This window comes from Gossypium arboreum, chromosome 7 (genome assembly GCF_025698485.1).
Source record: "Gossypium arboreum isolate Shixiya-1 chromosome 7, ASM2569848v2, whole genome shotgun sequence".
Classification (NCBI taxonomy): Eukaryota; Viridiplantae; Streptophyta; class Magnoliopsida; order Malvales; family Malvaceae; genus Gossypium; species Gossypium arboreum.
Window position 1 is genome coordinate 100,025,988 of NC_069076.1, and position 72,089 is coordinate 100,098,076.

At 29.5% G+C, this 72,089-nt stretch overlaps 3 protein-coding genes across 4 annotated transcripts; all 3 read right to left on the minus strand.

The window, feature by feature from the left end:
* Positions 1-5,475: 5,475 nt before the first annotated feature.
* On the minus strand, positions 5,476-10,916 carry LOC108484622 (mitochondrial phosphate carrier protein 3, mitochondrial-like). Its single transcript, XM_017788480.2, has 6 exons — positions 10,456-10,916; positions 8,723-9,084; positions 7,963-8,006; positions 7,663-7,877; positions 6,684-6,808; positions 5,476-5,780 (listed from the first exon to the last, which is right to left on the minus strand). The coding sequence occupies exons 1-6, from the start codon at positions 10,759-10,761 to the stop codon at positions 5,732-5,734; spliced, it is 1,101 nt and encodes a 366-aa protein (XP_017643969.1). The 5' UTR covers positions 10,762-10,916; the 3' UTR covers positions 5,476-5,731.
* A 2,884-nt stretch (positions 10,917-13,800) lies between these two features.
* Positions 13,801-18,648, minus strand: LOC108450453 (chaperone protein ClpC1, chloroplastic). The gene is made up of 10 exons (XM_017748089.2): positions 18,381-18,648; positions 17,247-17,819; positions 17,038-17,153; positions 16,822-16,941; positions 16,552-16,737; positions 16,180-16,395; positions 15,738-15,955; positions 15,570-15,645; positions 15,395-15,484; positions 13,801-15,274 (listed from the first exon to the last, which is right to left on the minus strand). Exons 2-10 carry the CDS (start codon positions 17,803-17,805, stop codon positions 14,093-14,095), a joined length of 2,763 nt encoding a protein of 920 aa, XP_017603578.1. The 5' UTR covers positions 17,806-17,819; positions 18,381-18,648; the 3' UTR covers positions 13,801-14,092.
* A 17,749-nt stretch (positions 18,649-36,397) lies between these two features.
* Positions 36,398-41,298, minus strand: LOC108452351 (auxin response factor 2B). 2 transcript variants are annotated; one of them, XM_017750132.2, is made up of 14 exons: positions 40,712-41,298; positions 40,520-40,632; positions 40,266-40,361; positions 40,114-40,170; positions 39,866-40,021; positions 39,706-39,790; positions 39,501-39,591; positions 39,234-39,398; positions 38,993-39,112; positions 38,781-38,856; positions 38,499-38,670; positions 37,480-38,420; positions 37,200-37,390; positions 36,398-37,110 (listed from the first exon to the last, which is right to left on the minus strand). In XM_017750132.2, the coding sequence occupies exons 1-14, from the start codon at positions 40,857-40,859 to the stop codon at positions 36,942-36,944; spliced, it is 2,580 nt and encodes an 859-aa protein (XP_017605621.1). In that variant the 5' UTR covers positions 40,860-41,298; the 3' UTR covers positions 36,398-36,941. The 2 variants fall into 2 exon arrangements, with proteins under 2 accessions (XP_017605621.1, XP_052886863.1); XM_053030903.1 differs by lacking the exon at positions 40,520-40,632 and having other exon boundaries at positions 40,712-41,198.
* Positions 41,299-72,089: the final 30,791 nt, after the last annotated feature.

Genomic DNA, 72,089 nt, shown 5'->3' on the forward strand with positions numbered 1-72,089 from the left:
AGGTGCTCTAGCTTCTGATCTCGCCGCTGAATCTTTCATCGCAGTTTTACTGCTAGTCCCACCTCCAATATTTCTCAGTGGTCTACCTCTACTAGCGGTGGTATTCTGTCTAGCACTCTGAAATCTTTCTTCTTTAACTTTCTCCGGACAGTCTCTAATAAAATGCTCATGAGAACCGCTTTTGAAGCAAGCTCGCTTCGGTTCCCAACACTCACCATAATGTTGCTCGCCACATTCGACACTCGGCTTTCTAGGTCCCACATTACCCACACTTGCCACCAAGTAGCTTGAGCTTGGACCACAATATGCTCTACCACGATCTCTGTGTGAATCCCCCTTTGAAACTGTCATTCAAGGGTTTGTCTCTTTGGACCTCTTTGATTGAGATTCAAATGGCTTGCTTATCGGCCTTTTTCTGGCATCTCGAGCCTCAATAGCAGCTTTTCTTCTTTCTTTGTTCAATTCTTCGACTTTAAGAGCTCGATCAACCAATACTACAAATTCTTTCAGCTCCAAAATTCCCACAAGCACTTTAATGTTCTCATTTAGCCCGTCCTCAAATCTCTTACACATAATAGCTTCAGTGACACACATTCCTGGACATACTTACTGAGTCTTACAAATTCTCGTTCATACTCTGTCACAGACATCTTGCCCCGCTTTAGTTCATGGAACTTCTTCCGTTTCTGATCAATAAATCGTTCACTTATGTATTTCTTTCTGAATTCTTCCTGGAAGAAATCCCAAGTAACCCTTTCTTTTGGCACCACTGCTACCAAAGTCTTCCACCGTGGTAGGTCAATCTCTCAAAAGTGATACAACACACTTTAAGCACTCATCGGTGTACATGAGAGCTCATCAAATACACGGTAGAATTTTCAAGCCGAATTCCGCTTTCTCGGGATCATCATCGATCTTTGCTCTAAACTCTTCGGCCTCTTATTTTGAATCTTGTCAACTGGAGGCTTGTTCATTCTTACCAAATCTATGCCTTGAGCAGCTACAGAATCGTCCCGAGGTATAGGAGGGGTGGAGGAGGTTGAGCATTTGGATTTGCTCGAATAAATTCAGTATACCAATTGTTAATCATTTGGAGAAAGGCATCCCGAGCCTCATCTCCCTGTCTTAATGTCTCAGGTCTACCTTCCACAGGCGCGGTCCCTTGTGCGGGAGCCGACGCATTACTAGCAGCATCATCAGCCGCAATTCCGTGAGGATCCATTACTATATTAAAACAAAACACAGTTTAGAATAATCAGGAGTCACCACACTATCACAATATATTTATGGCATGTATAGCTAGACTTTTACACACACTTTATTAGTCCGAGAACCGACTAAATCATAGCTCTGATACCACTAAATGTAACACCCCTTACCCGTGTCCGTCGCCGGAATAGGGTACGAGGTATTAACAAATTATAGTATATACTATTAAATAAAACCCAACAAAAATATGGCATGCAATTTGATCATGAATCATTATAACATATGCCATTAACAATACAAACCAATTTCAAAGGCTTCGTCCAAAATGATTAGTTTTATACTATAAGTAGTAATTTAAACCTAGACAATTATGACACGTAACAAAATAACTAAGTCTGCCATACATGCCATATTTCAAAATGTTGAGTTCAGATACCCAGAGTATTGATAGTGCGGGCGGATCTTCTACGATCTCTAACTCCTGTGCTAGTTGGATGACACTATAAGACAAATGAGAGAAAAGAAAGTAAGCTTATAGCTTAGTAAGTAAGTATATAAATAACAAATAAGGAATCTAATATGTTTACAACATAACTCAATTATATCATATTTTTAAATTTTACTATTTACTCCAATTTGATCAAGCTGTCCCTCCTGCGTCATGATCACTAAATAAATCATAACTCGAGTTAAAAAACTCGAAATTCAAATCCGTAAAATTTCCCTGAATTTAGACTCATAAAAATTTTTACTAATTTTTTTCTAGAATTTTTCGTTCAGCCAATTAGTACAGTTTATTAGTTAAAGTTTCCCTTGTTACACAGCTCAACTAATCTGACCTCTGTTCACTACGAATTGAATTTCTCTCATTACACAATTCAAATAACCATGAAACCTGTTTCATTTAAAACTAGACTTAATAAGGAAATTATGAATATAAACTATATTTCTTAATTTGTTTTGTACAATTTTTAATGATTTTTCAAAGTTGGAACAGGGGACCACATAGTTATCCTGAGCAAGTCACACACAATTGTAAATATCTCAAAATATAGAATTCATTTGCTTTCTCTGTTTCTTTTATATAAAAATAGACTCATTAAGATTTAATTCCACATCTCATTAAACCTCTAATTAAATTCCTTCTATTTTTGGTGATTTTTCAAAGTCACATCACTGCTATTGTCTAAAACAGTTTTAATGCTAATTTCACTCTTTCACCCATTCTTTGCACTAACCTCATTTTAACTTACATATATATATACCACAAATTATTTTCACCACATTTCATACATCACAAGTGTAGGTCCATGACTACAATGTCACCACAAAGCCATCCCGTTGAACAATTCGGATTAATCCTCGATACTTGATGGTTTCAGCACACAGCCCCACAATCATATTTCATTTAATTCGGCTCTCTTGTACACATGGTGAACACTTAGTACCACTCATGCGACCTAGCCGATGTGTCTCGTAGCTCTCTTGTCTACATGGTGTCCTTCACTTGGAATCACGCATGCGACCTAGCTATATTTATCTCTCACATAGCTCTCTTGTCTACATGGGATACGTCCCGTATCACACATGTGACCTAGCTACCACATAGTATCTCGTAGCTCTCTTGTACACATGATGGGCACTCAACACCATACATGTGACCTAGCTACGCTCCATCAATTTTATTCAATCTTTCCGAATGTTCAACCGGGATTCCTCTCTTTATTATTTATTTCTATTCTTCCAATAGTCTATTTATGCTACAATATTAGCTAGAATATATATATAATAGGCTGAAATATAAAAATGTAAATGAAGTTAATGTTTATTTACATACAAACTTACCTCGGTGCAAAATAGGGCAATTTTGCAATTTAGTCCAAAACTTTTTTCTTCCCTCGTTTGAGGTCGATTCCACGCCTTTCTTGATCTATAACAACACATTTAGCCCATTTAACATTCAAACTATTTATTTCAATCCAAAAGTCACATTATGGAAAAATTACATTTTTGCCCCTAACTTTTACAAAATTACAATTTTGCCCGTAGGCTTGGAAATTTAATTTCAGCCCTTATTCTTATGTTCTATGACATGATGGTCAATTTTCCCTTCTATGGCAACATCAAATTTTCACTCTAACACATAGTTATGAACAATAGGTATTTTTACCGATTATGCCTTTTTACTCGTTTTTGCTAAAAATCGCTTAGAAAATATCGTTCTCCTAACTTCAAACATTCATATTCTACCATAAAACACTAAAATACATACATATCATTCATGGGTAAATTTTTAAACATAAATTCTAACTCGAAATAATGGTAGAAATAGGTAGACCGAGCTACGAGGATTTCAAAAATGTAAAGAACATTAAAAACGGGGCTTGAAATCACTTACTATGAAGCTTGAAAGTTGAAGAAACCCTAGCTATGGAGGAGAGCAATTTTCGTCAGCAACTTAACCAATTTTGTGTTATTTTTCCCATTTTATTTCATTTAATATACAAATGACCAAAATGCCCTTACTACTAAACTTTCAAAAAAATTCCCTCCATGTCCAACTTTTGTCCATAACTTAGGAATGGGTCAAATTGCTATTTAAGACCTCCTAGTTAATATCCCAAAGCAATTTCATACTAAAAACTTCTAAAACACGAGTTTTACAATTTATTCGATTTAGTCCCTAATCTCAACTTAAGCGCAATGCATGCATAAATTTCATCACGAAATTTTCAGGAAATCATGAAATCATATCATAAACCCCAAAATAATTATAAAACAATTATTTCTATCTCGAATTTGTGGTCACGAAACCACTATTCCGATTAGGCTCTAATTCGGGTTGTCACACCTTACATCTTTTGTCCTAATCAACTTAGCTTGTTCAAACACCAAAGCCTCTTTTGCCCTAGAATTTAAGCATTACAATCATTTATCAGTTAAATCGAAGATATTCAAACCTTAAAACCCAAAACCTAGTTTACAAAAACTTATTAGGAGCCCCTACCCTCCTTCTTTCTCTAATTCATGAGCCTAGAAAGATAAGAAAGCTTACCAGTTTCTCAATTTCTCTACTTCCAGACTTCAATTATCACAACTTCTGCTCTATACAGAACTCTTCTAAATTCTCTTCTTCTTCAGAACAACCAAAGAAGACGATGCAGATGAGAGGAAATTGTAAATAGAATTGAGAAAAATTCCTTTTGTAGGAACGTCCTTTATCTCCCAAATATATAACTCCCCTACACAGTCACTAATCCTCTATTAGCCTATCGCCAGTAATCATTGTGTCTCCCACTTATGAAACCAGTCGATTCCATCTTAACCAAACCAGAATTCAAATCCAACTAATTGCTCATCAACCTCTAAAATATCTAAATTTCTTAGTAAGGTCTACCAATTCATTATTTAATTCAATTCACTCCCAATTCTTTTATCTTTGGGTCCTTAATGAGAACCGAGTGTAACATATAATATGTGATCTTGTGAACATTTGAAGTTAGAGTTGGTATCTTAGAAATGGTCATTTGGTTAGATTATGTATTTGAATATGTCACAAGGTTTGAAATGCATAAAATATTGTTATGTTATAGTCTATTTGTGTATTTACATATGATAAATGTTTTGAATGGTTTGTTCCATGAAACTAACTTATATGTTGAATGGTAATGATAGAAATGGACTTGTATCTTAAGGTTAGTTATTGAATTGAATGAGAATTTTGATGAATTGATTGGGCTGAAACATTTAAGGTGGTTTATGAAGCATTGAAAATGTGTTTTTTTTTTATAAAGCAGGTTGAAAGTGAATTTGGCCAATTGGTTAGGCCATTTTGAATAGGTACCAATTTAGACCATTTAGAAATAAATGGTCACATCATGACGTCAAACCCTTGTCGCCACGACGAGCTTAGTTAATATGTTGCATCACGACAAGGAACCCCCGAAATCGCAACATCAATCCCAAATTTTGAAAATATTATAATTTGGTCCTAATTTGACATTGGGTTGCCAATAGAGCTTTCATAAGCTCGTGTAAGACTCAAGAATGATTGTATATCATATTATATGCATGTATTACTCATAATTAAATGTATAATGGTAGAAATTGAATATATTCAATCCTAATTGCTTTGGCAACGAATATAACATGTTGTAGCTCAAACTCGGTGATCGAATCAGGTATGGGGTGTTACATTTCTCTATCCCACTCCATTGTCATCCCTACCTTCGTGGATTCAATCAAATATAATCTTTAACAAGAGTATTTAAAAACAAAGTTCCAATCATCATTAATCATTTTCAAATTTTGGTTACAATCTTCAAAAGATTGACAAATAAATCATGTCTACAAAAGAATAGAATTTAGACGAAAGTGGCAACTAATACTAATTTTGTGGGCATTGATCAACCCCTATTATTTTTTGAATTTATTGATCAATCCTATTATTGCTCTATCAATAAAGGCAAAATTTCTAAACTGAAAAAAAGTAGGCATCTTGTTTGAAAAGAACAATACTTTTTCATGCCTTTGAAGTGGCAGGAGTAGGAGTAGCACCACCCGTGGTTGGCCTGCAAAATGTAAACCAAATTGAAGGTCATTTGATTTATTCAACATATAAATGAATTTCTTGGAGATAAAAAAGAGTTCAATTTATTTAAGCAAACTTAGAAAATAATTTCATTACTTTTTAAATAGACTTTTTTTTTATGTATACCCAGCAGTTAGGAAGAATATTTGGTTTTTTCAATCGATTCGATTGACTTTTTATTAAACTAACAACTTATCATAATCTCAAAAATCAACTCAATTGAACTAAAATTCAAGAACCGACGTAACTGAATCAACTTTAGGTTGATTTATTCGATCAATTAGCCAACTTTAATTACTCGACTTAATTATTGGGATTGAATATTATTTATTTATTTTATATATTATAAATTATAAATATATTATAAATAATTAAAATATATATTAAATTAAGTCTGTTTTTTTCATTTAGGTCAATTTGAAATTTAAAAAACCAATAACCAACCAAAACAATTAACAAAACCGAACCTTTATCTGAACAAACCTCCCAAACCGACTAAAACGATTGAATCAATTTTCTTAGTTTTAATCAGAAGTTGCTCTCTGCTACCAACAGTGGCGGAACTACGTTGGAGCCAGAGGGGGTTTGGTCCACAAAAGTTTTGAAAAATTTTGATTATGCTCCTTAAAATTTTTAAAGGTTTTAATTAGACCCCCAAAATTTTTAGAAATTTTAGTTTAGATTTCCAAAAGTTCTGGTTTTCTTTAATTCTTATGAAGCTCCTAAATTTTAAAGAAAATTTAATTAGATACCTAAAAATTTTTAAAAGTTTTAAATAGGTCCCTAAAATTCAATGACACTCGATTTGAACCATACTTTCAATTCTAAAACAAAATTTTGAGTTTGAAAGAATTGTAAAAAATTTGCAAGCAGAAGAACTTACAGGCCAACAAAAACTTTGAATGAATCATAGATTCCCCATTGCGTTCCAGTAAGGGTTCCAATCATGAAAATACGAAGAGGAAGGCCACGAGTTAAAAGACCCATTACTCCTAGCTTCTTCACCGCCTGCAATTAAAGTGAATATATATATGAAAACTAAAACAAAATCTGTATATACAATTTCAGACGTTCCTGTAGTAGGAGTAAGATTATATTTTTATCTTCTTTTATTTAAAAAATGAATAAATTAGTCCATGCATATTAGATCAAATAGCAAATTGGCTCAATCTATTAAAAATTTCATCCATTTCCACCTTTAAAAACTGATGTGGTTGACAGAGTAACTACCTCGTTACACGTAGCATGCCATGTTTACACCATGCTGACGTACAATAACAAATTTTTAATAGTAAAAATAGATGAAATTTTTAATAAAAAAAACCAGTTTGCTCCTTGATGTATCGCACAATGACTAATTTGAGTAAAAGTACCATAGAAGCCCTTGTACTAGGAGTTAGATTGCATTTTACCTCCTTTACTCAAAAAAATGAGCGAATTAGTCCTTATTTATTAGATTAAAGAGCAAACCAATCCTTTCGATTAAAATTTTTATCCAATTCTAGTGTTAAAAACTAGCGTGGCTGACAGAATAACTAAATAGTTACACATGGCATGACATGTGTACTTCCTTCTGAGATATAGGGACCAGTTTTTAATAGTAGAAATGAATGTAACTTTTAACAGAATGACCAAACTACTCTTTGATCTAATGTACAATGATTAATTTATTCATTTTTTTAGTAAATGAGGCAAAATGCAATCAAACTCTTAAGACAAGGGTCTCCATGGTATTTTTATTAATTAATTCGCCCATAACTTTTAGTAGAGAGCAAAATGCAATCCGACTCTTATCGCCATGATACTTTTACCAATTTCAAGAAAAAAAAAAAGGATGAAGGATATTTTTTTATTACACTTACATCGCCAACAGTTGCCCCTTTAGCATTATTGAGAAAAGAAACAAGGTTGTCTGCAGGATGTGATACAACAGCACATAAAACACCAGCAATGTAACCACCACCAAAGCTCACCCCTAGTTGTAATGCTGTGCTGCACTCTTGTTTGGGTGTTGGGATAGAATACTTGTAGATTAGCTCAACAATTGTTTCAAATGATGCAAATTTCATCATTGTATCTGCAAAATTTTATATATACATATATATTAAATACTAACACCAGAGTTTCGAAAAACATGAAAGGGATGATAATATATGACTTACATGGAATTTGTCGTCCCCAAAGAGGAACAAGGCCTTTGTATAACCTATACAAACAAGAAGAGAGATTATATATAGTGTGACATTTTCATGCAATAAAATAAAAACAAAATCTATTATATAAATTAGATTTGTGCAATAATAGGATTATCCATCTAAACTATAAAAAGTGGATCTATTTTCCCATTTTATAAATTTATATCATTATGTATAATACTAATATAAATCATTGGATGAGATTGAATCAAATTTGAGGTTGGAGAGAAATGTTATTTAAATTGGATTTGACTGAAAATTGGTTGGTATATTAATTTGAACAAAGAGATTAGATCAGTTTTAGAACCAACCACTCATAATCGGGGTTGAAGTGCGAACTACTAACTGACAAAAAAAAAGTAGTTAAACCAATTTTTTTATGTTTTTAGCTCAAATTAATGGGTCAAAACAGGGAAAAAAAGCCCAATTGACCCAATCCATCCAAATACTTATTAAATGATTTAAAATGAAGGAAAAATGAAAATGAAAAACCAACCCTAAATCGGAGTGGATAATTGTTGTTTATTTCATTATTATTTATTTGCCTTTTTTATAATTTTTTTTCCTATTTTTTATTTTTTTCAGAATTTTTTTTATGATTAGATTAACTATCAAACGGAGAACTAATATCATGATTGGTTTGACCATTGATTCTATTCAAAAATACCACCAATAAGTGTAATATTAAAATCCAAATAAATAAAGGTGCATTTTATGGACGTCATACCCGGCAACACCTTCAGCTTTGAGGATCTTTGGTAATCCATCAGATAGACCTCGAGCGAAACCAGGCTGAGTTTGCACACGAACTTTGACAGCTTCCATGGGGCAAAGAGCGACGTCGGCGATCAACTCGGCCGACGCAGAACCAGCAAGATAAATGAGGGTCTTGTATTTGGCAGCATACTCGGGACCGACGATATCGGAATAGTACTTCTTGAAGAACTCATAGAAACCGTATTTGAAAGCACCTTGAGCACTATAACCAACAAGTGTAGGTGCCCATCCCTTGAATAAACCTTTAGCTCCTTGTTCTTTAACCAATACTCCAAACCCTGATGTTATGCTCTTGTATTTTGTTGGATCAATCTGGGGATTTCATCACCATTCCTATTAGCCATGTTGCTTCAAATTTTATATTTACATACATCTAATGTGTATTCAAACACATACAAAACACTGACACTCGAATTCAAGTAGGAGTATTTATACATAAGTTATATTTTTTTAAGTTTGGCTTGAACATTATTCAATTATTTTTGAAGTTTTTTTTTTGTGTAAACTATATTAATAGTCACTCAACTATAAGGATTTTTTTATCCTCAATTATGAAAAGTTACAAATTAGTCACTCTATTATTAAAAGAATCAAATAAAACTAAATTGAAATAGAGTTAATATTTACTATTGTCAATATGTATAAAACTTTTACGGTTTTGTATATAAAATCTTTTATTTGAAATTGAATTACAATTGAAAAATAATAATTTCCAAAATATTTTTGTAAAGTAAATGTTAATTTTATTATAATTTGGACTTACTTGATTCATTTTAATAATATAGGAACTAAATTAATTTATTTAAAATAATATATATTATGTGCACTTTTGTATTGACCACATGATATTAAAATATTGGCAGCAGCCATGGGATGAAAAAGAAAAGACTGGTCGTATACGCCACATATTCAACCATTTTTTCTATATTTAAAAATTATAATTCAAAAAAAAAGAGGACAAAACACGTTTCAATGTCCAAAAAGTTGTTCCAAACCTTGAGGACCCAACAAAATCAAACCCTTGAATCCCAAGAAATTTTGAAACATTATTACCAGTTGAAAAGTCAACACGTTAATCCATAATTGTCAACATAGCCTGATTCATGCATCATCAACAACCAAAGACCAATAAAAAAACACATTTATAATATTATCTATGTTTAATAATTCAATTATTATATATTATAATATTTTTCTTATATTCATAAAAAAATAATAAGTGATTTAATTTACCTAAACTTAAGATCAAGCATGGTTTTAAGCGTTAATCCCTCATTTCTTTTTGAATTAGGGGAATATTCAGAAAGTACCAAGCAATACTAAAATATATTGTACAAATGAGCGAGCTGGAATGTAAATTTATTATTTTAATAGATTATATTTTTTATTTTTTAAGATTAAATTAAAATTTTATTAAAAGGTTAAAGTACAAATTTAACATCTATTAACTTAAAATTTTATAAACTTTAAAAACAAAAATTAAATTTTCCTAATATAGAGAGATGAGCCCTTATTGTCCTCAACATTGCTCCTACTTAAAAGACAATATTGTTAAAAAGAATAGTCACGAATTTTAAAAAAATTATTTTTTATAAACAGTAAAATGGATATAAAAAATACATTGATCCTAAAAAAAAAAAAACACTATACGAAAGTTGGGTGAAGAAATTAAGAAAGCATTACCTGCATATTACACTTGACAATGTCGAGAGGCGTGACGGCGGTGTGAGTAATGCCGCAACACAACATCCCGCCAACCGTACATGCGGCATAAAAAGCTGGGGAGAACAACTCTATTTTTCCCTCCTTTGGCGATGGTACCACAACTCTACTCGCTCTCCCCCCTACATCACCCAATGAAATGAACGGGGTTCGATGTTCAGCTTTCATCAAAGACGGCTCCAAATTGAAGAGACGTTTGCTCAAGGAAGGAGTGGAATAGAGGAAAGTAGGAAGAAGAGATTGCCTAGAATTATCGGAAATCGCCATTGTTTTCTTAGGGTATAGCTATAATTTGTTTGTTGGGATCAAGTTGAAATTGCAAACACAAAAAAAAAAAAACACACATATATATATGTAAGCAAGAATATATATATATACACACATATATGCATTTATGGTTCAAAATATACAAGCCATTGCATATTTGCTTTCGCACATTGTGGGAGACTTTTCAACTTGGGAAGTCGTTTAGCAATTGGCAACCTTTTTTAATTGTGTCAAATTATGGTTTTAAGCTACTATTATTAATATTATATACCTTAATCCCAACCTTAATTTCATATTTCAAATGACATAAACAATTTTAGGTTTCAAATTTTTAAAAAGAATTTTGGTGAAAGTTTTATGAAAACTTATATTAAGAGTCAGATGGTATTTTATTCTCTCTACTTAAAAAAAAAAGTAAATTAGTTCTTGTGCATTAGAAATTTTATCCTTTTTTGCTGTTAAAAATCGATCTATGTACGTTAGCATAAGGTACACGTGACATGTCATGTATCACTGTCTGGTTATTCCATCAGCCACGTCAATTTTTAATAGTATAAATGGATGAATTTTTTAATAGAAATGATCAATTTGCTCTTAGATCTAACGTACAATAACCAATTGGCTCATTTTTTCAGTAGAGTGAGCAAAATACAATTTGACTTCTAGTATAAAGTCTCTATGATACTTTTGCCAAAAAATTCACATCAATTGACTTAGAGACTTAAGTTATGTCAAATCAAAGTACAGTGGTACCAATAAATGTTGAGTGTAGTGGTAAGGCACATTACACTCTCAATAAGAAAATAATGTTTGAATCTTAGTGACGACATTATTAAAAGGAGCAACCCGAACATGAAAAATATATAAAAGAATACAATGCATAATCCTTGAAATAATCAAATTGAGTATAATAGAATCTTAAGTATTTGAAACTCCAATATAAAGGAGGCCTAAATTTAGAGATTAAATTCAAAATTAAAATTTATGGTTAGCTTAAAGCTTCCTTTCTCTTACCACCGATGATATAATATTTTTAAATTTAATCACTATATTTTTATTTTTAAAATTTTAGTTTTTATTTTATTTTTAGATTTTAAAATTTAAGTTTAATTATTAATATTATTAAATTTTTATGTGATATTTTAAAATTTTAAAAAATCATTTAGTAACAATATAACTAAAAAATGATGTTGTAATGAACCTAAATTTAACAAAATAATCTTAATAGAATGAACAGTTGAATCAATTTTAAAATATAAAAATAGAGTAACTAAATTCTAAATTTCTGAAGAATACAATAATTTATTGCATATTTTAACTTTACTATTTTCATTAACTATTACTAGTATTATACCTTAATCTCAATCAATAACATTGTTAAAAATTCTAAAATTTAGTAAAAATAACGATTTTGATATTTTAAATGATATAGAGATTTTCGAATTTTGAGTTTTAAAAAGAATTTCACATTCAGTTGACTAATAGAAGAAATAATATAAGAATTAAATTATTTCAAATCAAAGTATAATGACTATCTTTTAAATTGAGTATAATACAAGGACTAAAACTAGAATTTAAGCATTTGAAATTCCAGAAAGTATTGACTCAGTCCGGTTGTAGGCTTTGAATCCGCCATGGCAGCAATAAAGGCATCATCAAGTGGTTCTTCCCATCCTTCTACTTTGGACGAGACGTTTAAGAAAAGATTCGAGATATTTTTTTGTTGGGATAATATAATTTTTTATTTTTTGAACTTGATAATTAAATTAATTTTTATTTTTGGTCTTTGAATTTGATTTTGTTAATATTTGATGATGTTATCAATGTTCTTGGAACATGATTACATTGATCGGTTAAACCGATTAGATCAAGAATCAATCGATATATTGATCTAAATAAAAAAATTTGAACAGATCGAATCAAAAATTGTTCGAAATCAATAAAAATAAAAGATTGAGACAAAAATCAATTTAACAGGTTGAACCAATTTAATATTTTTTAACATTTCTAATTTTATAAAATTTTAATTATTTATTTAATTATTATTAATCTAATAATTAAACTTAAATCACCAAACCGATTAAACAAAAAACGAATGATAAGAAATGCAGAATTACTCATCACCATACTACAACGACAATATGTTAAATAAGCTAAAATATAATGTTTTACAGTTTAAAATATAAAATATTTTTTTCATCACTATTGCAATTATGAGTACGAAGCCATGGGCGGACAGGGCCTTGCCCCATGGCTAAATGACATAATTTTAAACCTAGCCCTTTTCAACAGTTAAAAATTCAATTTAAACTTTTTATAGCTCCAAAATTACCGTCTTAAAATTAAATAATTCAATTTAAATTATTTTAAATCTAAAAATATTATTATTTAATGTCACCCTAACGTAAAATTTTTAACTTCAATTTTAGTGTTAAATCCAAACTCATATAACATATGAATTATGTTCAGATTCATACGCATGTTAGGTTATCTCTTGGTTAGAACCTTTTTATAACATAGCTTCCTTTCTCTTAGAAGCAAGGAAAACATGTATTGTATGTTTTATATTAGTAAAATTTTATTATTAATTTTTGTATTTTGCGAAATTTATGGATTTAAATTATAAACTTTAACTTAATCTTTATCTTTATATTTTTTAAATTTTAAAATTTTAATCCTTTAAATTTTAAAATTTCAATCCTCAATAGCAATAGCAATTGTTTATGTATCACTAATTTATTATTTTTACATATTATTAAAAAAAGAATTTCATTAATGAATTAATGGCTAACATTTGAGTTAAGACTAAAGCTCCAAAATATTAAATTTATAATGACTTAAAATCTAATTGAAAAATATAAACCAAATCTACAACCGTACTAAAAAACAATTGACTAACAAAATAAATTTAATTTAATTCGAGAAGTACAGGTACTAAACTTGGTCTAAATGTTGACAAGGTTGTAAACATGAACCATTAGAGAAGCAGCTAAAAAACATTTTGATTCATCATTCATGTACAGAAGTAAAGGAATCACATTTTGAACAAATTTAAACTTTTTTTATTGTGAAATAAACTAAGCAAAACAGCACTACCAACCACCATCCTCGTTGAAAGCCTACTCCAACTATGCATGCACAAATTCAGTGTTAAAAGATTTACAGTTTCAACACTTCCAAATGCAAAAAGCAACTAATGGCTTCCAATTCAACTGCCCAACTAGTCCTTCCAACAAAACAGACTTCATAATAGTATAGCCAGTTCAATCAAAAGGAGAAGAAAAAGAAAAAAGAGGGTACAAAACAACATATCTAGAGTGGCTTATGTGGTTTACACAACTGGAATCGGATCGGTCAATGACTCGGAAGTGCCACTGCTACCATTGAGAACCGTGACATTTCCATCAGAGTCAACATCTACAATTACTGAATCACCTTCCTTGATTTCCCTTGCAAGCATCTTCTCAGCCATGCTGTCTTCCAGAAGTCTCATTATGGCTCTTCTTAAAGGCCTTGCTCCGTAACTTGGGTTGTACCCTTCTTCCACCACCCTTTCTCTAAACCTTTCGGTCACTTGGAGCTCAATTTCTTTGCTTTTAAGCCTGTCAAACACTTCTTTGAGCATTATATCGGCAATTTCCTTCACTTCTAACTTGGTGAGTTGCCTGAAAACAATCATCTCGTCCAATCTGTTCAAAAATTCCGGCCTGAAATATTGCTTCAGTTCTTCTGTCACCAGGCTCTTTATTCTATTGTAACTACTGTCTTTCTCATCATAATCGAGATCAAATCCAATTCGCCGTCCACCCTTTTCGATCACACTGCTTCCGACGTTTGATGTCATTATCAGGAGTGTATTCTTGAAATCGACAGTTCTTCCTTTACTATCTGTAAGCCTTCCGTCCTCGAGGATCTGAAGCATCATGTTGAAAACATCAGGATGGGCTTTCTCAATCTCATCGAAAAGTACTACGGTGTATGGTCGCCTCCTAACAGCCTCAGTTAGCTGACCACCCTCAGTGTACCCAACATACCCAGGGGGTGAACCGATCAGCTTGGACACTGTGTGCCTTTCCATGAACTCACTCATATCAAGTCGGATCATGGCTTCTTCAGAGCCAAAGTAGTAAGCAGCTAGTGCCTTTGCTAGTTCCGATTTTCCCACACCAGTTGGTCCAGAGAAGATAAAGCTGGCAATTGGCCGGTTGGGGTTCTTGAGACCAACACGAGCACGTCGAATAGCACGGCTAATGGCTTTGACAGCTTCATCCTGACCAATGACTCGCTTATGAAGGGTCTCTTCCATTTTAAGTAGGCGATCAGATTCATCAGTTGATACTTTCTCGACAGGAATACCAGTCCATGAAGAGACTATATGCTGAATGTCGACTTCAGTCACTACAGGCCCTCCATCCCCTGCCTCCGCCTCTGCCTTATTCATCTCCTTGTCTTTCTCTTGGATTGCAGTGATCTGAGCCCTGAGTTCAATTTCCCGATCACGTAATTCCCCAGCCTGTTTATGCCAAACCCACAACATAAAAAGCAAGAGTTAGGACCTGGGGGAGGACCATTGATCCACCCTCCGAAGGAAATCAGCAAAAAAGGCCCCAAGAAACTCGAAATAATTCTGTACCTTCTCAAAGTCCTGGCTGCGAACTGCTTCGTTCTTCGACTTTGTGATCTGCCGGAGCTCTTTCTCAAGCTCTCTAGCTTCCTCAGGGAGCTGTATCAACAATGTCATGAAAATGAACTTGAGAAGGAAAAGCATGCAAGAGTCACTTCATGACTAGGTTATTATACAAGCATACCTGTGCATGACGAAGGCGAACACGAGATCCAGCTTCATCAATCAAGTCAATTGCTTTATCAGGCAGAAAACGATCACTGAAGCATACAGAAACCGAAATGAGAAACAAAAAGGGAACTCCAGATTCAATGACTATAAAGGAACTCCATGAAATAAGATGACCGTGTACCTGATGTACTGGTATGAAAGCTGTGCGGCAGAGATTAAGGCCTCATCTGTGTAACGAAGCTTGTGGTGAATCTCGTAACGCTCTCGTAAACCTTTCAAAATCTGTATAGTTTCATCAACAGATGGTTCGGGCACTTTAACTGGCTGGAAACGCCTTTCCAAAGCTGGGTCTTTCTCAATATGCTTTCGGTATTCATCAAGTGTGGTAGCTCCAATACACTACATCAATTCAAGTAAAAGTGTAAACGATACTATAATTTCAACAGTAGTAGAAATTCAACATGCATTTCTTACACCTAACTAGAAAATTCCAATAAACAGCAAAAGCAGACCGCACATAACTCAAATTAGAAGCCGGATATAAAAATTAACTAGTCTCTAAACGATTATAGTATTTAGTGAAACCGTCAATAGAAGTCTTAAGTGTGTCGATAGCAGTGTACCTGCAATTCACCTCTTGCAAGAGCAGGCTTCAAGATATTGGCAGCATCAATCGCACCTTCAGCTGCTCCAGCTCCAATCAAAGTGTGCACCTCATCAATAAACAATATTATCTCATCACTTTGCTTGATTTCCTCCATTAGCTTCTTCAACCTCTCCTCAAACTCACCACGATATTTTGTTCCGGCAACAAGAAGACCCATATCAAGAGTTATAACCTGATAAGAAAACCATAACAAATGCGTTGTTCTAATTGTTGTAAGATCAAGGAAATTCTAATCCGGAACACGCATTAAGAAAATTCAAAGTCAATTCCTTCAACCCTTTTGCTAAAATAGAATGTTTTTAATAGTAAAAAGAACATGTATATGCACCTTCTTGCCCTCAATAGTATCAGGAACATCACCAGTAGCAATTCGCTGGGCAAGGCCTTCTGCAATAGCAGTTTTTCCAACACCAGGTTCTCCAATAAGACACGGGTTGTTTTTGGTTCGTCTACCCAATATTTGGACAACTCGTTCGATTTGATCTTGCCTTCCAACAACAGGATCCAATTTACCCTAAAAATAGAAAATACTTTTTTAAAAACAAGCAAACATGAATACCAAAATGATAAAAAATGACAAATAAATAAAACCAATTACCTCTTCAGCTAACTTAGTCAAATTGGTTCCATATTCCTCAAGTGTTGGCATCTTTGTGTTACCAGTTGATCCACCGGTAACCACACTAACTTCGTTGCCCTCACCAACCATACGAATAACCTAGTCAATCAAATAGTAAAAATTTAACCCCAGTTAATTTTTAAAATATAAATAAAAAATTTTAAACAAGATAAAGTCAATAAAGGCATTTCTTGCCTGTGTGCGGATATTGCTTGGGTCAGCACCCAAATTCTCAAGAACACGTGCTGCTACACCTTCACCTTCACGAAGCAACCCCAGAAGCAGATGCTCTGATCCAATGTAATTATGGCCTGAAATGTTATAAAAATAAGCTTATATACCAGTTAATCAAAGTAAATTCAACAAGTAATTTAAAAGCTGCTGTAAATTATCTATAAAGATACCAAGTTGGCGAGCTTCTTCTAACGAGAGTTCCAAAACACGTTTAGCACGAGGTGTAAATGGAATTTCCACAGCAACAAAACCACTTCCCCTTCCAATTATCTTCTCCACTTCAACTCGCGCATCTTTAAGATTGATTCCCATGGATTTAAGAACTTTTGCAGCAATGCCAGTACCTTCACCAATAAGACCCAACAAAATTTGCTCTGTACCGACAAAGTTATGGCCAAGTCGCCTAGCTTCCTCTTGAGCAAGCATGATTACTTTAATTGCTTTTTCAGTAAAGCGTTCAAACATGGCTTTAGGCACACACCTACTTCCCCTTCCACGTTGAGACGAGATTGAAATCGCAACCTTGGAATGGAAATCTTGGTCAACTCTAACCATATTATCCAAAGAAGCTGAGCCCCGCAACCCAGAGAAACTATTTATCCTCAATCCAGGTGTTCGTAAACTAGACATCATTTTGACAGACCTTTTCGATTTCCCAGTGGATCGACCATGACTTCGACTCGTAACTAGAGAAGGAACAATAGTCGACTGCGCCAGAACTTTAGCCATCACTCCTAAACTATCTGCGATAAGACAAAGACTAATTAAATTAAATAACCCCCAAACAAACAAAACAACACTTGCATTCTTCAAAAATATTGCAAATCATTAACCAACAATAAGAGATTTGGAAGAACAGTCACAAATAAATGAAGGTTCACATATGTAATCTCAAAATCAACTAAAAATGGAAACAATTTACCAAGAAAAGGGATAATTAACAGTTCTTACACCACTGAGTTAAGCACTTCTAGCAAATCATAAATTCATCAACCCAAAACAATATATCCAGAGCTAATCCATTAGCAATCATTACTATTATCATAACCCATAGAAGGAACTTATACAAAATGTCAACAGGTGGGCTACTCACCTTATCCATTACCAATCACCAAGTCTTTTTGGGTTTTACAATAAAGAAATCAAGAAAGAGAATCAATTAAAACCCAAACCAACCAAAACCCTAAAATCAAATTTTTCTTTATTCAAACAAAAAAAACCCACGAAACTAAAACCAAAATCCAAACCATCAAAGCATAAGAAAAGCATAAAAAATTAAACCTCAAGAAAGTTCCATAACTCACCGAAAAGAAAGAGGGTGAAATTGAATAGAGAGTGAAATGGACAGTAAAATATACTAAAAAGGGGTCTTTTCTTTTGGGAATTGCAGAGAGAAGAGACCCTATTTTTACCCTTTTTTTGTTCTTTTAAACTGATAGTAGGAATGGTCGGCCGAAGAGCAAATAAAGAGGATAGATGTGGCTTATATTAACACGCTCTCTCTCTCTCTCTCTCTTTGATAATTCTCTACGTCGACAATCTATCATCTTCTATCGACTTCTCCGCCATTTGATTTACACTTGTTTAGATTTTTGTGGTTTAAGATGATATTTTTACTAGATTATCGATTTTCTGTTTAATCAATTCAATTATAAATTTACTTGTATATAAATAAATAAATTTAAATTTTTTATAAAAATCATAAAAGAAATTTAATAAATACAAGTAAATTATGAAATAGTATTTGATGCATTACTCTCAAGAGAATTTTAAACTCCACCAAAGGAGAAAATATAATAAAATATTTTAAAAAATACATGACCGTTTTTGAAGAACACTTCTAAAATAAATAAAAATGTACACTACTATTATATCAAATGCTAACCAAATTATAATAAAAACATAATCATTCAATTTTTTTTATAAACTATAACAATAAAATCAATTATTTAAAATAATTTGACCCAATCTTCGCAAAGTTAGAATATTTTTTGGACAGAGTGAGATTGAATTAATATTTTTATAAAGTTAAAATATGTGTTGGAAACCACATATATCTTTGTAGCTTTTAAAAGATTAAATTAAAATTTTATAAATTTTAAGGGCTAAAAGCATAATTTTCCTCCATTCCAATCTTGTTTTGATAATTATGCTAACATATTTTGTAAAAGTTAATTACAAAATATAATTATATTGTTGGATAAAAATATATGTTGAGTTTTGAAAATTATTTATTATTTACCTTAATATTATTAATATAATATTTTATATTATTGTAATAATTTTGAATTAAAAGATAAATACGAATATGAATATGAAGCAATTTGTTAAAATATATTTTTATTAAAAAATCAACTAAATTTTGTATCACTAAAATTTTAACATATGTGTCAAATACATTAAAAATGAGAAAATTTTTCAAAGAAATTACAAATTTCAAGATAATTTTATATTTTAATTTCATAATTCATAATTTAATCTAAATTACTAATATGTTAATTATTTCTGTTAAAATACCAACATGAAATCAGATAGAAAAATCTAATTTTATTTTGTTTTGTTTTAAATAAGAAATTAGCATAAAATCTCATCTAATCTCAAAATTGAGGTCAATCTTTTTTTATATCTTAGTGCTAAAAACAACAAAAATAAATATTTATTAATATATTTATATTTATTATGTATATAATTTTTCGAACATATAAAAATAATCATTAATTATTTAAATTTTATATTGCTATAAGTATATAAATTAAATATTAGTTTTAGATATACAGACAAAAACACCGCTTAAAATCTAACAGCCTTTACATTCGTTGCTTTTACGGTACGTCAATACAAAAAATCTCAGTCCCATTCTTGTCCCTAGATATTTTCTTTGTTTGACTTGTTTGCCCTTTGTTACTCTGTTTTTATTGGTTTATATCTTTTAGTGCAATTTGAAAAAGAAAAAGGTTTAATGTTGAAATTGTGCCCAATATTTCAGGGGTTGCTTACGTAATAACAAAACCTTTCAAAATGGTTATTTAAATGTCTAATCTTTATACAAACGGTCAAATGAAGATCAAACTTATCCAAACAGCCATCTTAAAAATATTAAATAAGGACTTCTTAAATGTCGTATATCATGTTTCAAATTATGTTAAGATTACTTTTTTTTTTCTTTTCAAGTAATATCTTATTAAAACGTTATGTGTTTTATTCTAAACGCGTCAATATTTACATAACTTTTTTTACAAATTAGACTAAAGTGCGTAAAAAACCCTTATTTGAACACATTTAACCATTTTAAAAAATTTTACCTTTACTTGAGCAATATATAACCCAAAAAAAAAAAGCATGATTTTTAATATTATTATATTATTATATGCAATTATAGCTGACTTTTTTTTTTAAAAAATTATTAAATAATATATTAAAAATATTTAATAATACAATTTATTTGATGTTATTGTCAACAAGTTTGAAGAAAGCATTTGTAATTGCCAGTTTTCATCTTCTACAGAAGTGTTGGAAGTATGCAAGACTGAGAGACAATAAGTAAAGGACAATTTGCGCAAACACACCAAATATTGTTTATGCAATTTGATGAATACAACTGAGAAAATTCATTAATTTAACCCAATCAATCCTAAAATTATTGTATCATTATAGAAACTTCTTGCTCTCAAATAATTTCCTACTAAAGGCAGCAAATACTCACCACAAGTGATAAAGTAATCTCAGAAATGTATCAAAGAAAGAAAAACTCCTTAAAAAGGAGAATATGTAATTGATGAATTAATGATTTATTCATATCAGTTAATGAATAGAAGGGACTCAAATACTAAAACAGAAATACAAAAAAAATCACATATAATTGAAGAATTAATGATTTATGTTGGGGGTTTTGATATGTTGGTTCCATGTTCTGCCAGAACGAGAATGAATTTTCTGTTTGGACTATGAGTTGTTTCGGCTCTATCAGTGCTTGATGTTTTTCTGGTTTGCTAAGGAGTGTTTGACAAAACAATTATTGGTTTTCGGCTAGCATTCTTCAACAAATGTAGTTTGAAGTGAAGACAATACTTATCATTAGTATTATTTGTATAGAGAGTTTTAGGGCAATTAGAAGATTAATTTATGAAAAATTTTATTTGATAAATACTCAAAATAATTAATGAGATAATTTTAACTTTTAAATTTGAGTTTAAAACCTATCAAAACTCTGTTTGATGGACTCTTGTATTAGCTTATAAATAAATTGTTTGTGGCATTATTTAAGATGCGATTTTTTAGTGTCTTTGTTGATAGTTTTGTTGTGTTCTTGTGGTTATTTTTTTTTTTTTGTGTAAAGATAGATTGGGTTTAAACTAATATATAGGTGATCTAGATGATTGTTGAATCTAACCATTCAGTGGACTACATTAACACACATTGCATGCTATATTTCCTTACTTTGCTCTTTGCGCTACTTTCCATTTAACTTTTCTGTTCGTTTTTATTTAATCAACAATTGGATTGAACTATTTTTCAAGTGCAAATTGAAGGTTTCCTTTTTATCTATGTTTCAAAGAAAAGTTTATTGAATAGAAGAGGCTGAATTGAAGAAGTAGATATAGAGTAAATGTGTACATAAACTTTTATCTATTTATCATTTTTAATCTTAAGTGATTTTTATTGCAGACTACTAAACACTCTTAAAAATTAAATCATTTAAAATTTAATTCTTAACCAATTCAATCTTTTTTGTTTGGTTATCAAATAAGTTCTTAAATATAAAAAAAAAATAAGAAAATGTTGATTGAACCATGAGTGAAATGACCAAGAGCCACATATCAAGTCTTCTGTCTCAAGTCAATTGTTAAAGCTTTGTTTAGTATTATTTTTCAAAAGTATTTTTAAACTATAAACAATACTAAACAAATAACTTTTGAAGTCAAAATTGTTTCAAATAATGTTTTTTGCTTTTGCATTTGAAAAAAAAACCACTTTTTGAGTCAAATGAAAATTTAACCTCATTTTATAATTCAATGTATTTTACTTGATATTTATATGGGATATATAATTATTTCCTTATTAAAATTTGTTTCAAATATATAATATGATATTAGATTTTACTATACTTACAATGTGGGTGATAGAAAATATAATATTGAAATTATTTTGTGCAAAAATTAATTAATAATTAAGTTAGAGGTAAAATGATAAAGTATTTATGGTTAAACTTCTTTTTAAGTTTGGGTCAATCCTTAGATATTGCATTTTTATTTTTTTCTTAAAAAAACTAAAATATTATTATTTTAATATTTAATTCCTTATTAAAATAGATTTTTAAGTAATTTTCTTGATTGAGTTGGTGTCAAGTTGATTCATGACACCAATTTAGTCAAAGACATTATATATAGTATAGACTATAGATTAAAAAAGGACATTTAGATAATTTCCTCAATTGAGTTGACTCGTGACATAACTCTCAAATCATTTATATGTAGTATAAATATTTAAAGTTGAAATTTTGATATTTTAATATTTAAAATATAGTTTATATATTCAAATTAATGTTATAAGCAATTAATATTAATGGTTTTAAAATATTTAAAATTTATATTTTATACATTAAAATATTAATAATGAGTTACAATTAATTATTTTTATATTTTTATTGAAATATTGCAATATTAACGAATTTAAAAATAATTTAAATGAATATTTTTACTTTACAATATCTTTATGGTTGGTGCAGTTTTTAAGGTATGCCAAGGAGCAGCGGCTACTAGTATCTGTCACTACTCAAACTCATAAACTTGTCATGGATGGAATTGGCAAATTTTTGTAACAAAATCATTGGGCTTTGATCTTTTTCGATGCTTTGGGTGTGTACAAGCCCATCTACGATATCCAAATATTTTATAACGATATATTTTGATAATCAGTTTGGATTGGATTAAGGAAATTGACTTTCATGTTTTATAGAGATTGGATCGAAACGAAGCATATCCTAAAGATTCAAAACTTATCTTTGACTTATTGAAGGCATTCTCAGTATTAGTTTTCTTGTTGTTTTAATAGAAAGATTAATTGTAATTGATTGAGTATGTTAGCAATGTTTGATTCCTTATAAATGGAAGAGACTTGTATAAGTGAAGTATTATTGTATTGAGAGCAGTTATTTTTGTTCATTAAGACAAGTTTCTTTGAAGTATATTGAGTGTTAAGTTTCAAGGGAGAAAACATTGAGGAGAGTGCTACAAATCTTAGGTGCAAATATGAGATTTTAATCTGGTGAATGTTAAAGCTTACAAGCACTTGTTGTACAATGTGTTAATTCAGTGAATTATCTCTCTGGCTAAAGCTCCGTAAATGTAGAGAAACCGAATTGTATAAACATATTATTGTGTTCTTCATTTTTTGCCTCAATGCCTGAAGCAATTAGTAGTGTTTCTAGCATTGTTTTTACAATGTTTAATTTTACTTGCAAATATCATTTCTTAATTCTTACAATGTCTAAAATAAATATTTTATTTCTCAAAAATATTTTCTAGCGACAACACTAAACATTTAAATCAAACTTTATAAAATTATTCTTTCATAATACTTCCCAAAAACAATATCCTTATAAAAGGTTGTAAAAATGTTTAATATTTTTTTCTTCCATTGCTCTTTATAATTTTTTTAAACGTTCAACTTAACTTAAATAAAAATAATATTTTTAGATTTTTAATATTTTAAATTTTCTTTTATAAAAAAAATAATATTTCTTTTTTTAATAGGATCTAATTTTTTTCCATGATAACTACTGAGAAATTTGATGGGTTGGGTTAAATGTATAGTTAAGTGAATGAATTTGTACAGAAAAGTAGAGAAATACAAATTGAAAACAATTTGTTTTGACAAATTAAGGTATAAGAGAAACTTATAAAAATTAGGACCTCTAAAATATCCTTAAATTTATAATCCTCTATTCGAAAATATCAGAGACATGTGTGTGGTGATTTGGTAGGGCTTTGTTGTCAACTTCACCTCCATTCTTATCTGTCTTCTCTTTCTCATGCTTTTCTGTAGATTTTTTCCTTTTTCAAAAGATTAAAAAATATTATAAGTATATGTACATTTTATAAATTTAAAATTTAGTCTTTTTATTTTTATTTTTAAGAATTTAGTCTCTCTATTTTTCAGATTTTAAAATTTAAGTCCAATTATTAACACTATTATTTTTTATTAAATTGGTCCATTTGATATTTTAAAATTAAAAAAATATTCACTTGATAACAATGTAATTAAAAAATACTTTGTAATGAACTTGAATTTAAAAAATAATTTTAACAGTGTTAACAATTAAACATGAATTTTAAAATATAAAAAGTAAAACTAAATTTTAAATTTAAGAAGAATACAAATAAAGAAAATGCAGGTATTATCAATTTATACCATAGAATATGAGTTGTGGGAAATAATTTTGTAAATTTAGTTTATTTGTAAAAAGAAATTATAATTTATGTTGTTGGGCTTCTTTTGTATTAATTAGTAATTTACTTTTGCTTTAATAAAAATGATCTCCTAGAAAGTGGTAATTTGTGTTGTTTTGCTTAAGAAATAATGGCTTATTTGACTCTCTAACTTTATAAAAAAGTCATTCATTTAATTTTTCATATTTTGTAGCCCTTTAATTTCTATTATTTGTCAAATCACCCCAAAATGGATGAAAATATTAATGTCTACTAATTTTGTTGGCTTGGCATCCACGTGGAACTCCACTCGTATTCCATATCAGCAATTAATTAATTTTTTAAAAATATAATTTTTAACTTTGATGTTGAGGCTTTCATGAATACAATCGGCTTTTCTTCAACATTTTCCCCTTTGTTCACAATGCCTAAACCCCATCTACATGGATCCCTTTTTCTGGTCCCAATAGCTCATCAAGCTTATTGTTAAATTTTTCAAGCGTCAACTTTACACCAACCAGTTCTTCATTGATTTTCACCATGTTACTATGTTCTTCTACCAGTAAAGCTTCTTTTGCAGCCACTTGATTGGTCAAAATAGCATTCTCATCTTTCAAACACTTGTTTTCTTGAGACGGTTGAATGTTGATCTCACACACCATTGCCCATTTACCCAACATCTGTTTATAAGTCTTTAGAAAGTCTTCATTAATTTCACCACAAGACTCTATATTAGAATCCTCATTTCCAGCATTAGCAGTGAAAGCAATAAAGTTTTGATGATCATCTTCTAAGCCAAAACCACTTGAGGAATCCTCATCACTCCATGTCACACAAAGAGACTTTTTCTTCTTTTCCATAGTGTTAGCCCTCTCGGATTGTGTAACACCCCTTACCCGTATTCGTCGCCGGAATAGGGTAGGAGGCACTACCGGAGTTTACCGAATTAATTTTCCATTAATACGAGTTAAATACTATTCATTTACTAAAACATGTCATGGCGTCCTTTAGATGGCCCTCCAAAGCCCAAAACATACTTCGAGACCAAACCAGAATTAAATCGAAACCATAGGGAATTTTTCGCAAAATCCCAAAGTTTTTTTTTTTTTTTGCTCAATATAACCCCTTTATAAATATCTAACCTTCCCTGCAAATTTTAAAACCAAGACCAATCCAACCAACCAATTCATTTCAATCAAATTGATACCAAATTATACTACTATTATAATTATACTATTTAACATATTCATTATTCTTAGTATTTATATAATCATCAAACCTTATACATGCCATATAAATCAAAAAGGAAATTTACAAAAGCTACCGGAGATAATCTGGATAGTGTGATCCTCTGTGTTGATCCGATCCTCCGTATTTTTCCACATCAATCTACAAGAGACATTGAATACATTCAAGTAAGCTTATAGAAGCTTAGTAAGTTCATAGGCATAAAACATAAATCTTACCAAATATTTATACACTTATACAATATACACAACTATTAAGTTCACCTGTCAACCACAGTCATTGGTGAGTTCCCTTTGTATAAACTTACTACCACTCATCCATTTCCTTTAATTCTTTTGGGCCCGTTTGTCACATATCATTCTTTAACCAAATTAGGGAACGGTTACGGAAAATTGAGTACTTCACTTTCACTTTGCCATAGTATATCTATGGTCTTGCGTATGATCACTTATCACTTTTTGAAGTCATAGTACTGCCACGATCTTACACTGATCACATTTATCACTTGTCACTGATCAGATAAGTGTAGCTAAAGCTACCACTTACCACTTATCACTTATCACTTGTCACTGATCAGATAAGTGTAGCTAAAGCTACCACTTATCACTTGTCACTTATCACTGATCAGATAAGTGTAGCTGAGGCTACCACTTATCACTTGTCACTGATCAGAAGTACTCAAATCCGACGTTCCGCTCAATTTGATCATTTATTTGATCATTCTCTGGGTCGATTTGTAAAATTTGTGAAAGTTTAGGGACTAATCAGCTACTTTTTCTTTTCCTCGACTTGCTTCGGGTTCTCGATTTGCAGTAAAAATATGAAAAACCAGCTTAAGAAAACCCTTCTATAGTGTTTTTGCTGATGAGAATGCAGAAAAATAATGAGAAATCTCGATAATTCCACTTTAGTCCTAGGTTTATTAAGTAAATTTTGCAATATTCCAATTTTGCCCTTAATTCATCAATTTTCCTGCTGATTTCATGCCTCTTGCCGTCCACCCCAAATAGACCTTGGGTCTATTTGCCTTTTAAACCCTCTTTATTTTATCATTTAAGCTATTTAATCATTTCTCATAATTTTACATTTGTTACAATTTAATCCTTTTTTTCAATTAACTATCGAAACTTTAAAATTTCTTGACGAAACTTTAATACTAACTTATTAACACTCCATAAATATTTATAAAAATATTTATGGCTCGTTTTAAAATTTTTCAAACTCTTGATATCTCGTTTCCAATTCTAATTTAATTTTTATTTCTAATACACTGTTCGCTATTTCAAAAATTTTCCTAACTTCACACTTAACTTATATTCACTAAATTATTAATATTTTCTACTCATTTTTCGGATTTAGTGATCTCAAATCACTGTTCCGACACCACTGAAAATTTAGGCTATTACAGATTGAATGTGGCCAAACCCTTGGCATTCATAGCATTGTACACCTTTCTTTTAGTCCTTCTCAAGCTTTTCTTTGATCACAAATCCCTTTGAATTGTTTTTAGGAAAATTGGTATTGACTTCAAATTTCTTGAATCTCTTTGATTGTTTTCTGAATGCCTTATTGAAATTATAAGTAAGCAAGGCTATATGCTCTTGTAAGTCCTCCAAGATAGCATTTTGTGAAGTGGGCACTTTCTCATTGACTTGAAAAGCAATATTTTTATCTCGTTTTCCCTTGATTTATTTTGTTTATTCTATTTTCATCTCAAAGGGTCGTAGAGAACTAATGAATTCATCTATAGCCAACTGTTCAAGGTTCTTGGCCTCCTCAATGGCAATGACCTTGATAGAAAATCTTTTAGGGAGAGATCTCAACAGCTTCAAATTTGAATACTCTTCACCTAATGCAAAAGCTTGGTTTGATAAATCACACAATTTTGTATAAAATTCACTAATTGCCTTTGACTCCTGCATCTTCAGACTTTCAAATCTTGAAGTCGGCATTTGCATATTTGACTATGGAGGTTCCCTCGTGTTCTGTTTTCAAGATATCCCAAACATTTTTTGTCGCAGTGCATTTGGCAATTCTTTCGAATTCCTGCATATCCACTCCATTAAAAATTGCATATAATGTAGGCCTTCATGCATGCTTTCTAATAGGTATAATTGCCAACTTCAAGCATAAAGGGTATTAATGTGGATGAACCTTCCATATCTAATAGCTTAGCAACATTCTAGATCTCCACTAGCTACCACTACAGCAAAATAGGTTTTTAGCGGCGTTTATAAGCACCGCTAAAACTATTTGCAGCACTTCTACAAGAATCGCAAAAAACACCGCTAACATTTTGCGGCGTTTATGTAAAAAATGCCACTAAAGAACGTGGCCTTTAGTTGCGCTTATTGTACAAACGCCGCTAAAGAACCTGACCTTTAACGGCGCTTTTATCACAAACGCCGCTAAAAAATGTGACTTTTAGCTGCACTTTTTTTTGTAAACGCCGCTAAATGTATTTTCTTTTGCGACATTTTTGGTATAAAAAAAAGCCACTAATTTTAGCAGATTTCTAATATCCTAATTTTATTCATATACAATCCTTCCTGCAACATCAAATTCAACCAATAACAGCAAATCTAAATGATACTTCAAGCAATATCAAATCCAACCAATAATAGCAAATCTAAATGATACTTTAAAAATTCAACGAAAGATATATTTATAAATGAAATAACAAAATATTATTACAGTAATGTTAAAAGTTATATTGTTAAAACATTCTTACAATAAGGAAATAAACGTTTAATATGGTGGCTTCTGGGACTGCTAAAACATCTACATCATATTCTGAAGAAGTAGTGGAGTTCGTTGTATTTTCTATTTTGCTCTGCTTCCCTCGCTGCTGCCTCCTCTTTAATTGATGCTGCCTCCACTTTAAGTTGAGCAATTTGCTCAACTGTGCTCGCTTGCATCTAAGTCATCTGATCTCTTAACCTCTGAACTTCAGCTTGAGCTTGACTCCCCGAAGGCATGTATTGCTGCGAGCTGGATCCAAAATATTGGGTTGGGTTAACACTAGATCCTTGAATTCGAATCCGACCATACCTTTTAGGACCCAAAACTTCAGTATCTGTTATCAATGTCCTCAAGATTAACAGAACTATCACTCGAAGCAATCGCTTCATACTCCGTCTTTTTATCCTTTAGTTTCTCCTAATAAATCAATCAAAGAGTTAGAAATGAAATATATAATAAAAACAAATGCAACATAACTTAACATTATTTAAAACTACTAAGGACGAATTAAACCATTATAATTAAACATTATAAATATTTAAAATAAATCAAATTTTATTAAGTAAATATACCATAATTTCTCCAGCTTCTGAAGCCATTGGAGATCCATCTTTTTTTCTATGTGTAATGTCAAAAAGCTGAAGGCGTCTAACTTTTTGACTGGACGAGAGTTCCTACAATATAGTAGTAAAAATATTATTTAATAAAAAGTAATTAATATTTGACACAATTAATAAATTAAAAATACCTCGGCCTCAGCTACACAAGCAAAACTTTTCGACCCTGCTGTATGCGTAAATTTTTGTTTTTGCCTGCTGCTTGTTCCAACTCGCTCACAGTCCTACATTATGAAATTATTATTACATATATAGTAAATACTATAAATCGAAATAATTATAAGAGTTTGGAAGTACGTAATACTTCTCATTTCTTTGAATTCCAGAATCTAACCACATCTTTCCATTGGTACCTCAGCATCCCCGGCGAGACATTTCGCAATTTCTCTTCGAGGCTTATATCTTTCTTAAAATATTCTTTCTTTAAAGTGCTTTTATGGTCTCTCCATTTTTTCCCAATGCCTTCTTTATATATGTATCCAAGACCTCCAAAGCAAATCTCTCCTAAAAAAACACAAGTTTAGAAAGTAAATATAAATGAAACTTAAACCAAAGTATTATAAATTACATTCATGTTTTGTTACCTTAATATTATCGAGAGCTTGATTTTTGTTACTATCAGGCATTTGATGCCATGATTTGTAGTTGATAGGCAACATATTAGCATTTCGTGCTATAATGCCCAAATATCCTACTAAAAGTCGAGCTTCTGATCCAACAGGCTGACCAAGATTGTTTCTAAATACTTTGACACGCTCGACAGGAGTTAACTCGTATAAATCTTTAAGCAACATACGTCCTCAACCTCTACGCGTCCCACCACTTTCAGCTGAAAAATGGTATATTATAATATAAGAATTTGAAAAAGAAATCAATAATAAAAGCCAACACGCATGTAAATTAAATTTAACATTACTTTGAATTTCTGTAGACTCGTCAAGTGTTTCCGAAACATTCGAAAATCCAATGGCAGTCTGTTGTTCACTATTTGTTGCTTCCGAATTTGGAGTATTCTGAATAATACTTAGATATCGTAATCTTCTTCTCGGCATTTTTCCTGCAATACACATAAAATAGTTGAAATTTTAGTAACTAATTACAATAATAATAGTACATATAAAATAGTTGAAATATTTAACAAGACTAATATTTAAATTATAATATTATATATAATTAAAAAATCGTAAAATCTTACTACATCATTATTCGTAAATATCTTCATCCATATCATGGCGAGCCCATTGATGTTGTGTACTAGTACTAGGGATATTTTCATCTAAGTTTTGTTCTGGAAAAGGCAAAGTTTCTGATATTTCGAATATGTCATCTCTACTTCTACCCATGTCAAACAAGTCTCTAGGGGTGTTCCGGAGTACAACGTACCAACCCTCATCAGTTGGATCTTTCAAATAAAAATTGCGTACTTGCAAGTAGGGATGGTGAAAGCCTCCTTCTCATTTTGTTGTTTCGCTTTTGATACTTGTTTAATGCGCCAAAATCGATTTCAAGGCTGCCAATTTGGGGAAAAATAATTGGGTTGCTGATTTCAGGTGAAAATTAGGGATTTCAAGGGGGAAAAAAGAATAAGGAGAAAAGGTTGGGGAAGAAAAGCAGAGAAAAAAAGGTGGGCTGCAAATTTTGAGAGAAATTTAGGGATTTCAGACTTTGGTTGGGGAAAAAAAAGCAGAGGAAAGAAGGGGAAAAGAAATACATTATCATCGGGTTAATTGGATGGAAAAAATGGGGAGAGCAAAACAACGACGTTTTGCCTAAAAAAAATCATCTTTTGTGGCGTTTAAGCAAAAACGCCACTAAAAAACCTACAAATGGTGTCGTTTTGGCTAAAACAAATAAACATTTTGCGGCGTTTTTAGGTAGCGCTGCTAAATCCCCACCTCTTGCGGCGTTTTGACAAAAACGCCACTAAAAAATGCAATTAAACTGCGCCATTTTGATTAAAACAAAGAAACCATTTGCGGCGTTTTTAACCAAGCGCCGCTAAAGCTGACCTTTTGCAACGTTTTAACAAAAACACCACTAAAAATTCAAATAAACACAGTCGTTTTGCTTAAAATAGAATAACTATTTATGATAAATTTTTACGGCGTTTTTATAAGAAAAACGCCACTATTGCTTACCTTTTGCGATGTTTATCATAAAAACGCCGCTAATTTCAATCAAATTTTCTTCTATTAAAATTTTATAATTGTGTATGAAAATAATTTAAAATAATATGAAAATCTAAACCTTAACCCCTAAACCCAAGCCATAAACCCTAAACTCTAAACCCTAACCCCTAAACCTAAAAACCTTACCCATAAACTATAAACCCAAAATTTCGAAACCCTAAACTCAAACCACTGTCCTATAAACCACAACCCACTAAACCCTTAATTATAATTCTTTAAACCCTAAATTAGTTAGATAAAATTTGAATATTATATATTCTTTCAATATTCTAGGAAATTTAAATAACATTTTCAATTTACTAATTAATTTTGTTTCTTTAGAGATGCACGGGTTACCAATTTTTAAATTTTAATATATATAAAGTTTATCTATCATCTCTTAAATAATTTAAACTATAATTATAATTTTAATATATTCATATTAATATTATCTCTTTTACAATTATATAAGAAATTATTTACTATATAAATTTAAAACAATCAGTCATACACCTCAAAATTTTAAAATTCTTTTAACTAATAGTATTTTAATTTTTTTCATTTTAAAAATACTATATTCAGTCCATTATTTCGATTCAAATTTTTTTTCTATATTCAGTCCATTATTTCGATTTTTAAGATTAATTAACTCAAGTACTACTTTCGCACTTTAAATTTTATTATATTTACTACGATATATAATTAATGATTCGAACTTTAATAGATATATGTTTTAAATGTTTACAATAAGTTAAAAGAAATATTTTAAAATTTGATTATGTATATAATTATAAGTATTTGCTTTAATTATAAGTTCAGTCGATTTAACTTCTGTGACCTTGTTCTGTCTTAATGAGGAAATTAAGCTCTTTTTGCACTATTAGTTTTGGCATCTTGTTTGGGTTGAGAGCTCAACTATTTGTTTTGGGGCTTTTGATGTTTGTTTAGTTTCTCGGGACTGATGTAGTTTTGTTGCCCCTAGTTTTCTTGACCAGGCCTTTTCGTCTCTCTTGTTAATGGAAGTTAGTTTTCTACTGTTCCAATAAATATAACGACTCCACCACTCTAAGCATTCCTCTAAGTAATGCTTAATTTTTTTTTATTGTTCTTAATTTTTTTTGCGGTGTTGTGGTTCATCTTTTTGCGAGCGCAGTTGAACAAATTTTTTTGCGCAAAAAACGTTGCTAATGCTCGACCTATAGCGGCATTTTTCAAAAAGCGTCGTTAATGCCACTAAAGCTCCACATAAAACGACGGCGTTATGATTAACTTTTTGCAGCGTTTTTTTGAAAAGCGTCGCTAATGCTCAATCTATAGCGACGTTTCTTGAAATACGTTGCTAATGCTCGATCTATAGTGGCATTTTTTGAAAAGCGTCGTTAATGCTTAATCTATAGCGGCGTTTTTCAAAAAGCACCGCTAATTCCACTAAAGCTCAACATAAAACGACATCGTTGTGCTTAATTCTTTTGCGGCGTTTTTTGAAATGTGCCGTTAATGCTCGATCTATAGCGGCGCTTTTTGAAAAATGCCGCTAATGCTTGATCTATAATGGCGCTTTTTGAAAAACGCCGCTAACGGTCAATGTATAGCGGCGTTTGCTAATGCTCGATCTATAGCGGCGTTTTTTATCCAAACGCCGCTAAAAACTTATTTTGCTGTAGTGTACCTTAAATGGCAAGCTTGATATCAATTATGAGCAAAAAAAGGCATTGCTAAAAGTAGAAGTTGCACAACCAAATTGGTGCCTGAGTTGGTGGACACTTTCCAAGCATTAAATGGAAAACAATTAACATATAAGACACAAATAGATGATTGTGCAGTTTGGTTTCCCTATGTCCGCAAAGCCTAGCTCAGTGAGAAATATGCACTCTTTTCAATGATTACAAAGTGAACCTACCCAATCACACATACCGTGATCGTTTCTCTCATCCTTGCACTTTGAAGATATAATACTCTCACCACTATGATCATCCCTTTTGATCACAGTAAGTAAAAACACAACATAAGGTTACACTAACAAAAAAACACTCTTGCAAATTATTCTCATTAGAACAGATTAAGTGCCTAACTCTTAGTACATTTTTTTAGGCAAGTCTCTCAAATATATAGACATTGATTTCAAGACTTACTCACAATAAAAGATCTAATACAATCTGAATAAAATAATAATATCATAAGAGTAATACAATATAATAATAACATATGAAGTAAATAAGGACTCTATGGCAGCAAAATGATCTTCCATAATGAGTTATATATTCACCATGTAATCAATATAACCCAAATATAAGGTTCAATAAATTGTCTAATACCTAAACATGAAAATTGTCTCCCCATAAATTTGGTGGGCAGGGAAGTGGGCACTTCGTTTTAACACCAAACTACCAATTTCATATTTTCAACAATTGTAACATTTCTTAAGATCAAAGTATAAAATCGAGTTGAATGAATAAACGGAGTAAGATAGTAAAAAAACCAAACCTTTTTCCTATTGTTGTAGGTCAACTTGCTTCTCTACTTCACAATTCATCTATTGGCTTATTTGAAATATTTATAGTGAAAATGAGGTACTAAACATTTACATCAAATTAAATTAAATTTTGATCTCAAGTAAATTACCGTAGATGATTCTCATTTTGGTACAATAAAAAATGGTATATAATTGATTATTGGCATAATTATAGCTGTTCATAGTTATTAGTCAACAGCTTTAGTTAAGATAAAATAAATACCATTTTCGGAAGATGTGTTATTATAAAAAATTCTAGACACAGAATATATAATATATTAGATTTCTAGAATTATTTACATACACATGTTTTGTTGTCCACATTAAGGGCTTTGGACAACGTTGGGCTTCACATCCAGCAAACACTCGTTTTATCTCTTAAATTTTAAAAATAGTCAAATTAATTCATGTGCGTTAGATAAAAAAAGTAAATTAATTATTTTGTTAAGAATTTTATTCTTTTTTATTGTTAAAGACTGATCATTGTACATTAACATAATACATATGTGGCATGTTACATATCATTGTCTGATTATTCCATCAACTATGTCAATTTGCTCAATTACGTTATATATACATGTGAATATATCTCAATTACAAACACAAATATTTTTATATGCAAATATAAAATTTTAAATTATTAATTAAGTTCAATAACTTAATATAACAATTATTTTTCATTTTCAAACAACTGAAAATCAAATCTACGTCAGAAACAACCTCAATCGAAGAATATTAAACTAAAAATGATCTAACTTACACTTGAAATTGAGAATCTAAACCCAACTTGTAAAAAGAAAAAAATTTATTTGTTTGAGGATGAAAAACGTTTTCAAAAGGTTTAATTTCTATATGCATGAACTCAGGTTGAGTAAAACACGTAATAAGCCTTCGCCACACCTAAAACATGTGATTCATTTTCAATGTTAGGAGAAGAAGTCAAACGCCCTTTTTCTTTCTCATATTTCTAATTAATATTAATCTATTTTAAATAAATATTTTATTGCAATTAAAAGTCTTCAATTAATAATTTACTTTTTTGAAATGTATATTTTGACGACTTCCACGGTTGAATACTTGAATTTTCTCCAGGGATCAGAATGTACCTTCCATTTTTCACACTTGGGTGCATAAGACATATATATATATATATATATACACGCAAAAGTTAAATTTTTTCAACTATAAAAATCAAACTCTCAATCACATTGTTAAGAAACAAAGTAAGCTACAATTAGCTTTAAATTGAAACTAAGTAAGCTACAACTAGCTTTAAATTGACTTTAACATAAAAAAAATTGTTCGACTAACTTATGTTGAGAAAATCGACTAAACTGAATAAACTTTAATTCCTTCACATTTTCAATCAATTATCCGATCTTGAGTTTTTGAGTTGGATTTAAAATTATTTGATAAGATTTATGTGATTATATATTTATTGGTGAAAGTACCCAAGAAGTCTATGTATTATAGGGCATGGTCCAATTAATCTCTATTATTAAAAAATCAATTTAGTTCCTATACTATTTAAAGGTATCAAGTTAGTCCTAATTGTAATAAAATTAAAGTCTACAATATACAAAATTATTTAAAATTTACTTTTTTCAATTACAATTCAATTCTATTAAAAAATTAATTATTTACAAAACCATTAAAACTTTAAAATTACTAAATTTTCTAAACAATAAATGCTATTTTTAAACAATAAATGTTAATTTTAGTCTAATTTGACATTATTTGATTCTTCTTCATAATACAATGACTAAGGTCTATTCTACACTGCTTAAAAAACACTTCTAACTCCAAAAATACTTTTAAAAGAAAAATTATGCTCAATAAATTACTTTTAACTAAAATTTTTAACTTTTAAAAGTGCTTTAATTTACTAATTATATTTAAATATTTAAAATATAATTTATATATTCTAATTAAATTTTAGAAATTATTAATATTTATTGCTTAAAAATATTTAAAATTTTTCTCTCATATATTAAAATATTAACAATAAGTTAAAATAATTTTTTTATATTTTTACTAAAATATAATAATATTAACTAATTTAAATATTATTTAAATAATAACATATCTAAAATAAACATTTTATTTCTTAAAAATACTTTTGACAGCAATACTAAACACTTAAATTTTATATCAAACTTCTCAGAAACATTACTCAAAAACACTCTTCAAAAGTATTACTAAACTAATCCTAAATTGATCCATTTAATAGCTGAAGGACTACTTTGATAAAAATCTCTATAGTAAAAGGACCTCTCAAATATATCACCTATATTTATCATACATTATATAAAATATAAATATGTTTTAAATAATTTAAAATTAATATAAAGTACATCAATTTTTTAAATTGATTCAGTTTCCATATTCAAAAACCAACCCCACCCAACAAAACCGAAACTCAAAAACACGATTGGGTCGATTTTGCGATTTTAACCAAAAATTGCTCTTCCCTAACTACCACCCCCAAAAATTACCCAAAAAGAGAAAGAAATTAAGCTGCTGGTTTACAGATATCATAGGTGCACCCAATATTTGGTGATTTAACAAAAATATGATATATATAAAATTAAAAAAAAAAAAACATAATAGAAAACAACAAAATGAAATGCTTACTTGAGATAGAAGATAATAGATGGCGTATTTACTTACATTCCAAAGTCAAGAAAGGGGATGGGGTAAAAGTAAAACATCTTTGTACAAAAGGGGTGAGGTTGCAAATGAAAAGGCCATGCTTGAAAATCTAAATGCAGGTATACATATTTATGTATATATTTAAATGGATACCATATACTACTAGTCGTCTACTACCACCACATCATGTCCAAAATTGGATTAATACCATTTCTGCCATCTATATTGGATTCTGGTTTCTGAGAAAAACTTGTGGACCAGTCACTTTCAACTCGGAACTAAATCAAGTTCTAACCAACCAATCGTCTAATGTTACTACGGCACTCCATATACCTCCCACCAAAAAGCTGAAACGATAAAAAACGGTGGATGTTCTCATGTAATAACATGATATATGTTCAATCTGATTAGTTTTCTTCTTCCTATTTAAAACAAGGTTCGATACTTATATGCAATTATACACACCCATTATATTACCCGGAAATATTAGAGCCGAGCTTTAACAATTCTCTGTACTAGATGCTGGTGTACATTTCACGTCTTTTGCATCTGGGCCTTCCACAGAAACCGGATTGTCCTCGCCCTTTGAATTCAATGACCCGGGCTTCATCTTCTGAACCTCTTCCCTAGTGTAGATACCGATCTTGCGAACCATGGAGCAAAATTCCCTGTTCAAAAGCAGGAACTTAGTAATGATGTAAGCCATCAAATATAAGGAACAAGTGAAATGTACTAGAATGAAGTTACAAATCCTTACTGCCAGGGATCATCTCCAACAAGCATCATATCACCCTCATCATCGGTATAAACGACAAGCCAATTCTTTTTAGGGGCCATTAATTCACCACCAAATTCAAATAATTGATCCAATTCAGCAATCAGTTCATCGTAGTTGTTGAACTTAGTAAGGTCCACGGACCTACCAAGAGCACTCCCTTGCATTAGGACCTGAAATAACAAACAGATTTGAGCAAGATCCTAAAAGACTACATAAGAGGGGTACATCTTCAAAAGGAGAGACGAGAGATAAAAGGAACCTTTGTACAACTCCTAGTTGAAGCACTAGGAGATTTGCTTTGAACCTCTCTTGTATGAGGCTGACCCAGCTGAAATGATTTCTCCTGCTCATTAAAAATAGACAGATTCTCTGCCAACCGTGAGAATTTTGGCTGCTCAGACTTTTGATCAAACGTAAATGTATGAGCTTGGTTTGGTGCAGCTTCCACATGACTTGCTGCCTTGTTCGTGGCATTAATAGGAGAGACAGTAGGCTCTGATGCAACAGAATTGCTAATGAGAGGAATACCAAAGAGCTTGCAACTTCCTTCTCTAGATTTTCCGTTCTCATGATCTTGTCCCAATGAAGCTTTGGGCATTAAATCTCTTGATTGGATAGGATTCTCGTAATTAGATGACGTTGGGGGAGGCATCAACCAGTTTCCATGTGGGTGCTCGATCCTATGACCTTGAAGCACAGGATACTCACCAAAACCACTAAATCTACCATTTCCTCGAGCTTGATAAGGAACCTCAGAACCTTGCACAGAAGGCTTAGCATTACTGTCAACCAACTTGAGTGAGAGACCAGAGGACATGAGGGACCAAGAGCCAAGCTTCCCTTCTTGATCTAGTAATTGTCTTCTCATTGGATTACCGGCTAATGAAGTTTGATCAACCATCGGTGGACAATACCCAAGGGAGGAATCAGCATTTGACCTAAAACCTGAGAGCAGATCTGTGTATGCTGCTGGTTCGTGCCTCCCAGAAGACATCCAATTCTCTGACCCAAATCTTCTTGAAGTGTGAACCACATCAATCTTCTCGTCATCTACCGTAGGTCGCCATATCACCGACTTTTCAGCAGTGTCAGACTCATGACTCTCAGCAAAGTTGCCTCGCAAGGTCGAGAATTCTTGACCTTGCAAGACCCTTGAAAACCCAGTAGCTGGTGAAGGGTCTACAATAGCTTTTGATGAACCTAGAAAATTAATTTAAATCAATATATCTTTCCAGATAAGCTGTTACATGAAAATACCTGTTATATGATAGGACCTACCTTCCCTAGTAAGTACAGAGGAATCAGGAGATGAAGGGACTGCATTAGATCGGGGCCTTTTTGGCCTGGGCATTGGAAGGGGATTCAGCGCAGGAGGAGCCAAAGCAGGTTCAATTTTCCAGGGAGAAACTCTCTCTGGACGAGGTATGGTAGAAGTCTCATCCCATCGCACCTGTTGGCGGTATTAGAACATTATTTCAACATAACCATAACTTTGAGAATTCTACATTTTGTTTCACTATTCTAAAAAAATGTCAAAACACTTTTCACGTTAAAATCTACCTTGAGGCATCTCCATTTGGAATCCTGCCACTTTTTAGGATCAGCATCTTCAATTCCAACTATTGTTCCAGTAAACCTGCAATCAACAAAAAATGGAAACCATAACCTCAGCTTTTCCTCCCACATCAAATTGAAATTGGTTGCCATTATGCAGAAACATACTAGAATTCCATTAATTATTTTTTATGTGGCAGGAAAGACACAAGCCGTACCTCTGTTCGGGAGCCTCTTCACCTTCAAATCTCATTTTGAACCTCATCCCTATGGAGTAATTATTCTTCATTGACTCCATGTACTGATCAAAAGGAACAATAAACTCAGCAGGACTTGTCCTACAACAGAAATTTGAGAGGCATGAATACAACTGCGATGAGTTCCTATACCAAACAGCATTGTTGAGATCTTGTTGGAAAGCTTGGGAGTAGCATGTTAAAAAGGTAGCAATCTACATACCTAGGTTTGTAGTACACAGTGAATATTGTTTTTGTCATGTAGGCATGCCATGCTGTTGCAAGCACACCAAGATGCATGCTGTGACTTGATATTACTGATGAAGGAACATTGCCCTGCTGCCTCATTGCACGTCGTACACCAACACGTAATTCTCCATTCTCGCCTCTACAAAATACAAGTCATTCTGCTTATTTATTCTCAAGCTCAATCAAAGAATTCAAACCTAAAATACCAAAATTCATAGGTCGTATGAGGAAGCAGAGAAACCTTAAAAATATAAAAGCATCCCCTGCAACAAGCCTCTTGGAGCTAACAAAAACACTCCATCCACTTTGAAGCAAGTGCCTTCGTGGTTGACCTGTTATTTCCACCGACATTTAAATCAAATTGCAAGTCCAGATTGCTTAAGCAGAACAGAACCAAATAAAAGAATCCATCGCCCAGAACTTGTAAGAACATTCATGACCATTACCCCTGAAAATATGCCGGAATCGCCACTCATTTCCATGCAAATCCTTAGCAACCAACTCCTGGGTTGGAGGTTGCCGTGACATGTCCTGTTAAACAAGCACAAATAAATAAGAACCTAACTACAAAAAGGAACTACACAGGTGCTTCTGATAGACGCAAACCAGTGGTGGAAGACATTCATCTGCATGCCGCCTGAGCACCGAAAACCCACCATGGGTGCTTGTATCTGACGCAGTGAGGGTCTTGCAAAAGGAATGCACATGGAACCGTGGTGGTTGAGGCGCAGGAGGCTCCTTGTTCACAGTGTTCTCATCTTGCTGCCAAGCAAAGAACAAGCCTTTAGAAATTCAACTTCCCATCAGTTCCTAAAATAACAAAAATACCAAAAACAAAAGAGATCGAAGCTTACATTAGGCTCAGGAAGTAAAGTCACTTGAGCAAAGACTTCATCTGTATCTGGTTCAGCCTATAGAATTAAAAGCAAAAAAGTTATTCCAAAACCCAGAAAGGAAACCAAAAAAAAAAAAAAAAGAAGGTAAATAACAGTAAAAGACAAGGTACCTTTAACTGAACGTTAATCACACGACAAAGGATCTTTGATGGAAGATTATACACTGGCATCTGTTCGTCTGCTACTTGACTAGTAGACGCCTCAACCTGATTTCACCCCCAGACCAGTGGGTAAGCAAATAAAAACAAACCCGAAATAGCAACAATCGTGAAAAAAAAAAGAAACAAAGAAAACTAAAATCCACTTTCAAATCACATTCCTTTGTCAACAAAGATGAAGAACAAAACTAAAGGTAGAAGGAAACCTGTTCTATGTGACCTTGAGGAAAGTAAAACACACGATCTTGTTCACGAGGAACAGTGACCAAAGGTCCAGCACATGCATGCCATAGTTCATTATACAACGCCGTTTCGGGGTCTATTAAAAAAACATGCATTAAAAACAACCAAAAATCAACAACAAAGACAACAAAAGCCAGAAACTGCCATGAACACACCTGTAGCCGGAGCTTGACGAGTCGAATGACCATTTTGCCCTTCCACGGTATTCCTACCATCATTTGGCTCACTATAACCAGAAGAAAAGCTCTCTCCTCCTCTTCCGTTCACACAATTCCCTTTCATAGCTACCTCCGTATTCGTCATTTTTCAAAATCTCTTTTTTAGCTCAGATCTCTCATCTGATTAACTCTCGAAAAAAAAATCATAATATCCACGAAAAATCCCTAAAAAACCTTAAATTTCACTCAAATTCACCACCAAATCTCGTTGATTAACACGTAAATCAATCAAATCACAACAACAGAATTGCAAAAAAATATAATAATCAAAGCCAAAAAATTAAAAAAGCTGAATCTCTTTTTTCTCTCTGGTTTCCTTTTTTTTTCTTTCTTTTTTGGTGTGTTTGTCTCTCTGTAACTTCCAATGGTGATGGGAAGAAGGGAATTGCAATCATTTCAACCGCGGTCAATTTCTAAACCCACTGAAAATAAACCGGCACTAACCGGTACGAATTTCTTTATTAACCGGTTATAGCCGGTTATACTTATCATTGGGCCAGCCGGATGGAGAGGAGTCAAGGTTCAAGGGGACCAGATGGAACATGTTGTAAAATTATTTATTATTTATTTTAATAATTAAATAATAATAAAATAATAAAATCCTTCATCCTCGGCTTGGATTTTAACGACGTTTACCTTTTTGGTTTTTTTTTTCGTTAGTTTTCATGAGCTCAGAGCTCTTAACAAAGCTTCTTCATTCTCTACCATGGATTTATTGATTATATTTAATATTCAATTCAATTATTTTAAATCTCGTTCAATTTATCAATATGAAACTCAATATCATGATCCGACTTATGGTTAAATTAATTAAAGCATATGTCTGAATTCCCATCAATTTAATTAAATAAATTTTAAATAAAAAGTAGTTCAATCGATTTAATTAATCAACCTGATTAATTCAACTAATTCATGGATTAAATAATCTAATCTTTCATTCTGATCGATTATGAAAATAGTGTTTAAAATTTATCTAATTTGTCCAATTAACATGTCTAAGTTTGATTTGCTTTTATGCTATTTAAAATTTATAATTAAATCTATCATATATAATTTAATTTATATATGAGAGTGTATTTTAATAATTTCACGGTTAAAGTGATGTTCTATTAACCCATGACATCAATTCAAGAAAACACTCCATATATAAATATAAATATTTAATATTTCATAAAAGTAAAAAAGTTTTTGGGGTAGGTTTAGATAGACGATTGGGTACAATAAGATACGTTTTAACTTGCTTTTTGTATCACGCTATAGTATCATTACAGTATCTAATCTCACCGTCATTGTTATTTTTACACTAATCGTAGCTAAATGTATTTCTCATCCAAATCCACCCTTAATCATTTACTAACTAAATTATTGATGAATTGACTCAAACTTAAATAAAAATAAAAATTATTGTAATAAAAAGATATTAAAAGGAAAATACTCTAATATGAACTCCACTAAACAGAAAAATATAAAAAAAATCATATATTTGAAATAAAGGTAAGAAATTTTATCTCAATTACTTGGTGCTGATGGAACTAAAATTAGAGTTTTAAATGAAGTAATAAATATGAAAGTGAAAAAGTGTCAAGGATTGATTGGGTTGGCAGCAAACGACGTTTGTCTTGACGTTAGTGGGACAATTGTTGTGTTTTTATGGGGAAGTGGTTTTGTCGTGCTATGAACAGGCAGGTTTGCTGTAAGAAAGATAATAAGCGAAAATTAGATAATAATAAAATAAAAATAAAAAAGTATGGGGATTGTGCGCCCTACCGCGCACGTTAGCTACGCTTTATTTTCTTACTTTTATTATTATTGTTTTTCCCATTGTGCAGTGCCCACTACGCCTATCACTACCATGCACCTGGGGTTGGTTACAGTTTATCGTATCGTATCGTATCTTTCGCTTTTCTCCTCGCCGATCATTACTACCATTTCCTACCCCTTCCATTTCTCTTTCTTTTTTCTCCCACAATCGCTCTTTTAATTTATCTCTTTTTATTTTCTTTTCCTTTTAATATTTGCTTAAATTATCTCTTTTTTCTTAATCAAAAGTGTGCTAAATAAATTTTGAGTTAATATACCAATAATGGTAAAGTCAGAAATTTTTTCACTGGAGTTGAAATTAATTTGTAATTTAAATGCAATTTTTAAAGAATTAAATTAAAATCTTATATTTTAAGAGGTCATAATATAATTTTATCATTACTATATTTAAATTTTTAAAGAATTAAATTAAAATGTTATATTTTTAAGAGGTCAAAATATAATTTTATCATTACTAATTTAAAATTTTAAAAATTTTAAATGACTAAAATAGAAATTTTATTTTAAAGGTCAGGCCCTACGAGCCCCTAAATTCCCCCTGTATGTGAAGATATTTGAAATTAGCATTTTATATTTATTCGGTATCTAAAACTTTTGAAATTAGTTAGTACCTAAATTAAGTTGGTATGTTTTGATTGGTGGTTGACTAATACGATTAGATTTTGGCTTGGCAACCAATAAAAGATTTACACATATAAAAATATTCTCAAAAAATATTTACACATATAAAAATTCTTTAAAATATTTTAAGAATTTCAAATTCATTACTAAATAAATATTTAATAAATCCATCAATTTGAAAATTTATCATAAAAATTGTATTTTCAAATAGTTTACAATTAAATTTGCAGAGGTCCTTCTCTAGAAAGCTTTTTCCCCCTCAAAGTTTTTGCTTATTGGCTGCTTGTAAGCAATCGCATAGCCTTGGAGCCAGCATCGATCACACCTATGTTTGTCGCATAGGTTCTTATTTCTTTCCTTTGTGTTCGGCATAATAACCCAAGTTCTTGCCTTCCTTTCTTTGCTGGTCTCAAGTCGTTGGTGCAAGGAAGTGTCTGTGTTCTATGGATCATCCCATATTTTGTTATTCATCCTTGTGACTCTTGTTTTGGACTTTAGTTTTTATAAATGTTTGTCTGGCTTTTACATATTTGCGACATTGATGTTTCTTTAAAAGTTTATTTTATCTAAATCTCAATGGACTTTGGTGTCATTGCATCAATAACTAAAATAATTGTGACCTTCGATCATCTAAATAAACAATAACTAAAAAATCTCTTTCCTCTCACAACCCACACCACATGCCATATACCGCTTCAGATACCCAAAATCGATATTGAATCCCCTTGATATGAACCAATCTGACCCTGATAGCTATAATAAAATCTTCTAGCCTCCTCTATCACTGTATCAATGGACCCTAATTGACCTAAAAAATGGATTGTCCCTCTTCCTCCACCAGTCCCTGAATTATTGTTGGGCCGTCCTCCACCCACCAGACATCACGTTTCCGGCAAAACCCCTATTTGGCCAACAGGCGAGCAACATGATTGCTCCCCTCTTCATATGCCGAAATTTACATATCTCAAAACCCAACACAATCTATTTTGCTTCCCATAGATGGTTACTAGTTTCCAATCGATCAATGCATGCTGCTTGGAGCTTCATTATAACCACCAAGGAATCCCCCTCAACCTCCAATGCCCAAAATCCCAACTCTTGTACAAATCTAAAAGCTTGAGTACCAGCCAATGCCTCTACCTCCAACGCATTCGGTACATATCTATTTCATAGGTAAGTTGCTCCCATTATCAGACCAGTGCTATTTCTAATAATAATTCATGTACTCCTTACCTCCAACTCATTGCAAAACATGCATCAAAATTTACTCGAACAAAAAGCTTCGAAGGAGACAACCACACCACCGTCTCCTCTGCCGCTCATTCAACTCTTTCCCTAGTTAACAAATCCAACTCACAATGTACACCACCGTCTCCTTTGCCGCTCATTCAACTCTTTTCCTAGTTAACAATTCCAACTCACAATGTATCCCAAAATGAAGGTAACAAATTCAGTCTTAGATTGTTGTGTTCCTTCATGCACTAGTTTATTTTAATAAGATTAAAATTAAAAAAAATCTTTCAAAAATTAATATTTACTTTTATCAAACAACATAATTATATTCAATACTTATAATTAATAATTTACTAAATAATTTTCTAATAGAAATTCAATCATTATAAAATTTTAATAAAAATTTTAACACTTAAATTTCCAATTTATCATCTACGCCTCAAATAAAAACTTAAAATCTAACGGTTTTAATTTTGATTCAAAATTTTCAATTATAATGTTTGCTAAATTTTGTATAATTTGTATGTAAAGAATAAATATAAAATGTATGGAAAATAATCATTAACAAAGTAAATAAATAAACAACTACCAAATTATTACTTTAAAATCCACCTTAAAAATGTAAAAAGAGCCAACAAGTGAGTAGCGGATGATAAAATATAAAACGAAATACAATATTTTTACACTCAATAAAATAGTTGACTTTGAATATGTTGTTTTTTTATTAAATAAAAATAATTAAGATCATAATATATATTTATTCAAAACCTATTTCTATTCATAGCTCTTCCAACCCTTATATCGAATGAAAACGCACTTAAACACATTTAAACTTATAGTAGTGTGTTTGGTGAAATACAAGTTTAAGTACTAACTAAGTATTTTTTGACAAGTTCATAGGAGTAAACTACATATTAACCTTTTTGTTAAAGTTAAATACTTTCAGCATAAAGACTTATTTAACTCTCCAACTTTATAATAAAATCATTTTAGTCCATTTAACTTTTTACCTTTTTAATCATTAATTTTGCGTTGTTTTTAAATCATCTCAAAATAAATGGTATGCTAACTTGGTATACACATGGCAATCTTACGTGTATGGTACATCACTAATTAATTAATTTTTAAAAAATAAAAAAAAATCATCATACATGTGGATACTATGTCAACAAAGTTAATACACATTAAATATTTCATTCATGTTATAATAATTTGACGAATAATACAAATTTAAAAATTAAAATAAAATAAAATAATTTTTTATAAAATAGGAGGGCACAAGATAAATAATCATGCCAACACTTTCTCCCCAACCCCTTGTTTGATAAAAATATTTTTCTTTCTCTTTGTAGTTATAAAATTATGGCAAATAAACGAATAGTGGTTCTCGCGAGAAATTGAAGAGAAAACGAAGTGCAAAAGAGAAATGCGGCAGTGGAAACAGCAGGGAGAAGTAAGTCAGTGGGACCCACGTGAATTGTCCCAAGCAACGAAGGGGGGAATCTTTGTCCCAAAAAATATTTTATTTGTTTATTCGTTTATCTCTTAATATATGATCTAAAATAAGATTTTTATGTAAAATAAAAAATAATTATCGTAGAATAAAAATCATTTTAATATATAAACTATAAATATTTTAAAATTAAATACTTATTTAATTATGTTTTATTTTGATTTAAATATAATTAAAAGTAAATTAAGTAATATATGCAACTAATATGTATATGTTACGAGTAAAAAAAATAGCTTGTATATAATTTACAATAATAATAGAAATAAAAATAAAATTTATTTTTAAATGTATAAAATAAATAAATATTATCAGAATTTTTAACTTTTTAAACGGAAGATTAAATGTTAAAAACTAAATATATTTTAAAGTTTTCTTACTTAAAATAATTATATGAAAAAAACACATATTTATAAAAAATTTATATTTAACCCAAGTGAGGCTTAAGTTAAAATAGTTAATTTAAAATTTCACAACTTATGCATTCAAGCTCAAATCTCAACATAGGATTGCTTTATTAAAATTTGAAAAGATAAAATATTCTCATATTAATATTTGTTATTGTGTAAAAATAAATAGTTTTAGTTATTCGTGACCTCAATTCAATTAAATAGATATGAATTAACCGCCATTTTGACAAAAGAAATTATGATATTAATTATTTTTATTTTATTTTCCATGTTTTCTTGAAAAATTAAATTAAAGCTTCTTCTTAATTTAACAAATTGTTGTAAGTATAAGAAATTTATATTTGGATCATAAAAGTATATATTTGGATAAAGGTGTTCGTTTTATCTTAATAACTTTTTATAAATTCAATCTCAATCCAAGTTCCAAATATCTTATATATAATAATTGAACCACTTCAAGTATAATTAATTATTACAAATAAAATAAAAAATTTATTACAAAGCATACCATATAGATTAATATAACTTTGGATATAACACATTTATGATAAGATTTAAGTCATATTATATTTGGATAATATGAGACTAGTGACAAATTCAGAAAACTTTTAAGAGAAGATAGTTGGAATTTAATTATAATTTTTTAGTGGTCGAATATAATTTTATTATAGGGTTTAATCATATCTATCTTTTTTGATAAAATGCTTGGAACTATCCATAACCTTCAACTCATAAATATAAGGATAATGTGTATCAGCATACTCGAACATCTTACTATATTGACAATAATGCATATACCAATCGAGTTAAGACTCAGCAGGTACTAATTAATATTATTTAAATATTAAAAAGGAAATATGACCAAAAAAGAAGTGTATGTATGTATGTATGCATATATTTATAGTTGGAGAGCTACGAGTTAGTAGCATTATAGATTAACATGCGACAAAGCTTGGAATATATAGGCACGAACGTGCATGTGCATTGGGAAAAAAGACCCATCTTTCAAATTGTTACAAAATGGTGACAAGTCGATTGAGGCAAATACAAGCAACAACAATGTGCTCCATTATCCCATTTCATCCAATTATGCCATCGTCTTTTGAAAACTAGCCCTTCCATTTGCAGATAACCATTAAAATCATAAATAATGGAAAAGGATTAATATAAAATTTGGCCATTGAATTTAACAATTAGGTTAATTAAATATCTTTATTATTTTTTTCACTTGTTTTTTAATATTGTACAATTAAATGGTTAGTACTCACACGCGCAATAGGGGCATACTGACACCACACATGCACACACTAAGGTGAAAAGGAGCTACCCAAATAAAGGCTTAAACTCGGGTGAGCTCTATGGGTGAATAGCCCTTGTCTATCAAGCCAACACAAAAGTTATTTATTGTCTATTTTGATACTTAAACTTGACAAATAATTCATTTTATCTTAATTCAGGAATCAAATTAGACTTAATTGTCAAATTCAAATACCAAAATAAATACAAATACAAGTACTAAAATGGACCTAATTACTAAGTTTAAATTAAAAATTACATTAAACCTAATCATTATATACAAGCTATTTGCATACAATTAGCTTTTACCTTTTCAAATTCCTAAGATAACTTAAATATCTTATATTATTAAACTCATTATTCTTTTAAAGATATTAAATTCATTAAGTTAAATTATTTTATTTTCAATATGATTCCATGTTAATTTGTAATTTTATAATATACTCATAAAAAGTTCCGCTATTTTAATTAATAAATTTAGTTATTATTATTTTAAATCAAAATTGAAATTTTAAAATTTTTAAAAATATAAAAATATAAAAAATCAAATTGAATAATACAAACTAAATATACAACATTCTTATAATATGAAATTGATTATAGAATTTAACATAATAATTTTTTTACTTTAAAAATTAAATTTATATATTTATTTTGAAAAAAAGGCATTTCCTTTTAGATGATTCAACGGTTTAAAGTAAAAAAAAAAAAAAAGGACAAAATTCAGAGGTAAAATACAGAAACAGGGTGGATAAAACATAACAGCAGAGTAAATAGTAAAAAAAAAGAAAGAAAAAGCTGTAATGAACAGTAAAAGTAAAATATAAAAAAGATAGTAGTACAGTGGAAGAGGGTGAAACATCAGCGTCGGTAAAGCGACGTGTACTCGGTCAGCAGTAATAACAAAGCCAGGCAACTCGCAGCCAACCAAAATAAAATAATTAATTTAATTACTGTTAATATTATTAAAAAAATTATATTAATATTAAAAATCTGAATTGTAACCCAAATCAATTCTATATTAGTTGAAATTAAAAAAAAATTCAAATTCGTAGTTTTTAAATACGAATATTTTTATATTTTAATAATTTATATAAATAATTTTATTTAAAAATATGATATCAAAATTTGAAGTTTAAAGCAACAATAAAGCTAATTATAAAATAAACAAATCACTATTTTCGTATTGTTTCTTTCATTTTTATTTTAAAAGTTAAATTGTATTTAGTCACTTTTACTCAAATAATGAGTAAATTAATCATTGTATTTGTTGAAAATTTTCATCATTTTTACTGTTTAAAATTAGCATTGTTGATAGAATAACTAAACAAGACATGTATCTAATTTTAATATACATAGGTCAATTTTAAATAATAAAATGAATATAATTTTAACAAAATATATATTTATTCTATAATCTAACATATAAAGATTAATTTATACATTTATTAATAGAGAATAAAATACAATCCGACTTTTAATATAAGACTTCCATGATATTTTTACACATAATTTAATGGTATTTATTAATAAAATAATAAATAAAAATATAATTAAAAGGGAGGCATTCAACTGACCGCGTGATGTCTCCAAATAAGGTTGCAGAAATCCCATAAGGTGGGGCCATGCTTATTCTGCCTCCCCTCTCCTAGCATCTTTCATAATATCCTTTTGTTACAAAATAATACTAAATTTATATATTTATTTTAAAATATGAATTTTTATTACATGTTGAATGTATTATTCTAAATATTTAAATAAATTAATTATTTTTAGATATTTGAATATGTTAAGTATTTAAATTTAGTATGTAGAATAAAATAAAATATTAATAATGAATAAACATTCAAAATCATTATCTACAGAAGTAAAACAAATTTAAATTATGCAAGTGGAAAATTAGATTAGCATTCATTTTGTATCCACTACAAATAGAAGCTTGACACGTATCATTCACATTGGAAATGATATGGAATTGATGAGTGACGTGGACAATATCTCACATTATTAAAAATAATTAAAATTTATTTAAAATGTTAAAAGTCCTCAAATTATATTTTAAAACTAAAATGTATATATTCAAACAATTATTACTTTTTTGTACTTTGTTTAAAATTTATACACAAAAAAAGTAATTGAATTTTCAGGAAAAAAATCTACCTGATTAAGCCATTAATGACAAAAAAATCAAACCTTTCTATTAAAGGAAACTATCATCGGTTAATTTAATTGTTAACAAATGCTAATATGATTTATAGAAGTATTGAGAAGTTAAAATATGACACGTTAGATTAATATTTAAATTTTGAAAAAAAAATTAGAATATCTAAAAATATATGAATGTGCAACAATTTTATTTAGGTATAAAGATAAAATTAGCCTCTAATGTTTATTCATTCTATTATTTTGGTCTTTATTTATTTTTTGGGGATTATTTTGGTTCTCACACTTTAAAATTTAGTCAAATAGTTTACTTTTTAACGAAAAACTGACTGAGTTGTTAAATTTTTAATAGTATTATCGTGACATTTTATATATACTTTATTATTAATATGGATAAAATTTTTAAAAGTTTTTATGATTTTTTTAAATTTATTGATTTTAAAATATTTTTATTAATTTTGATGAGTTATACATAGTTTGTTATGCTAGTGATCACGTCAATGTCAATATGCAATTTGACCGTTTAGTCATTTACAAATTTTATAAAATATAACAGAGGCCAAAATGATATTTTTCTCTTTTTAGGGGGCTTAACTGTATTTGTACCTACAACTTTGCCCTAAACCGTGGGATTCAGCTTCCGTTGAACCGTTACGGACTTGAAACGATATTACATTTCAGTTTCGGTTTTTATTTTTTTATATTTATTTATTTATCAGCAGTCTTTTTTCTTTTCCTTTTTTAATTTTTAAATTGCATATTTTTTCATGGGTGGTGCCGGATTTGAGATGAGAATTGTATACAGTTTAAACTTTATAAGAAATTGACAGTCAGCAATCGAATTATGCCACGTAGTAGTCATGTCAGTATTTGAGGTCACGTGGGCCTGTCCAATAACAAATCTACACTAATAATTTTAAATATTAACCATTTATTAATTGATAAATAATTATTTATTAATATTTTTTCCCGAAATCATAGATAATTAATGATGAATGAGATAATTTTTATGTATATTAGTTTAAATTTATTAGAATTTAAATTATGATGATAGAAATATAAAAAGAATGATTGAACTAACATATTTTGCCTTTATTACTTGGTATTTTTATTTCTTGTTGCATAGTATATCTCCCCACCTGACTATGTCTACCACAAATATTATTCATTCAAATTTTGAATAATACATAAGTCCACTTCATTTGTCATATGTACACCTTATGATTTGAGTAATGTCATGTTAACCACTTAATTAAAACTCTTAAGGAAATTAATTGACCAATCAATAGTTAACATATGTCTCGTATAATCTACTTATATATAAATTTTTCCTCGTCCTTGAAAGGGACACAAGTAATATCTTTTCTAACTCTCACCTTGCCCTTGCCATCTCACCACCATCATCGTACGACTCTTTGCCTTTAAAGGTGAATTGTCTGCCAATCTCCACCACTATCTCATCCACACCACATTGATTCTTTGTGTTATCACTTTTATTTTTCAATTTTCATAATATGTATTGGCAATTCAAATGTCAATAATTTTTTGGCCAAGATGTGCCATGTTTTTTCTTAGGTATATGACAATATAACCAATATTTTTAGAATTAGACCAGTAAATTAGTTAAACTACTGGTTCAATTAAAAATTATTAAAATCTGATTCAATTTGTCTACACCGATTTGCAAGTCAACTAACCTTATCTCTTGTTCTATCACAATCAATTCTTGATTCAACTAATTAAAAAAAAAAAAGAAAGAAAGAAATATTTAATTTTCTTCATGAGGTGTGGGGCAAAAGCCAAAACTAGGTGTGGTATGAACTAGGAAAGAGGAAATCTAGTCTGAATTTTCTATTTTGTTTGTATTTTAATTGAATTTTATTTTAACAAAGGTGGATTGACATAAAGCGTTGGTCGGTAAAAGCATGCATTTTATTTATTATTAACACTTCACTTCACTTCACTTTTAACATTAATATATAGTTTAATATTTGGAGTCGAAACGACAAAGCCCCATTTACATGGACTTCTAATATTAAAGGTGAAACGGCATATTCTTGGACTTCCTATATGCTTTGTTATTATTATTTCATAACCAATTAAGATAACTTATATAATTAAAGGATGGTCAAATTATGATCTCCATCCCTGTTTTATACTCAATTTGAAGATTTAGCCTTTTATAATTTAAATTGGCATCTTGTGATATTTCAACTATTATTAATAGAGGCCAACTTAAGGGGATAGCCCAAAATAGAAAATTTGTAATTTACTCCCTTTTATTTTTCAATTTTTTGTAGAATGTAAAAACAAATTAATAACCATAATTTAACCTTTTTAATGACATAAACAAATTTAGTTTTTGAATTTTTTTTTTTAAATACCACGCCAACCCAATTACTGAAATTCCGTTACCCGTATATTAGACTAAAGATAACATTAATAGTAATAAGGTGAGGTGACCATCCCAAAAAAGAATAATATATCAAAATTATGAAGTGTAGAAACTAAATCTTCAAATTAAACACAAAAACCAAAATCATAATTTAACCGAATCATAAAATAAAAAATCTCACATTTTTCACGTGTTAATGGCTTTATGTCAAGTTTGTTAGGGATATTTCACTCATGAAAATTGAAATAAACTTGTAAAAATTATGATATTTCAAAAGGAAAAAAAGATGTCAAGAAAATAAAGAAGACCACATAAAATAATTGGCCATGCTTCCATCATTCCATGTATTGTACACAATATATAGGACCACAACTTTTACCAATTATGTCCAATACACACCATTATTTTATTTAGTTGTTAGAAGATAAGTTTAAAAACTCTTCTCTTCTTTCAAATAAATAAATAAATAAAACAAATATATTTAAAAAATAAAAAAGAAAAATCCAACCTAAAGGCTAAAACCATGTCCACTTATTCTAAATTGGATAAATTACACCATTAGTCATTAATATTAAGTTGGTTTTGTTAACACCTAAGGTTGTTAATTACTAAATTCAACAACAGTGAGTGGAAGTGCTTGATTGTAATGGCCACTACAGCTTGACATGCAAAAACTGAGCAAACAAAATAACAAAGAACACCAAAATTTGTTTGCGCAATTCAATTTTCCTTAGCTCAGCAAGTAATTACACTATCTTTAATCACCAATATAACAAGTGAATCAGTCTATTACTTCCTAAGTATAGAGATCTAACATTTATACCTAAAGACTATTAACACTGACCTCTAAATTCTCCCCCTGAGAATTTAGACAGTAAACTCTAATGGTTTTCTCTCAAACAGTTCCTCGATAAACAAAAACAAAAAGTGCTCTCGATAAGCTCTTATGTTAAGCCTAGACAAGCCTCACAAGCATACATACATACATCAGTTTCAATTTGCTAACATACTAAGTGAATGAATATAAAGCAACTTCTTGAGAATAGCAATTACAAAATATACCAATAAAAGTATAATATGATGAATATATGATTTTCTAGTAAACAACATCTTAATTTCGACCAATTCTGTAACGCCCTAAAACCTGGAGGTTACATTGATCACCGAAGTGATCATAAGTAAATTTAGGATCAACAAATGAGAAAACAAACAATATTTAAGTTATGTAAAAATTTTCAGTTATCAAATCCCGACATCTCAAAATACAGTTGTTCAATTCAAATAACGTCTACTTGCATTTAACACAAAATTTCATACCACAGTATTTAAAACAAAACTTACAGTCTAAAATCGTTTAAATAAAACTCAATTTTACAGAAAATATTTTATTAACCAGTTTTAAAAACGTAACACTTCCTAAACCTCTGCACTCCAAGTCCAACTCCAGAAATAGAAAACGAGAGTACCTACAAAGGGATAAACTGAGAGTGGGTGAGCTACACAAACTCAGTGTGAGATCGGAACGATAGAAAAAACAAAAAAAAAATAAATGCCACGATAAAAAATATCACAATGGCAATCCGATATCCAAATAATCATCACAACCAGAACAGATACATTAGTACTGAATACTACGATTTATATACCATTAATCTCGTAATTAGACAGACAAAAATTTGGAACAAATGCAGCAACATGAAACCCACCCATCCAACCAAACACCTCTTTGTCCCCCATTCACATCACAAATGAGCTATAAGAAGCTTAACCAACCTTGCTCACCACATAAGACCTCGAAAGGCCCATCCAACCCTACACACCACGCATGTGGAACAAAGCCACGTAAATACAGTATGCAGCTGAGCTGCCAGAAGTATCGTGTTGTGCGGTAAACCGCTATACAGACGTATTGCAATTAAAACTTCCAAATTAGATCAGACTTCTTTCTCTTCATATCCCTAACCCGAAATCATAATGTAAATGCAACAATGCACACCAAATACTGTTAATTACACAGACGCATAAACTCGTAACCAGTCAATCAGTTATAGACTCGATGTACACAATTTTCAGACAATCACACACACACCCATATCACTTAACTACTGAAACAGATACATAGTTGCTTGGCAATATCACATTAACAAGTCACTTAAATAAGGCAACGATTGCATATGACAAATATGTCTGAGTCAAAACAGAGTTCTGACTACCCTTACTAAGACCTAGCTAAGGGTTGGAACACACAGAACTACAAACAAATCATAAATCAACATAGTACAAAATTTGGCAAGGTAGGACCACATGGCCGTGTGGAATTGCCTAGACCATGTGGGGGTCTACACGCCCATGTGGAGGGGGCACATGCCCGTGTGAACAGCCCGTGTAACTCATTGTCCAAAAGTGCTAAAAATTAATAATAGATTAGACACGACCGTGTAGAGACCTCACATGCCCGTATGGGACACATGCCTGTGTGGCCAGGCCGTGTGGCACCAAAATTCATTTAAAAACCTAAATTCCCAAACGCACATGCCCGGGTACCCAAGGGACATCATCGTCTGAAAATAAACTAATTTCCCCAAATCAGCCACACGGCCGTGTAGCACCTAATCCTACCCGAAAACCCTAATTCTCAAATCTACACGGCCGTGTAAACCACCCATGATGGGGTACACGCCCGTGTGGCCACTCGTGTGGTCACGAAACCACACCGAAACAGGCTGCAAAACGTGCCTTTGATGTTGAAACGGTCCCCAAACCTCAATAATATAGAAATGACCAAAAACACTCAGAATTTCAAGTAATTCCACGACAATCAACACTTCGATTGGTAAATTCCAAAAACACACAAAATATGTCGAATTTCACGGATCCCAAAACAAAATTTCAATAATGAAAGGAAAGTTTCTGAACCCACACCTGAATTCGCGATTCTAACACCAAAGAAGATCGGAACGCCTGTAACGCCCCTAACCCGAATCCGTCACCGGAATAAAGTTACGGAGCATTACCGGAGTTGACGATTTATTTATCAGATATTTCATTAATCCGATATCTTTTCTTTTTCACGTTTAAGTCTCGTATTCAAGTCATTCAGATCTTTATAAAGAAATTTGATCGTCGTTTTCATTTATTTCATGTTATAATACATTCAACTAATGCTTTAAACAAAATTATCATTTTACCCCTAAACTTTTAATTAATGACAATTTCATCCTTACGTTAAAATAAAATAAAATTATTGCAATTTAATCCTTATTTCCAGTCATTATTCTCACACAAATTGATAACAACCTATGAATTCTATAAAATGTCAGAATTTTTCATAATTTCAACACTTTTCAATTTAATCATTAAAACATGTTTTTCCCTGATCTTGAGCTAAATTAATAATTTCATTCAATTTTGTAATTTAAATAATAAAATAATCCATTTCATGCAAATTGGTCATTTCTAACTTTTTTTTTACAAAATTGCCCATAAAATTTTACTTTTATTCAATTTAGTCCATGAGCCTAAAACATACAAATTAGCCATGCTAGCTGAATATTCATACATATTTTCCTCCTCCTCCTCCTCTCCATTCCACATCCTTAATTTATATAACATGCATCAAGTAACATTATCAATAATTTCACTATTTACTTATGTATATTCAAAACTGTCCATTTGCATCATAGTCACTAAATTATTTATATCTTAAGCTACAGAACTCGAAATTAAGATCCGCTAATTTTTCCTGAAACTAGACTTACTTATCTTATTACCATAAAATTTTCAGAATTTTTGGTTTAGCCAATAAGTACAGTTTATTCTTTAAATTTTCCCCTGTTCTGCTGTCTGACAGTTCCGACTCTTATTCACTAAGAATTAATTATCTCATCGTACGAGATTCAGATTATGTTCCTGCTTATTTATATTGAAAATAGACTCTTTAAGGATTTTAAACATATAAATTTAATCCCTTAATTATTTTTCTCCAATTTTTGATGATTTTCCAAAGTCAGAACAGGGGAACCCGAAATCATTCTGACATTGTCTCACAAAACTTATTATATCTCATGATTTACAATTACATTGCTTACATCATTTATTCTATAAGAAACTAGACTCAATAAGCTTTAATTTCATATTTATTCATCCTCTAATGAGATTTATACAATTTTTGGAGATTTTTCAAAGTTAGACTATTGCTGCTGTCCAAAACAGTTTTAGTGCAAAATGTTGATTTTCATTTTGCCCCAAATTTCACGGTTCATACAATTCAGTCCTTACTTAATTAACCCCTCAATTAAACTAATTTTCTCAATTAATACTTTTCCTAGACATTATAAGTTATTTCATAACTATTGAAATTCAGAATTTCCACATAAAACTCTAACTTCAAACTCTTTTACAATATAGGTCCCAAACATTCACTTTCTATTCAATTTTTTCAATAAAATCAGCATATAAACAATTTAAAGCTCTAATTCTATGTCAAATCATCATATACTTCCAGCACATATTCATAGAAACTTTCAATTTCTTTCATAGAATCAAGAACTAATGAATTCAACAAATGGACCTAGTTGTAAAATTCACAAAAACACAAAAATTTCAAGAAATAATCAAGAATTGAACTTATTTGCAGTAAAAATATGTAAAACGAGCCTAAGGGAACTCTTCCATGGTGTTTTTGCTGATGAGAATGCAGAAAAATAAAGAGAAATCTAGATAATTCCACTTTAGTCCTAGCTTTATTAAGTAAATTTTGCAATTTTGCCGTTATTTTCTTGGTGATTTCATGCTCTTGCCGTCCAGCCCAAATAGACCTTGGGTCTATTTGCCTTTTAAACCCTCTTTCTTTTATCATTTAAGCTATTTAATCATTTCCCACAATTTTGCATTTGATCCAATTTAGTCCGTTTTGTTCAATTAGCTATCAGTACTTTAAAATTTCTTGACGAAACTTTAATACTAACTTATTAACACTCCATAAATATTTATAAAAATATTTATGGTTCGATTTAAAATTCTTGAGGTCTCGATACCTCATTTTCAATTTTAATTATTTTAATATATATATTTTTAGTACATTTCACTATTTCAAAATTTTTCCTAACTTCACATTTAACTTATACTCACTAAATTAATAATATTTCCTACTCATTTGTCGGATTTAGTGATCTCGAATCACTGTTCCGACACCACTGAAAATTAGGCTGTTACAACGCCTCCCCAACACAATTTTGAAATATTTGCTCGAAACCTTGAACTACCCAAAAACCAGCAATGAAAATTAAAGAGAAGAACTTAATGGCAGAGAACCGTATATTTTTTTTACATCCCTTAGAAAAATAATAAAAAGAGAAGAAAAATAAAATTTGACAATAAAGAGTGGGGAGAGAAACAAAGGAACGTGAACATCACTTTGGGAAGTTTTATCCAAAAATATAATTAAAATTAAAAATAATATAAGCAATTGGTTATATATATAACTTAAACAAAATTACTATTTAACAAAACAACATTATACAAAAATGTTTCCCGAAATGCGCACACAGACTCAAACCCAAAACCTTGAGGTATACTAACACTTACTCAACCACCAGACCAACAAGCCCATTCTGACACTTAAATGCGCAACTAAACATAATAGCGCAACCTTCTCATTGACCTTAACCCCAAAGCTCAAAACTTTCTACCCAAAATTCGAGGTGTTACAAATTCTCCACAATACAAAGGTTGTTTTGATTCAATCGAATCCAATCCACTCTTCAAGGGCCATAGATTGGTTTCTATAGATAGACTAGAATATCTTCAAAATATCAACACAACAAAACTAGTCCAAATATTTTGTTTCATTAAATTACCAATTCAAATATGACAAGTTGCTACATTGTCTTAGTGGTAGATCGTAGTGGACACTACCGAGTGCCACTCAGATCATTATAGCACACCTTATCCCAACAAGTTTTATTTTTCGAAATCCTATTTTAGAAATTAATCATATCCTCACTTTATTAAAAATTAAAAAATTATAATTTTATCTTTAACTTTTATACAAATCTACTCATAATAAAATAAATAATATCATATTAATAAGATTAAAATTATAAAATAATTATTTATTAAAAATCGATATTACTATTATTATATTTCGTACTTAATTTTTACTAATATATCAAATAATTTTACAATCTAAATTGAATGCTTATAAAATTCAGTACAATTACAATTAACATAGCTAAATAACCAGCATCATAATTAACAACACAAAGCACAATCATACTGATAATTAGAATATATTTAAACATAGACCAAATAGATGTGGATAAAGACCATACATGATACTACTTAAACCAAAATAAATCCATATTGAGAATCAAACATTAATTACATAGGGCAAAATTCGAACATATAATCAGAAATCCCAAAACATCAACTTTGGCATTAAGCCAAACCTCGATAGCAATCTTCTAAAACATTTATACAAAACATAAAATTTTGGGATTTCATTTACTAATTCTTTCAGAGTTTATGATTGTTTGTAATTTTAGGATGATTAAGAAGTACATAGTATAAAAATTTTAAATAATAAATTATTTATAATTTAGATAATTAAATTAAGTGTTACATTTATGACGTAAATGAATTTTTCGCAATATCAAAAATAAATAGTGTAATCATTATTATTTAAAAAATGATAGTAATTATTCTATAAATATGCATCCAAATAAATATATTAAATAACATAAATTTTTTGGAAAAATTTTAGAAAGCATATAAAACTTGTTCAAAAGATATATATTTATATATAGATAAGTCTTATTTTTAATTCACTTTCTTTATTTTTTTTCTTTCATACCTTTTCTAAAATTGGAGTTCTAATTTTTTCCGACACTAAATTTTAAATTTGTAAATAGTATAGTGACCTATCTTTTATCCTTTTTTTTGAAAAATTAGAGTTTTAGAAATTTAGGATGAATAATAGTTGAGGATGAAAATTTTAATCATAAAATTTAGAAAGATAAACTACATCATTAGCCACTAAACTATGGGAGAGATTTTGTTTTGGTTACTTAACTAAAAAAGTTACAAATTGGTTATCGAACTATTCAAAAGTTTTCATTCAAGTTACTAGGTTGTTAAAATCGATATTATATGGCTTTCTCTGTTCACGCTGTTTGCACAAATTAAAAGCTTTCTCCTTCTCTTTTGCAATTTAATTTTTTTATTAAACAACTTTAGATGTCATGAATCTGCAAGCAAAAATTCAAACAACATTTTTCTCTAATCTCTATCATTGATCGTTAGATCAACTTGGATCCCAGATATGTTATTCTACTCGTTGAAAGGTACTAATCCATCGTATGACGTCAAATCGTCGCTTCGAGCTCACTGGCAAAATTAAAAAAAGAAACTTAACAGCACATTGACTTAAATAAAATTTTTTGAATAGTTCAATGACTTCAATGAAAACTTTTGAACAATTCAGTGGCCAAATTATAGTTTTTTTAGTTAAGTGATCAAAACGAAAACTTATTCATAATTTATTTTTCACATTAAGTGATAAATGGCTATCTACTTATCATATTCAACGTTTTTATTGAAAATTTTATATTAACTAAAAAGTTATTATGGTTGTCAAACACAATTAAAAATTATATGTTGAAAATTTTCATTTTAATGAAATGAATATTTTCAATAGTTACTTGATATTATTTTAGAGATAAATACCAAAATTGTACATAAATTTTGATACAATTTATAATGTTATACATCAACTTTAATTTGGTATATTTTTACACATCTAACTTTAATTTTGGTTTGATTCTTACATTTCACTAATCTCGTTATCTATGTGGCACAATTTTCCATTAAGTTATGTGAAAATGATTGGCACAATATTTTATTAGGTTAGAAAACAAACAAACAAATAAATTTAAATTATTTTCACCTAGATTAAAGAAAACAATTTACCTAAGGGAAATAAGAAACCATTTCCCCAAGTGTGGGTATTGTTTTTAATCTATGTGGAAATAATTTAAATTTGTTTGTTTGTTTGTTAACCTAATCAAATACAATATCGGCAATTTACAAATAAATTAATAGAAAATCATGTCACAAAGATAGGGGGTTAGTGAAATGTGAAAATTGAACTAAAATTAAAGTTCGATACATACCAATGCATCAAATTAAAACTGATGTATAATGTTTCAAATTGTATCAAACTTCATATATAACTTTGGCATTTATCCTATTATTTTATTTAACATATCTTAACGGTATGCATTACTTTACTTTTTTTTTGAAAATAACCATTAATGTCCTCATCCATTTACGATATGATCTTAGTCTTGTTCGGGATAGAGTAGTATCAAGGTATAATCGATTTTAGTTACAAAGTAAAAGAACTCTAACATTAACTACAAGACTTTAAAGTTTCTTGAAATAAATTCATGATTTTTTTTATAGAATACTTAGATCTACTTAGAAGCTCTCTCAACTCATTTTTTTTATGTTATAATAAATGTCGATAATGACAATAGAATGGTTACAATGTAAAAAGAAAAAGAAAATTAAGAACACACAGATTTTACGTTGAAATCTTTTCAAGAAAAAACTACGGGTAGAGAAGTAAAAATTCACTAATGTTGAAAAACCAATGATATAAGAGGAGTTTCGACTACATCTATTTAAGAGTTGAAAAACCCTATTCTAATCAAAGTCAAATAGTAGAAATATAGTTCTATACAGCCATTGGCTTCTTGTCCCCACAGATCTCCATATTTTTCCGTTGTATTTACTTCTTCAATAAGTGGCAAGATTTGAATCACACAAACTCTAACATTTTATTATTTAATTAATGATAATAAGTTAAAAATTAAATTTCTAGATTAACAATTTTATTTATTTTCATAATATTGGCAAGCACACAAAGTAAGTTACTAGGTATGATAAAGGCCTAAATGCACAAAAAAGCCTATAGGATTTTTTTAATAGCCGTAAGAAGAAAGTACAAATTTTAGATATTGCTATTGGATATTGATATTTGTTCTAGGGTTTAAATACATTAGGTTTGCCTAATACTTATAGGTTTAAAACGCACACATATCATATATATATATATTCTATAATAAGGTACCGACTCCAAAATTATGACAAGTGGAGCAATTATATTTTTATATGTAATTTATATATTTTTAAAGGTAATTTTTTATAATTTTCATTACCCATTAAATTCCAAAGGTTTATATTTAAAAAATAGTTAATTAGATAAAATAAATTATCATTTGATTTAACTTAAATAAATTTTTATTTAATTGTATATTATCTATAATTAATTTTAAGTTTAAATAGATAGACATAAAATTTAAAATTTTGATAATTTTTAATTAGACAAATAGAAATTTTAAAGAAGTTAATTTTCCATTTAATTTAAATTAAATATATTTTTCATCTTATTAAATTATATACTATATTACATGTGTGTATAAAATTATTTTGAATATCATATATTCTGTGATAATTGGAATATAATTAAGCCTTTTGTGGACGGCTAAATCTTTTGGTCTTCTAAAAATAAAAGATAGTCTTTATAATGGAGGTCTAATTTAAGGCTAAATTATATATTAAAGATCATTTCATGGTAATTGGGATATAATTATTTCTTTTGTTGAAATAAAATATAATTCCATGGAGGCATACTTTTTGTCTTTAAAAAGAATAGATAATTTTAAAATTATAAATACATTCTTTGAAAAATATAAAAATATTCAAATTATAATACATTAAGTTAAATTTACAATTATAAGGTTGGGTATGACGCATATAAATTTAAAAATAGAAGATAATTTTAATGTTACAAAAACATTATTTGAGATAAATATAAAACATTTAAATTATAATACATAATCTTAAATTTAAAATTATGAAGATGGGGATAGATTCTTTTACTTTCTTTCTTTTCTTTTTTCTTTTTAATTTTGAATAAAATACAATATAAACTTAAATTTAAAATTATGAAGATGGGGATAAATATATTTTTGATTTATAATTTTTTTTATAAATTACAATAATAAGGTAAAACCAAAGCAACTATCGCGACTAATGCAATTTAAACCCAAATCAATCACGTCCAAAACGGTGAATACCCTTAACCATCGCAAACATATTCAATAATTATCTATCAAAAAATATAGTACAAAGATAAGGGGCTTGTAGGGGGAAAGCCAACCTCAAATCATTTTAATTTTTTTATTAATCTATTAATACATGCATATTATTATTTGAATTTATGATAAAATTATGTTTTGGCCCTTTAATTTAATTTATTTTATTTTATATGTTCTATCATTTGATGTGATAAATTTAGAAATATTTTTAATTTAGATCTCATGCATTTTATTAACTTAATATTTCTTTTGCCTTTAAAATAATTATTCATAAAAGAAAATTCATTATAATATCTAACAAAACTTTGCATCTTACTTTTGTTAATGTATATAATATATATATTGATAATATGAGATAATTTTATACCACTCTTGAAAAAAAAATTAGTTTTATATATTTTAATTAGAATAAAATTTTCAACATTAAAACAATTAACTAAAATTAAAATTTTACTTATGCAATAAGTTATTTATTGTTAATTAAGTCAAGTTAGGATGGTAAAATATTTTAATATATAAAAAATTATAATTAAAATTAATTGAAATATATTCTATAAATATTTTGTAATAATTTTTAACCCTTTTTTAGGAATAATTGTTTTACCTTAAATCTCCACATATTCTTTAAATATGTATAAATGAAATAATATAAATTGTTAGGGATAAATCTCAAACCTATATATGGACTTTGGTTTAATATATAATTGTATACATGAACTTTAATTTTGTATAATCTTTTACATGAAATTTTGATTTAATATGATTCTCACAAATTATTAACATAATTATTCATATAGCATCATTTTATTTTATATATTGCATACTGAAATAATTATATTTATCCAATATAAAAAATTGATATATTTATTTTTAAAATGTGTACATTTAAACCATAATTAAAATTTTATGTGTATAATTACACATTGAATCAAAATTAATGTATAATTTTATTTATTCCAAATATGTTACAATCAAAGTTAATTAATAGCTGCCCTGCCCAAGAGTTAAGCAATTAAAAATGGGAAAATAAAATAAATGATACTTAGCCCTAATTAACAACATTTTCTCTCATGGGTTTCTCCGAAAAGATAAAAATAAATGAGTAGAAACAAGTCACCCTACACAAGCTATATAGGATTATTAATTCTTAAATAGTAGATGGTAGCCTCTAATCTAATCTCCTCTATAGTTTTTAGCTTTTCATATTATACAATAGACACTTTCTAATTATTTTTAATCAAGGATATTTTTCTCACACCTTTTTAGTGTGCCAATAGGCAATAATAGGGTTTTAAAGATAACCCATATTCCCTTAAGGATTTATTGAGATGGTGATCAAGGCGGAGCAAGAGGGGCAAGTAGCAGTTTAGACCTCTCTAAAAATTAAATTATTTTTTAAAATATATAAATGATAAATTTATATTTTAATCCTTCCGTAAAAGAAATTTCTAGCTTACTATTGTGATTCCAATAATGTTTGAAGTATTAAATAATAATTTTGTAAGAGTAAGAAGGGAGTATAATTCTCTTGGTTTTGAAGTTATCCCCAATTGTTTAAATAAATAAGGAGGGGTCACCTCCGATATGAAGGGGACAAAATCTCATGGAACCTTATCAGTGGAATCAAACTTTTGGAGATATTCCATGCCCAGTTTTCGGTCAAATATACAACTATTTTAGGATATCTTGCTTGGGAAAACTACAATATTAGTAATTTATTTATTTGCTAGGGTAATGAATCAGCCAATAATTACATACACTCATCAATCTTTTCACTAGGGTTGAACTGTTCACGCATTTATTTATCTCTACTCATATTAATTTTGGTATAATACTTATTTTACCCTTTAAATTTATAAAAAAAATATTTTAGCCCTTCGTTTCTTTTTTATCTCTTTTAACCCTTAAACATGCGTTATTTATCAAATCACTCAAAAATAGGTGAAAAAGATACGTTTGTTAACTTTACTAATGTGACTTACACGTGGATTGTTACATCAATAATTAATTAATTTTTTAATATTTTATTTTAAAAAAAATTAATTAATAACTATCGTGACATACACATGAACTACCACATAGATACTGTATCATAAAAAGTAGCAAACATTAAATTTTCAATCCATTATGGAATGATTTGACAAACAATACAAGTTTAAAAGCTTTTATGGAGGGCTAAAATGATTTTTTTGTAAAGTTGAAGGGCTAAAAAAGTCATTATGCCTTTTTTTTCATTGAGTTTAGTATCACAAGCCAACTGTGCATTAATTTAGCCAAGTAATGACAAAAATACTTTTATTTTACAAAGTAAACTCTATTATGTTCAGGGTATTTTTGTCATCTCAACTAATATTACACCTTTTACTAAATTTGGTGTCACGAGTCAATTATGCACTAATTCAGCTAAGTAATAACAAAAATATATTTATTTTACAAAGTAGATTATATAATCTTGAGATTTTTGTCATCTCCACTAATATTAAATCTTTTAGTGAATTTGTCTCTCGAGTCAACTATGCACTAATTTAGTTAAGTAATAACGAAAATATCATTTACAAAATAAACTATATTATGTTGAAGGTGTTTTTTTCTCATTCTATAGTTTTTTAAAATATAAATATATAAAATAGAATTTAAACGCTTTTGATAATTTTTAATATTCATACTTTATTATTCAACTAAAGACTCATTTAATATTTATTATTAATTTTTCATAAACATATTTAGAAGGGCAAATTTAGAGGGGAGACAAGAGGCTTCCCATCCAAATAAAAATTATTATGTGATAAAATTATATTTATTTACATAAAAATAAAAAGAATTTTTTAATTCTCTTAAAATGAATATAATCATAAATTAATAAAAGATAAAATTATACTTTAATTTCACAAAAATTCATAATTCAATTCCATCCTAAAAAATTTCTATATTCGCTCTTATAAATTTATTACATAATCCTACTACAATTTAATATATATTTATTTGTGTATAATAATATATTAGGTTAATTTATGTCAAAAGAATTTTAATCCAACACGACATTAAAAATATAAATGAATAAATAAGGTAGAAAAAAAAAAAAAAAGTGAAGCCCCCACCCCCCACCAACGGCACCACTAATGAAGAAGTTGGCATAATGTTGACAATGGTGAATGGTGTGATATCCAAATAGTTTCCTCCACAATGGTAATTCATTAATGCCATTTCTCTAATTTATTTTGTCCTTTTCCTTTTCTTATTTTAAAAAAAAAGGTTAAAATTATGAATTCTTTTCATTTCTAGATCTTTCCATGAGATAGGCTTCATGAGGTTACTTGACATAAATTTATACTAGGACAATATTTTTCATATACAATGTGTAAATATAATTTTAGAGTTGTGTAATTTAAATTTTATTAAAGAAAATATAATGATAAAATAAAGGGATCTGTGTAGAGTTTAAGGGTATAGACCTACACTTTTTCTATTTGACATTGATTAGAATAGATTTTTTCAATCTTTAAATATATATAGTTGAAACTCTTTTTATATCATTCAGTTTTCAATATTAGTAATTTTTCCTTTCTTTACCCGTGGTTCTGAAAGGATTTTCATGTAAAAACTGTGTGTTTTATTTTTCTTTTCTTTTTGCTTTACAGTTGTTATATATTGCCATTATCGACATTAATTTAATAACAACATCTTATTTACTTCAAATTTAGAAATAATGTTTTTATAAAAAAAATTGATTTATAATTGGATACATAAACAAAATCTTCAGGTTTGGCATTAGAACTTTGATTATGTTTTAGGTTTTTATTTTAATTTTTTAAATATAAATAGATGTTTGAGCAGTTATGATGTAGAATCAATTCAAATAGAGCAGAAGAAACAAAAAAAAATCAAACAAAATCTGTCTATGATATATGCAGATATTAAAATTGAAAATCCACACGTTACAGTTACAAATGGTGGTACTTGAACTTGAGTCCAATTTGAATACTCAATAATCCAAAGTTTCTGTCTTAACCAACAATACTAAAGCTTTATCGAGGAAGGATTTTTTTTTATTGAATCATAAAAAACAAATATATGGATATTAGTAATACGCTTTTCTCGTAACATATTATCAGTTTGTAATAAATAGTCTTGTTTATACATGGTTAAAATTTGCTATTGGTCCCTATACTTTATGAAAGTTATGGGTTTAATTCATGTACTTTAATTTAGTCATTTCTAGTCCCCATACTTTTTAAAATTTAAAATTTCAATTCTCACCAAACGATAACTATTAAATTCATTAAGTCTTGATATTTCCAAAATCAGTCACAACAAACATATTATCATATATGTAATGTCATGTCAACTTGTTATTTCCACATATTATTCACTAAAAATCCAATTAATAGATTAACAATTTCCATTTGCATCAAGATTGAAATTTTAAAATTTAAAAGTATAGGGATTTAGAATGTTCCAAATACAGAATATTGTTAAACCTACAACTATATGCATAGTATAGGACTAGTAATTGAATTTAACCAAACATGTTTAACTAATACTATTTAGGTTATGACTAAAAATTCAAAAATTCAAAAGTACAAATACTAAAATTGACCAATTTATAAAGTGCAAGGACTACAGTTGATCAAATTAAAATAGATGGACTAAACCCACAACTTTCACAAAGTATAAAGACTAATAACAAAATTTATCCTATATATAATTGAGTGTAAGAATGGAGCCATTGGAAATTGCATTCAAACTCTCATATCATATAACACTATACTCTTTGTTGGAAGTTGATGTTTAAATTATTTTTAAAATGAAATTGTTGGATTTAATAAAATTTTAACACTATTAAGTAATATATATATAAATAAATATAATACATGTGTCATTGAGTCTTTCTTCGATTAATATGGGTATTTTTGTCAATGTAGGAGGACGTGAATTCGAGTGCGCTAAAACGTTTTATCTTCCTATTTATTGGTTGAGGAGGGACTTTAGATAATTCTAGACATCTTATAAAAAATAACATATATGATCAGAACTAAATTATTCAAAAATAAATAAATAAAATACATGTACAGTTTCTAGTCCTTCAAGATCTGGCTCAAATTATACATCAGCATTTTGTGGGTAACCCTACCCACCATTTATTAAATGTGATCAACCGTCACTAAAAGATTCACATTAATTTCTCATCAAAATCATATCAAAATCATATGCAAGAAATGGTAACCTACTTTATGTAGGGCTAATAGTTATTAGTTTAAGTTAATTCGGTATTATGATGATTAATTTAATTTTGGTTAACAAATAGTTTTATAATTTTTATAATCAAATTTATGTGCTACTTAGTTTTTAATATTTATTGGTTTAAAAAGGGTTAGTGTTAAGATTTTATTTATAAATATACATAACCAAAACCTAAATTTATTATTTGATTTTTAACTTTACAAATAAGTCATTTTAACTTTCTATTTATTTATTTTTACCTTTTATAGTTCTCAAACTTGTCTTTTATTATTATCAAATCACCTCAAAATGGATGAAAAATAAACGTTTTTTAACTTTAATGATGTGGCATATATGTGAATTACCATGCGGATGGCATGTCAACATTAAATTAATTTTTTAACTTTTAAAAAATTCAAAAAAGTTATAAAATTACTTTTTAAAATTAGAAATCATTAAAAAATATTAAAATATTAAAAATTCAATTAAATGTTAACACATCACCTATGTGGCAATCCACATGTATGCGCCATGCCAACAGAGTTAACTTTTTCATCTATTTTGGGGTGATTTGACAAAAAAATGCAAGTTAAAGAACTAAAAGAGGTGAAAATTTAAATAAAAAGCTAAAATAATATTTTTATAAAGTTAGAGGACCAAAAAAGTCATTATGCAAAAAAAAAAAAAAGGGTTCAACCACCTATCTTAAATATGCTCGTTAGGACCTAAGCAATTCAGTTAATCATTAAAGTATAAAATTTTCGATTTGCTTTAATCAAACCGACCAATTACTCCCCCTTAAATTCATGCTAATTTCACTTAGATTTTGACACTATAGTTATTCAGCTTAAATATAATAATTAGATTTACTTTTATCTCTTCAAATTTTAATAGTAATAATAAATTTTAGGTCAATATTTGATATGTTGTGAATATATTTTTTAACTCCACAAATAGAGTTAAATGATAATTTTTTATATTTTTATTTTTTAAATATATTACTGCACCTTTGTTAAGTACGACGTCAAAAGAGATAGACAAAGCCCTAGCCCTAATAGAAATTTATTATTTTAGTCTCTTGAAGTTTTTAAAATTGTAAGTTAGTATAATGGTAAAAATACACTTTAATCTCTTAAAAGATGAATTTTTTAGTTTAATCTCTTTAAAATTTTAAAATAATAAGTTCATACAAAAATAAAATTATAATTTAATCCCTTTAAAATTTTATAATTTAACTTTGCCCCCAAAAACAAAGTTTTGGTTTCGTTTCTGCATATAGTGTAATGGCGTAAATTCAATGTTATGGGAACAGTAGTTTCGTAACCACAAATCCGATTTAAAGAGAAATTTATTTCAATATTTTTGCTTGAAATTTTATATGATAGGAAAATCGTATGAAAATATTGATAGGAAAATTTTATCAATTTAGTGATTAGTTAGAAAAAGAAATTATTGAAGAAATTGGGTAAAATAAGGTATCGGAACCTCTATCTCGTAAAACCGAGTCAAAAATAATTTTATAAATATTTATGAAATGTTATTAATGTGGTATTAAAATTTCGTTAGGAAATTTTAATGTTTGGGTAGTCAATTAAATGAAAAGGACTGAATTGTAATAGGTGTAAAAGTTGCTAGAGTGATTAAATAGCTTATTAGTCTAATGAGAAAGGATATAAAAGGGAATTAGACCCAAAAGTTATTTGGGCTGGACGGCAAGGGTATGAAATCATCGGAAAAATTGATACATTAAGGGTAAAATTGGAATATTGCAAAATTAACTAAATAAAATTAGGACTAAATAGGAAATATCTAGATTTCTCTTCATTTCTCTTCAATTCCAGCAGCTAAAAACGCCATAGGAGGGTTCTCTAAGCTGGTATTTCATAATTTTTGGACCAAGTGAGTTAATCCTTTCCTTTTTCTTGTAATTTTTGTGTTTCTAAGACTTTTACAACTAGATCCTACTATTAAATTCATTAGTTTTTGATTTCATGGATGAAATTTAAAGTCACCATGGTTGAGTGCTGTAAGTTTATGATGAAATAGAATGAAATTAAAGCTTTAATTTGTTTATGAGATGATTTTATTAGGCAATTTCAATGGAAATTGATTTTTGGGACCTAATTGTGAAAATGTTTGGAATTAAAGTCTATTGCTGAAATTCTGATTCCTAAAGGTTGTAAACTAGTTTAAGGTGATATAATAAAATGTTAATTGAGAAAAATCAGCTCAATTGATAGGCTAATTGAGTAGGGACGAAATTATCATTTATTAAAAGCTTAGGGGAAAAATGGTAATAAACAGCTTGCACTAAAACAGTTTGGACAGCAGCAGTAGACTAAGTTTGAAAAATCACCAAAAATTGTAGGAATCGAATTAGAAGATGAAAAAAATATGGAATTAAATCTTATTGAGTCTAGTTTCTCATAGAAGAAATATTGTAAGCAATGGATTTGTAAATTTTGAGATATAATGAATTTTGTGAGACAAGGTCGGAATGAATTCGGGTTCCCCTGTTCTGAATTTGAAAAATTATAAAAAAATGAATAAAAATAATTAGGGACTTAAATTTATATGTCTAGAATTATGAATGAGTCTATTTTTAATAAAAACAAACAAGAACATCATTTGAATTCTGTATAAAGAGATAATTTATTTTTAGTGAAGAAGGGTCAGAACTGTTAGACAACAGAACAGGGGTTACTTTGAAGAATAAACTGTACTGATTGGATAAACCAAAAATTCTGAAAACTTTATGGTAAAAATATATATGAGTCTAGTTTCAGGTAAAATTAACGGATCTTAATTTGGAGTTCCGTAGCTCAAGTTATAAATAATTTAGTGACTATGACTCAAGTAGACAGCTTTGAATGAACTATAAATAATAGTTGAATTATAGAGAATGTTGCATATGAACATGAAATGTATTAAATTGATAATTAAATTTATTTATTTAAATCCAGAAGATTAAAATACGAAGCTAGATCGAGGAAAGGAAAAAGTTCGGGATTAATAGATTTTTACTGTTTACAAACAAGTATCAAGGTAAGTTCGTGTAACTTGACTTATATTCTGAAATGCTTGAGATTGTATGTTATTGATGAGAATATGATTTGAGTGTTCATTGTATGAAAATTAATGAAACATTGATATATTTGATAAAATGGGAAGAAATCCGGTTGAATGAAAGGAAAATTCGATGGATCTCGAAAAGGAATTGACGGTAAAAGGATCTAGCCGGACGGGTGATCCTATCCGATATAGCCCTCCGAAGAATATGTGTAAAATGGATTTAGCCCGAACGGGTAATCCTAATTAGGGTCTCAATTTAGCTCGACTGGTAATTCAGATCCAAGCTCATTAGAGTAATTGTCGTTGTGGGATTTAGCCTGACCGGTAATCCCGACAATACTCTATGAGTTTATATTGCGAGGATTTAGCTCGACCGGTAATCCCGCTGCAAGGTTGAGGTTCGCGGGAGTGTGCTCTCTGAAATGGAAATGTGCGCACATGAATATGAATTGACGGACCCGAAATTGTACACTAAAAGTGTACCTCTGAAAATCCATCGAAATTTCGATAAATTCAACGGGATAAATATGGAAAAATAACAAGGAAATGGAAATCATGGTATTGAAGAGCTCATCAATCATGGTATATATTATTGATACATGGAAATTATTGTACTAACTTGAATGTTGAGTTTGTGCATGTTAGGGTAATAATGCATTGAATGGATATATGAATGTTTATTATATTGTATTGAAAATATTAGGTAAGTATAATTCTTGTTACACGAGCTTACTAAGCACAAAGTGCTTACCCGCTTCCTTTTTCCCTGCTTTTGTAGTGTTAAGAGCTCTGAGGTCGGATTTGGTCGAGACACATCACATCATCAACCTCGGATTTCGGTATATAAAGAAACTTTATTTTGGAAATCAATGGCATGTATAAGCTAACAAAGTAAATGTTAACGTGAAATGAATGTAAAGTTAGCCATTAGTATGGTTAACAAACACAGTTATAGATATGTGATGACGTTATCTTTTATAAATGCATGAATCTATCATGAAAATATGTTGAATTGATTTGGTTGATGTGGATTGGTCTCGATTTAATATTACAGGGAAGGTTAGATATTTATAAAAGGGCTATATTGAATATAAAAAAAAAATTAATTCGTAAACTCCGGTAATGCCTCGTACCCTATTCCGGCAATGAATACGGGTAGGGGTATTACATATAGGGTACTTTCATCATCCCCAACCCTAATTATGGAGATTAAAGACTCCACTGCCAGTATACCAAGTGTCGAAACCGTTTTTTTGAAAACGGAAAATCGACTTTTGAAAATGAAAAGTTGGGAGTCGCCACCAATCGTTTTTAATAGGGTATGATTGGATCACCTCAAAACACGGTTGTTTTTAAGAAATAAATAAATTTTCCAAAACGACGATTTTGGTCTGCGAAAATAGAAAACTGG

Bases quoted from the DNA above. Each gene is read 5' to 3' on its own strand.
- LOC108484622 (XM_017788480.2), bottom strand. From the start codon at position 10,761: ATGGCGATTTCCGATAATTCTAGGCAATCTCTTCTTCCTACTTTCCTC. The intron at 8,007-8,722 runs GTATGACGTCCA...TTGTTTGTATAG, and splicing joins AAAGCTGAAGGTGTTGCCGG to GTTATACAAAGGCCTTGTTC. The intron at 5,781-6,683 runs GTAAGTTCTTCT...TACATTTTGCAG, and splicing joins TTCAAAGTTTTTGTTGGCCT to GCCAACCACGGGTGGTGCTA.
- LOC108450453 (XM_017748089.2), bottom strand. From the start codon at position 17,805: ATGGCTAAAGTTCTGGCGCAGTCGACTATTGTTCCTTCTCTAGTTACG. The intron at 15,956-16,179 runs GTACACTGCTAT...GAATTGATGTAG, and splicing joins TTGCAAGAGGTGAATTGCAG to TGTATTGGAGCTACCACACT. The intron at 15,275-15,394 runs GTACAGAATTAT...TGGCATAAACAG, and splicing joins GCAGCCAGGACTTTGAGAAG to GCTGGGGAATTACGTGATCG.
- LOC108452351 (XM_017750132.2), bottom strand. From the start codon at position 40,859: ATGACGAATACGGAGGTAGCTATGAAAGGGAATTGTGTGAACGGAAGA. The intron at 39,113-39,233 runs GTATGTAGATTG...TTTCTGTTGTAG, and splicing joins ACTGTGTACTACAAACCTAG to GACAAGTCCTGCTGAGTTTA. The intron at 37,391-37,479 runs GTTCCTTTTATC...TTGTTATTTCAG, and splicing joins CAACTAGGAGTTGTACAAAG to GTCCTAATGCAAGGGAGTGC.